A 71,928-nucleotide genomic window follows, 5' to 3' on the forward strand; every position below is an offset into this window, starting at 1 on the left:
TTAAGAAGGGAAGATGCACGAACCTGTCATAAATAATGAAAAAAAATCGATACGGTTACAATAAATCTTTAGCCATAAATATTTCCGTTATAATTGTATATGGTAACGGGCAATCAAGACAATTAATACCATTAGTGAGCCCGAATTAAATAAGGTAATCGTTATAATTGTATGATCCTATATAAGGACTGAGACCTCATTTGTAACATTATCAGATAATTATTGAAATTTATGCAAGCATTATTTACTTTATTCTCAAAGTTCTAAACCGTAATTTTGGGAGTGATTACCAATCTATTTCATATTTTCTTTGTCAATTATTTTCATTCCTTGATTTATTCTTCAAATTGTTGGGAAAGTGAAGTAAATCTTGGTTATCATTAACCCGATTTATTTTGGATATTGACTTTGACCGAAAAAACTATTTTTGGGTTAAACATGTTATTTGAATTATATACAAATTACGTTAAAATTTAAACCTTCAAGATAAAAATTAGATATCAATTAAGAAGCAGGACATGAAACTGTTTTTCATATTTTGTATTGGATAACATTTTTTTTTTATATATATGTGTAACAACTCAACCCCTTGATCTTAGTACTTTTTTTATATATGTAACAACCCAACCCGAATTACATTCTTTATATATATATATATATATATATATATATATGCAACAACTCAACCCCTTGATCTTAGTACTTGTATTTTATTCTGTGGTCAATATTAAAGAATACCAATCATATCACGTTGTAATATGTCTTGTTTGAGCATATTGTTTTAAAAATTTCTTACTACCACTTTATTTTTACCTCAAAGTCGAATAAGTCTTATTCTTCTACATTTTCACCAAAAAATAATTCCTTTTTAATCTTTGTTTATAGTTGTTGCATTATTCATTACTTAATATTGTTATATATTTATGTAATCTTTTGTTAGCACACCGATTGACTTAATATCTTGCTTATTACCCTTTTGATAATTATATATAAATATAATTTTTTTATTCCATAAATTTAATGTAGTTTTATACTTTTATCCTCTTACTTTGAGCTCTTTCATCATTTAAATCTATCAATAATAAATTTGAGTATTATTTAATTATTTAATATGCTTATCCTTAAATTAATTAAAAGTATAAATATTTTCACACTATCACTATTTTCCTCTTTATATAATTTTTACCCCTATTATGAAATTCTAATTACTTTTTATATTAATATCTTGTAATATAATCAAAATATATTGTATCACTTTGTTTTTTGAGTTATAACCTTGAATTACTCTAAAATATTAATAAATAAGTTTTTAAATTATCATGTTTTAAATCAATTATATTTTCTTATAATTATTTTATATCACATGCAATTATATTTTCTTTCTCTTTTAGTTTTAGGATAAAAATTTAAATTTTATTTTCGTTACTAAATTACCTACATGAGACATTTATTTTGTCTTCGTAAAATTTTAGTTTTTTATTCAATTGTTATTTTTATTTGTCTAGTAAAAATTTAATTTTGTGGTCCTATCCATAATTTTTTACCATAAATTTAATATAATCTCAAGTTCAAATCATCTTTCCCTTTTATTTCTAATATTAAATATTTTTGAATTTTTAATTATTGCTATTACGTTACCTAATATATAGTATTTCATGTTTTCATGTGGCCTTCATTAAATTTTGTCTTTATCTAATATCATTATCCAGTTATATCCTTTAACATAATATAGATCAATGTCTGATTTTTTAATCTTGATATAATTATTTATATTATTTTAAATTAATACTCGAAATTATTAAGTTATTTAAATTTATTAATAATATTTTTTAAGTATTATTTATAGCAACATTTCTAATATTTTGATTTATTTGTTTATAATTATTTAATTAAGAAATAAGTCATATGTGGCTTTTTCTGGTTATGCCATATGGCTAAATTAGTTATTAGTTAATAGTTAATTAGTTATACATTACATGTGACTAATTTTAAGACTGCCACTTGACTTAAGGAGATGGATTTTTCCTCTCCTTTTAATAATATATTATAGTTTTCTGGTTATGGTATATGGCTAAATTAGTTATTAGTTCATAATTAATTAGTTATACATTACATGTGGCTAATTTTAAGGTTGCCAGTTGGCTTAAGGAGAGGACTTTTTCCCCTCCTTTTAATAATATATAGATTATTCTAATACTATACCTTTTCCCTAACATTTAATTGACTTAGGGGTCGTTTAGTTTGAAGAGAAGTTATGCTAGGATTAGTTTTTATTGATTGTTTGGTATATTGTATTAATTTTGGGATTGTCAATTTTACTGTTTAATCTTGGGATAACTTATCCTGAATTATTATTCCACCTTCTGTCAGGTATAAGTTATTCCGGTACTATTTTTTATCTTAGGTAACTTATCTCATGATTAGTAACTAAGGGATAACACGGTACTAAATTTTTATTTCAAGATTATTTTTGCTTATACATTTGATGGTAGGCTATAATCTCGTGTTTTAGTCGCTTATTGCACTCTAATTTACTACACTTTTATTGTGTTTGAGCTTTAATCGCTAGTGTTTTGTACTTATTGTGTGTTTTATGCCTTGTAGGAGTGATTCCGAGCTATGTAGATGTTACGAAATGAATTCGAGCTATTTGGAGCTTTGATGTCTCAATAAAAGCCCAAAGGATTAAGCCGGGATCGCGTTCGGGGGTCGAAAATCACATATGGATGTCAAAACGCACGAATAAATCCGTACTTTGAGAAATCCCCACTACCGCGGCACGTGGGGCGCCGCGCGTGTGTATTTTTTTGCTGCCTAATATATTTCAACTCTTTAGATTTCCCCAACTAATGCCCCACATGGTGCGTCGCCCCATGCGGCACGCCTGTGCAATTTTTACAAAGTGAAAATCCTATTTCGGTTAGGAAAAGGAGATTTCGTCTGGGCCCGACCTTAACAAATTCTTTTCCAAGTAATTAAAATTTCTTTAAATTAAAAAGGATTTGAGAATAACAGATCTAAAATAAATAACACGAAAGCAACTGTGTGCGATCATAATCATAGAATAAAACCAAAACCGCAAGTCTACTAGTGTGGGTGCCAAGACCTGGTGTCACAAGTGTATGAGCATCTGGTAGAATATACTAAAGAACACTAATCTACTATCCGAAGTGAAGTAGACAGAAAAAAAATACAATAAAAAGAAAGACTCTGGCTGCTGCAAAACGGGCTCAGAAGGCAGCTCACCGTGAAGTCTCAGAGTGGTAATCAAGTGTGCGCGCCAGACTGATATCCAGATGCACCTGCCTCAGATCCTGCACATTCAGTGTAGAAGTATAGCGTGAGTACATAAATAACATGTACCCAGTAAGTATCCAGTCTAACCTCGAAGAAGTAGTGACGAGGGGTCGACTTGGATACTTACTATGGGCTAACAATAATATGTCAAAATTTTACTTAAGTATGGATTACATGAAGAATACTGAAAACCCAATAACAGGAAACAGTAAATAATCCCTTCACCAATATTAAGTCCCAAATTTATCCCTTTTTCATCATTTAACAATTTATATCTCAAGCCAACGAAGCAATATCAATTATAATTGCTTCCAAAGATTTATCATGCGCAAATTATGTCGAGGTCGTACGACCCGATCCAACATAATATTTAAAATGTGCACTGCCGAGGGTCGAACGACACGAACCATAGATGCATATATCTGCTACCGAGGCATTTGGCCCGCTCCACAAATAGAAAATATTTTAAGGTAACATAAATTCTTAATAACAGTCAAGTGTTCCATTCACAAGTTCAAGTAAGTGAAATTTAATTCTTTTATCGGGTTTCAAAAGACTTAAGCAATTAAGTTAACAAGTAGGGTACAAATATTATAAGTATAGCATGGTATGGATCCTAGACTACCCGGACACTAGCATAATTAGTAGCTACGTACGGACTCTCGTCACCTCGTGCGTACTTAGCCCCCCAAATAGAAGCACATTTTAATTCAATTCACCTATGGGGTTAGTTCCCTCTTACAAGGTTAGAAAAGTGACTTACCTTGTCTCAAGCCTACTCTCGATCCAAGATTTGTGCTCAAACCCTCAATTTGGTGCCAAAGTGACTCGAAACTAGTCAACTAACATATAAGATAGTCAATATGGCTCAAAAGTTCATATTCTAACTATTAAAGCAATTTCCCAACCCCAATTGAAAATTTTCAAAATTCACCCTCGGGCCCACGTGCTCGGATTCCTGAAAGTTTCGAAGAAAATTGTTACCCATAACCTCATGAACTCAAATATATGATTTTCACTAAATTCCAAAATCAATTTCGTGGTCAAATCCCATTTTTATCCAAAACCTAGGTTTTTTTCATGTAAATCCTTGATTTCACCAATTTTTACATGTTAATCTACCCATAATCTATGTATCTAACTCATATTGTATAGAAATTACTTACCTCAAAGTACTAGGTGAAAACCCCCTTCCATAAGCTCCAACAATCGCCCCAGAGATGAAAGAAAATAAGCAAAATGGCCTAAGTCCCGCATTTAATAAGCTGTGCACAGGCCTCGGATGTTGCATTTGCGACATCTAGTTTGCAAATGTGAAGGTCACAAATGCGACAAACTCCTCGCAAATGTGAACCCTGGGCTTCCACTGCCAAGGTCGCAAATGCGACCAAAGTGTCGCAAATGCAAACACTGTCAAGTCGCAAATGTGACCAAAGCGTCGAAAATACGAACACTGTCAAGGTCGCAAATGCGACCAAAGTGTCGCAAATGCGAACACTGCCCAACTCAGGCTTCTTCGCAATTGCAAAGCCTTCCTTGCAAATGTGAACAAATTCTCACATTTGTGAGACCTGCAACAGTTGCCAAGAAACACCAGAAAACTGAAGTTTTTCTCATCCTCCCTAACGTCCGAAACTCACCCGACCCCTCGGGGCTCCACACCAAACACACACACACAAGTCTAACAACATCATACGAACTTGCTCGAACGATTGGAACGCTGAAATAACATCAAAAATCACGAATCAGATGCCAAAACGCATGGATTAACTCTTGAACTCAAAAACTTCTAAAAATACTCTGGCGCGTCCGATTCCTATCAAATCAACTCGAAATGACGCCAAATTTTACGTGCAAGTCTTAAATGACATTACAGACCTACTCCAACTTCCAGAACTAGAATCCGAACCCGATATCAAAAATTCCACCTTCGGTCAAACTTTCCAAAAACTTCAAATTTTCATTTTTCGCCAAATGACCCCGAAACGACCTACGGACCTCCAAATCCAATTCCGAATGCTCCCCTAAGTCCAGAATCACCATAAAGAGCTATTTCCAGGCTCGAAATCCCATATGGACACCTAAAATGTAAAGATCCACTTCAACCCAAACTTATAAAATTCATCCAAAATGCCAACTTTCATTATTAGGCGCCGAAACGCTCCCGGGCCTTCCAAAACCTGACCCGAGCATACGCCCAAGTTCGAAATCATCATATGAACCTATTGGAACCGTCAAATCCTGATTTCGAGGCCGTTTACTCAAAACATTTACCGAAGTCAAACTTAACCTTTTAAGGCCAACTTAAGGAGCCAAGTGTTTCGATTTCAATCCGAACCTTTCCAAATCTCGAACTAACCATCCCCGCAAGTCATAAAATAATAAAAGCACGTATGGAAAGTCTTATTTAGGGGAACGTGGTTCTAGAAAGCAAAACAACCGGTTGGGTCGTTACATTCTCCACCTCTTAAACAAACGTTCGTCCTCGAACGAGTTTAGAATCATACTTGGAGTGCTGAATAAGTGTGGATATCTGATCTACATGTCTTTCTAGTAAATTATCATAATTCCTCGACTAGTTAACCCCTCCACTAGACTTTTACTGCAGAAAGCCTCTTGGACCTCAACTGGCGAACCTGTTTATCAACAATGGCAATTGGTTCTTCTTCATAGCCCAAACTATTATCTAGTTGAACCGTGCTGAAGTCTAACACGTGATAGGTCGGCATGATACTTCCAAAGCATAGATACATGAAAAACTAGATGAACTCCTAATAGACTGGGAGGCAAGGCAAGCTCGTAAGCAACCTCTCCAACTCGTCTCAACACCTCAAATGGGCCTATAAACCTTGGGCTCAACTTGCCCTTTTTCCCGAATCTCATGATTCCCTTTCATCGGTGAAACCTTCAAGAAAACTTTCTCACCCACCATAAATGATAAATCATGTGCTTTCTGCTCCGCGTAACTCTTCTGTCGCTCCTGAATCAACTTTACCTTTTCTAAGGCATCCTTCACCAAATCAGTACCATATAACTTATCCTCACCGGGATCAAACCATCCGATGGGCTAACGACATCGCCAACCATACAAAGCCTCAAATAGACCCATCTCGATGCTGGATTGGTAACTATTGTTATAAGCAAACTCGTCCAAATACAAGAAACGATCCCACTGACCTCCGAAGTCAATCACACATGCCCTGAGCATATCCTCCAAAATCTAAACTGTCCGCTCCGACTGCCCGTCAGTCTGTGGATGAAAGGCTGTGCTGAGCTCTACACGGGTCCCAAATTCACTCTGTACTGCTCTCCAAAAATGTGAAGTAAACTGAGGGCCTCTATCTGATATGATGGAAATTGGCACACCGTGCAACCTAACTATCTCCTGAATATACATTTGAGCCAACCTCTCTGAAGTATACGTAGTCACAACCAGAATAAAGTGTGCCGACTTGGTCAATCTGTCAACAATGACCCAAACTGCATCGAACTTCCGCAAGGTCCGTGGCAACCCAACTACGAAATCTATAGTAATGCGCTCCAACTTCCACTTAGGTATGGTCATCTCCTGGAGTAGGCCATCTGGCATCTGGTGCTCATACTTAACCCTGCTGGCAATTTAGACACCTAGCTAAATACTCAACGATGTCTTTCTTCATCCGCCGCACCAATAATGCTTCCTCAGGTCGCGATATATCTTCGTAGCACCTGGGTGAATGGAATATCGAGAATTGTGTGCCTCCTCTAAAATCTTCTCCCTTAAGCCATCGACATTAGGAATACATAGATGACCCTGGAGTCGCAAAGCACCATCCTCGCCGATAGTAACCTATTTGGCACCACCTTATAGTACCGTCTCTCTGAGGACCAATAAGTGCAGATCATCAAACTGTCGGGCCTTCATCTGCTCCGATAGTGAAGACTAGGCAACGACGCATGCAAGAACTCGACTGGGCTCTGAAATATCTAACCTCAGAAGTTTTTTAGCCAAGGACTGAATGTCCAAAGATAGTGGCTGCTCCTTTGCTGAAATGAAGGCCAAGCTACCCATACTCTCTGCCTTTCTGCTCAAGGCATCCGCGACTACATTCACCTTGCCCGGATGATAAAGGATGGTGATGTTATAATCCTTCAGTAACTCAAGCCATCTGTGCTGCCTCAAATTGAGATCCCTTTGTTTTAGCAAATGCTGCAAGCTGCGATGATCAGTGCAAACCTCACAGGACACCCCATAAAGATAATGCCTCTAGATCTTAAGAGCAAGAACAATCGCGGCCAACTCCAAATCGTGCACAGGATAATTCTTCTCATGGGGATTCAGCTGACATGAAGCATATGCTATTATTCCCCCATCCTACATCAATAACAACCCAAACCAACGCGTGAAGCGTCATAATACACGGTATACATACCCGAAATGGAAAGCAACACTAGGACCGATGTTGTAGTCAAAGCTGTCTTAAGCTTCTGGAAGCTCGCCTCACAATCATCGGACCAACAAAACGGAGCACCCTTCTGGGTCAATCTAGACAAAGGTGCTGCAATAGATGAGAAGCCCTCCACAAATCGGCGATAATAACCTGCTAACCCCAAGAAGCTCCTGATCTCAGTCGCCGTAGTAGGACGAGGCCAACTGTGAACTGGCTCAATCTTCTTGGGATCCACCTTAATACCCTCTCCTGATACAACATGCCCCAAGAATGCTACAGAATCTAGCCAAAACTCACACTTGGAGAACTTAGCATATAGCTTCTGTTCCCGTAAGGTCTGAAGCACCACTCTCAAATGCTGCCCGTGTTCATCCATGCTACGTTAGTAGATCAAAATGTCATCAATGAAGACAATAACAAATGAATCAATATATGGCCTGAACACCCTGTTCATCAAATCCATAAATGTCGTTGGAGCGTTAGTCAAGCCGGAGGACATCACTAGAAACTCATAATGGCCATATCAAGTACGGAAAGTGGTCTTTGGAACATCCGAGTCCCTAATCTTCAACTGATGGTACCCTGGTCTCAAGTCGATCTTAGAGAACACCCTGCAACTGGTCAAACAAATCATCAATATGCGGCAACGAGTATTTGTTCTTGATGGTGACCTTGTTCAACTGGCGGTAATCAATGCACATCCGCATAGTCCCATCTTTCTTCTTAACAAATAAAATTGGTGCACCCCAAGGAGATACACTTGGTCTGACGAACCCCTTTGCTAGCAACTCTTGAAGTTGTTCCTTCAACTCCTTCAACTCTTTCGGAGCCATACGGTATGGTGGGATAGATATAGGCTAGGTACCTGGAGCCAAGTCGATACAGAAATCGATATCATGATCTGGTGGCATGCTCGGAAGATCAGAAGGAAACACATCGGAGAACTCCCGGACTATTGGCACCAAATCAATCGCCGAAGTCTCTGCGGTAGTATCCCGAACATAAGTTAGATAAGCCAAACAACCCTTCTCGCCCATATGATAAGCCTTCAGAAAAGAGATAACCCGACTAGATGCACTGACAGACGAACCCTTCCACTATAATCTAGGCAACTCTGGCATCGCCAAGGTAATAGTCTTGGCATGGCAATCAAGGATGGCGTAATATAGGGACAACCAGTCCATTCCTAGGATGACCTCAAAGTCGGTCATATCAAGCAACAGAAGATCCACTCTAGTCTCGTATCTATAGAATATGACCACACAGGACCGATAGATTCAATCCACAATAACAGAATCGCCCACAAGAGCGGACACATAAACAGGAGTGCCCAAGGACTCACGAGGAATATCCAAGAAATGAGCAAACATAGATGAAACATATGAATAGGTAGACCCTGGATCAAATAGTACTGAAGCGTCCCTACCGTAGACAGAAATAATACCTGTGATCATGGCATCTGAGGCCACTATATCTGGTCTGGCCAAAAAGGCATAGAACCTAGCTGGGGCATCGACTGGCTGGCCCCCACATGTCTGGGCTGCAGCTGGCTGTCCTCCACCTGTCTGGCCTCCACCTCTAGGACGACCCCTACTCGCATGTCCTCCGCCTCTGGGCGGCCGGACAGTTGGTGCTGTAATCATGGGCTGCTGGCCTTGCTGCACTGCCTTGCCCCGGAGCCTGGGGAAGAATCTCCGCACATGACTGAAATCTCCACACTAGAAACAACCTCTCGGTACGGTGATCTGCTGCCCTGAAGTCTGACCCTGATGGCCTGAATACTCACTGAAAGAACCCTGAATAGCTGGTAGGCGGTATGAACTCTCTGGCATGGTGCTAAAGTAGGCGCTGGAAGAACCCTGATAGCCTGAGTACCCACTGGAAGGACCCTGAATAGCTGGTGGGCGGTAATAAATCTCTGGCATGGCACTAAAATAGGGTCTCACTGGAGCACCCTGAGGAGGTGGTGGTGCTGGATATGTGGGCCTGCTAGGCTGACCCCTCCCAAACTGGCCTCACCCCCCTGCTGGGGCACCTATAAACTCCCCAGAATAACGGACCCTCTTGTCCCTCTACATCTGCCCTCTACCTCTCTGACGCTAACCCACAATCCTCTGAGCTATCTCCACTACTAGTTGACAAGAAGTCCCCATCTCAACCTCTCGGGCCATAGTAGCCTGAATACTTGAGTGCAACCCCGCAACAAACCTCTGCACTCGCTCCGCCTAAGTAGGAAGTATCATAAGTGCATGGCGAGATAACTTAGAGAATCTCGCCTCATAATCGGTCATTGACATCTGACCCTGCTGGAGCTGCTCAAACTGAAATCGCAACTCTTCCCTATGAGAGGGTGGAATATACCTATCTAAGAATAGGCGTGTAAACTGGTCCCAAGTCATGGGAGGATAACTTGCCGGCCTGCCAAGAAGATAAGACTGCCACCACCTACGAGCCCTGCCTTCTAGCTGGAAAGTAGTGAAATCCACCCCGTGGGACTCCAATATCCTCATGTTATGTAGTCTGTCCCTGCACCTATCAATGAAGTCCTGGGGATCCTCATGTCACTCACCCCTGAAGACAGGAGGATGAAGCCTAGTCCATCTATTCAATAGCTTCTGCGGCTCACCGATCATAGCTGGTCTAGGCTCAGGTACAACTGCTACAACTGGATGGGCTCCACCCAAGGGTAGTGTGCCCAGGGTCTGATATATGACAACTACATGTCCTGAAGCCTGAGCAGTAGGGGTCTTTGCTCCCCATCCCACCTGAGATGTGGCTGGGTCTGCTGGAAATAAACCAGCATGGGTCATAGAATCCATGAACCGTAGCATACGGCCCATGACCTCCTGAAAGCCCGGTGCTGACATAAATTCGACCGGGGCTGGCTCTGCGGCGGGCACCTCGCCCTGCTCCTCAATAATGGGATCCTCCACTGGATCCGCTGGTGGTGCAACTGGGGCAACTTTAGGACGTCCTCGTCCCCTACCTCAGGGCGGTGCCCTCACCCGGCTTCCGCCTCAGCCTCTAGAAACAGAGTGAGCAGCCCCTCCCGGGTTTAGAACGTCTGTCATGCACGTTCTCACCATATGTGAGAGAATAAGAAGAAGAAACTTAGTACACCATTAAATGCATGATAGGACATGAATGAAGAGTAGTTTCCTAACACCCTATAGCCTCTCGACGATAAGTACGGACATCTCCGCAAGACTCTATTAGGCTTGCTCATAACTTGTGAGGCCTACATGAACCTAGTGCTATGATACCATGTAGTCACGACCCAATTTCATGATAGGCCGTGATGGCGCCTAACGCCGCCGCTAGACAAGCCAACTGTAAACTAGTCACCTGATTTACTCTTTTTAACAAATTCTTTTCCAAGTAATTAAACTTTCTTTAAATTAAAAAGGATTTGATAATAACATATCTAAAATAAATAACACAAAAGCAACTTTGTGCGATTATAATCATAGAATAAAACCAAAACCGCAAGTCTACTAGTGTGTGTGCCAAGACCTGGTGTCACAAGTATATGAGCATCTAGTAGAATATACAAAAGAACACTAATCTACTTTCCGAAGTGAAGTAGAGAGAAAAGATAATACAATCAAAAGAAAGACTCTGGCTGCTGCAGAACGGGCTCAGAAGGCAGCTCACCGTGAAATCTCAGAGTGGTAATCAAGTGTGCGCGCCAGACTGATATCCAGATGCACCTGCCTCAGATCCTGCACATTCAGTACAGAAGTATAGCGTGAGTGCATAAATAACATGTACCCAGTAAGTATCCAGTCTAACCTCGAAGAAGTAGTGACGAGGGGTCGACTTGGACACTTACTATGGGCTAACAATAATATGTCAAAATTTTACTTAAGCATGGATTACATGAAGAATACTAAAAACCCAATAACAGGAAACAGTAAACAATCCCTTCACCAATATTAAGTCCCAAATTTATCCTTTTTTCATCATTTAACAATTTATATCTCATGCCAACGAAGCAATATCAATTATAATTGGTTCCAAAGATTTATCATGCGCAAATTATGTCGAGGTCGTACGACCCGATCCAACATAATATTTAAACTGTGCACTGCCGAGGGTCGAACGACACGAACCATAGCTGCATCTATCTGCTACCTAGGCGTTCGACCCACTCCACAAATAGAAAATATTTTAAGGTAACACAAATTCTGTATAACAGTCAATTGTTCCATTCACAACTTCAAGTAAGTGAAATTTAATTCTTTTATCTGGTTTCAAAAGACTTAAGCAATTAAGTTAACAAGTAGGGTACAGACATGGTAAGTATAGCATAGTATGGGTCCTAGACAACCCGGACAATAGCATAATTAGTATCTACGTACGGACTCTCTTCACCTCGTACGTACGTAGCCCGCCAAATAGAAGCACATTTTAATTCAATTCACCTATGGGGTTAATTCCCTCTTACAAGGTTAGAAAAGAGACTTACCTTGTCTCTAGCCTACTCCCGATCCAAGATTTGTGCTCAAACCCTCAATTTGGTGCCAAAGTGACTCGTAACTAGTCAACTGACATATAAGATAGTCAATATAGGCTCAAAAGTTCATATTCTAACTATTAAAGCGACTTCCCAACCCCAATTGAAAATTCCCAAAATTCACCCTCAGGCCCACGTGCCTGGATTCCGGAAAGTTTCAAAGAAAATTGTTACCCATAACCTCATGAACTCAAATATATGATTTTCACTAAATTTCATAACCAATTTCGGGGTCAAATCCCATTTTTATCCAAAACCTAGGTTTTTTTCATCTAGACCCTTGATTTCACCAATTTTTACATGTTAATCTACCCAAAATCAATGTATCTAACTCATATTATGTAGAAATTACTTACCTCAAAGTGCTAGGTGAAAACCCATTTCCAAGAGCTCCAAAAATCCCCAAGAGATAAAAGAAAATAAGCTAAATGGCCTATGTCCCGCATTTAATAAGCTGTGCATAGGCCTCAAATGCGACAAACTCCTCGCAAAAGCGAACCCTAGGCTTCCACTGCCAAGGTCGCAAATGCGAACACTGTCAAGGTCACAAATGCGACCAAAGTGTCACAAATGCGAACAATGCCCAGCTCAGGCTTCTTCATAATTGCGAAGCCTTCCTCGCAAATGCGAACAAATTCTCGCATTTGCGAGACGTGCAACAACTGCTAAGAAACACCAGAAAATAGAAGTTTTTCTGATCCTCCCGAACGTCCGAAACTCACCCGACCCCTCGGGGCTCTACATCAAATACACACACAAGTCTAACAACATCATACTAACTTGCTCGAGCGATCAAAATGCCTAAATAACATAAAAAAACCACGAAATCGGATGCCAAAATGCATTGATTAACTCTTGAACTCAAAAACTTCTAAAAATACTCTCGCGCGTCCGATTCCTATCAAATCAACTCGGAATGATGCTAAATTTTGCGTGCAAGTCTTAAATGACATTACGGACCTACTCCAACTTCTAGAACAGGAATCCGAATCCGATATCAAAAAGTTCACCCTCGGTCAAACTTTCCAAAAACTTCAAATTTCTATTTTTTGCCAAATGACCCCAAAACGACCTACGGACCTCCAAATCCAATTCGGGACGCGTCCCTAAGTCCATAATTACCATACAGAGCTATTTCTAGGATCGGAATCCTAAATGGACGTCTAAAATGTAAAGATACACTTCAACCCAAACTTATGAAATTCACCCAAAATGCCAACTTTCATTATTAGGCGCCGAAACGCTCCCAGGACATCCAAAACCCGACCCGAGCATACGCCCAAGTTTGAAATCATCGATTTCATACGAACCTATTGGAATGGTCAAATTCTGATTCCGAGGTCGTTTACTTAAAATGTTGACCGAAGTTAAACTTAGCCTTTTAAGGAGCCAAGTGTGCCGATTTCAATCCGAACCCTTCCAAATCCCGAACTAACCATCCCCGCAAGTCATAAAATAGTAAAAGCACGTATGGGAAGTCTTATTTAGGGAAACGGGGTTCTAGAAAATAAAATAACGGGTTGGGTCGTTACATGACACATATTCGACCTAGGGAGGCTAAGGAGGAGTTGGAGAAGGAAAAGCACAAGGAGTTCATCATTCAATCCTCACTCAAGACCTGAGTTTGGATTATTTTACGTTTTCCTTTACTCTAAATATATTTGTGATGAATTTCTCTATATCTATGGAGTAGTTCTCTTTAGGGTTTGACGGATTTGGTGTATTGATATTTGTTTGTGGATTATAACTCTAGTTATATATATTGAAGCATTTTTGGATGATTTAGTCATTTTATCTATATTCACTAGTTCATGTAATCGATAGGGGCATAACTTATGATATCTTTGCATTATCTTGTTGGTTGAGTTCATTAATTCTTCTTAGTAATCTGTAATGACCCGATCGGTCGTTTTGAGATCTAGTGATCCGTTCAATGGTTTGAGGCATTGAGTAGCTTCACTTTAGGTATTATGACTTGTATGTATGGTCGAAATTGAATTTTGGGAAGCTCGGAGTTGATTTGGAAGGAAAATGCTAATTTCGGAAGCTTTAAGTTAAAAGAATCGATTAATGTTTGACTTTTGAGTAAACGACCTCGGAATTTGGATTTGAAGGTTCCAATAGGTTTGTATAATGATTTTGGATTTGGGCGTATGTTCGGGTTGAGTATCGGATCACCCGAGAGCATTTCGGCGCCTATTATGGAAGGTTGGCATTTTGGAAGTTAAAGAAATTCTTAAGTTTGATTTGAAATGAATTTTGGTGTTATCGATGTCTGTTCGAAGTTTCGAGCCTTGGAATAGGTTCATATTGTGATTTGTGAATTGCACGTAAAGTTTGGCATCATTCCGGGATGTTTAAGTGTAATTCGGACGCGTTCGGTGAAGTTTGAAGGTTGGAAAGTTCAAAGAAAGGTTTTGGCCGTCGATTTGTAATTTTGACGTTCTTTGGCATGATTTGAGGCCTTGACTAAGTTCGTATTGTATTTTGGGACGTGTTGGTATATTTGGTTAAGGTCCTGAGGGCCTCGGATGGATTCTGGATGGTTAACATATCGATTTTTAGACTAAGGAAAAAACCACTGTTTTAAAAGGCTAGTGTGGGACGAAAGTCTCAAGAGGCGTGCGCCCAACAATTTGGGGCGTACGCCCAGGCGTTCGAGGCGCATTTTTTTAATGAGGAGTAAGACCCAGAGATGTTTTAAAATTAAAACAAATTTTGTTGAATAAGTCCTTCATATAATACCCAAATTCTCAAAAGTCAGTTTAGTAATTACTCAAAAGGTTTAAAAAGGAACTCAACAGTATTAAATTTAAAATTCAAGACCATTTTTATTGATTGAAGCCCTAATTCATGGTCTTTTTCATTTTTTTATCTTGTCCGCTAGTCTGCTAATATCTCCCAAATGCAACGAATATTTAATTTTTTTACAAATACAAAGAGAACTACATTCTACTTTATAGCAGCAAGTTCAAAGTTGAAATTGCAGGTTAATCATCCTTTTTGTTCCTCCATATAGAAAACTTTATTCTTTTAGACTCAAATTACTTGTGCTTGTAAGTAGCGTATAATAGATTGTTTTGATTAGTTTTTTGTGGGGATATATTTTACATATTTATAATTTTCTTCATTTTTTATGTAATTTTACCTGTTTATAAATATTTACTGTCATTATATTATTTTATAAAATATTAAAAATTAAATACCTATGGGGCTTACGCCCCATGCCTCGGGGATTACGCCTTGGTGAGGCATATGTAAAACTCCCCGCCTTACGCCCACGCCTTTTAAAACACTGGAAAAAACTGGAAATTCTGGTTGCTAGTGCAACCGCTACTACGAAGTCTTGGTCACAGAAGTGAGTTTATCATCGCAGAAGTGACTGAAGGGGAAGTTGGGCAGAGACTGGAAGTGGTCGCAGGTGCAAAGAATTTCCTGCACCTGCTTGATCGCAGAAGCGCAACTCTAGCCACATATGCGGTTACGTAGAAGGGGAGCTAATGTCCGCAAGTGCGGGGCTTCAGCTGGCAGTGGTCATTCGTGGAAGCGAGGTTGGTCTCGCAAAAGAGAGCTCGCAAGTGCGATAATTTGGCCTGCAGGTGCGAAAGTCGTTGGGCAGTGGGGGTATTTTTAATCTGAGACTTAGCCCATTTCTCTCACATTTTCATTTGGTTGGGCGATTTTTGGAGCTCTTGGAGGGAAGTTTTTCATCATCTATGTCAAGGTAAATAATTCTCGCATATTGTGAGTTAAATACAAGGTTTATATATGGATTTAAACATGAAAATTAGTAAAAATTTGGGATTTTGGTAGAAAACCTAGAAATTGATATTTTTGAATTTTGACCACGAAATTGGGCATAGAAGTTAGAATAAATTATATATTTGAGTCTGTGGTATTATGAGTAAAGTTTATCTTCGAAAAATTTCGAATCCGGTCCCAAGGGTTGACTTTATTAACTTTTTGAGCGGAGTTGGGAATTGTTATAAATTGTTAAATTGTAAGCATGGAGTATACTTTGATTTATTTGCACATTGTTTGACTAGTTTCGTATCGTTTGGATTGGAGTTGAGTGTTAGAGTGGCATTGGAGCCGGTTATAGAACTTCGGAGCGAGGTAAGTCTCCTATCTAACCTTGTGAGGGGAAAACTACCCCCTAGGTGATATTTATTGTTATGTGCAACTAGTTGTGGGTGCTACGTACGCACGAGGTGACGAGAGTCCATATGTAGCTAAAGCATGTTTATGTCCGGATAGACTTAGGACTTTATCATGTAATATTTGAATTATTTGAAGTCGTTCTGATGGCTTAATTAATTAAAGTTAAAACTAAATTTGATTAAGAAACAAATATATGTATAATAGGCCGAGCCTTAACACTTTGAGTTATGGGCGAGTTATGTGAGAAACAGTAAAGATTATATTCGTTATGTGCTCATGTACTGTATTGTAAACATGTGTCTCGTTATTCAGTAACTTCCTTCCTTTCTTGTGGAGGGAGCTAAATGCCTCGGCAGTATAATAGATGCATCTATGGTTCGTGCTGCTCGACCCTCGGCAGTGTACACGTTATTCTGGATCAGGCTGAACGACCTCAACAAAATCGTGCGTTATGTCGCTAGTAGTCCGAATATTTACGAGACAAACCTTCCACTGGTGCCCGGTATTTTTTATGGTATTCCTTATTTATTTGATATCGACACTTGGTATTTCCTGAGCTATTAAGGTAGAATACAAGATCGAGAAATTTATACATTAAAGGAAATATTTGGAAGATTATGAAATTTATAGATTTACCCCACTATCATTGTGCACTTCATATCTGTTATGAATTTTTATATTATTTTATTGGACCTCAAGTAAGTATCGATGTCGAACCCTCGTCACTACTTCTTCGGGGTTAGGCTAGATATTTAATGGGTACGCGTTGATTTACGTACTCATGCTGCACTTCTGCACTAAATGTGCAGGATCTGACAGGTTCATTTGGTGATCATCTTGGCGCGTAGGCGCATATGTTGAGGAGACTTTATGTGAGCTGCAATTCAGGCTACGCATCGCAGTCCTTAGAAAATGCTCATGCACTTGTGACATCGAGTTTTGGGATTGTACTAGTTGATGCTTAGGGTTTCGTACATTATTATCGCCTTTCATTTCTTTTATAAATTGCAAATGTTGTATGTTCCCGTGACTTGGAAGTGTAATTCTCTTTTTTTATTAAAATTTATGATTTCGAAAGTAATAAAATGAGCAATCAAATTGGTAAATCACTGTTGGCTTGCCTAACAATGGCGTTAGGCGCCATCTTGCACCTATTCTATTAAAACCCTTTTTTCTCCCACTCATAACTTTCTTTGCTTATTCCTTGTTTCGATTGTCATTAGTCTATAGCTTTAGATTCTTAGTTAATTTTAGGTTTCATCATATAAATCTCGATTGTTGATTCTCCTAGATAGCAATCAAGTTAGAAACTACGAAAATACTATTTAACTCCAATCCATGTGGATATGATATTATACTATACTCTCTTTGACTAGCGAGCATAATTTAAGTGGTCTTTTGCACTCGTTAAATTTTGGCGTCGTCGCCGGGGATTGGCAATCAATAGTGTTTGAAATAGTTTGTAGTGTTAATTCATGAATTTTTCTTTTCTTTTATTTTATTTATCCCTTTTTACGTTTGGTGTTCTTTGACTGTGCGCAGGTTACAGGTTCAGAGTGGTGCATGACTAGAACTTCTGTGATTGAAGTGCTACCATACGATCCAGAAATTGAGAAACAACTACGACAACTGAAGAAGGAAATAAATCTCATCGAGACAGCAGAAAAGGTTGGGCAATCCTCAACCAAAGAACTTATGGCTGGAAATGATGAAGATAATGTGGATTTGGGTATGAGAGAAGCAGCCCAACGAAGAGAATAAGCTGCACGGGATGCTGAGGAAGCAGCTATTAGATATGCGCAAAACATCTATGAATAAGAGAGGGGTTTCAGACTTAATCAACATCAACCCTTGCATGGGAGACCACTTGGCGATTATGCTAGACCGATCTACAATTAAGGATTATCCAGTGTTATACCACCTCCAATTGCAGCAAACAACTTTGAATTGAAGCAAGGGTTGCTTCAAACCCTTCAGAATTATTGTGTCTTCATAGGGAAGCCAAACGAAGATCCAAACACACTTCTAATGGACTTCGAGGAGATTATGAACATCTTTCAATACAATGGTGTGTCACAGGATGCAGTTTACTTAAGGGAATTCCCATTCACACTCAAAGATGATGCAAAGCAGTGGCTTCGAAGTTTACCTACGGGATCAATTAGAACATGGGAGAAGATGACCAGAAAATTTCTTGATAAATATTTCTCCTCAGCTAAGACGGGTAAGTTTAGAAGAGAAATCCATATATTCTGCTAGAAAGAGAATGAAACTATTTTTGAAGCATGGGAGAGGTTTAAGGAGATTTTTAAAAAGTGTCAACATAGCTAAATTGAGCTCTGGATGCAACTCCAGGACTTTTGGGATGGATTGATACCGGCCTCACGTAGAACATTGAGCAATGCAGCTGGAGGTCCATTGATGAAGAAGACTCCAGAGGAGATAGTCACAATTCTTGATGAGTTATCTGAAGATGCTAATCAATGGCCCTCTGAGAGTGCGGAAAGAAGAAGATCAACTGGTGTTCACCAGGTTGATGCTAACACATCTGTGCAGGTATAACTTGATGCTATGGCTAAGAAAATAAGGAATTTGACCTTAGCCTCGATACAAAATGAGCCTCACGCAGCTTGTGATATATGTGGAAGATGACACCTTACTCATGAGTGTCAAGCCTCAAGTGAGGAGGTGAATACTGTAGGAAACTACAATTTTAATGCAATGGGTCAGAGGCACCCCGATTTTTCATGGAGTTCACCTGAGGGGTACCGCAAATGCATGGCAACAAAATAACTCTAGATCCCAGGGACAAGGAGCTCCAGCATTCCAAAATTAGTAGAGGCATCAATTTCAGCCTCAACAGCCTATTCAGTCTGGCATAGAAGATCTCATGAAGGCCTTCATTCTAAAAACTAATGAGAGGCTTGAAACTCATAGCGCAGCTATACGGGAACATGGAGCAGCTATCAAAGAATTGGGCATTGGTTTTCAAAACTTGGAGAGACAAGTGGGACAGATTGCAGCAATATTATCTGAGAGAGTCTGAGGTACTCTACCAACTGATACTGAGAGAAATCCTAAATAAACAGTAAATGCTATGACCTTAAGAAGCGGGAAAGTATTGAAAGATACCACTCCAATCCAAAAAGAGGTGGTACTTGAAAAGGAAAATAAGGAGCAACTGGATAATGATATTGATAAGAAGAAGAAAGGCAAGAAGGGAGCTGACAAAAAGAAGAAGAAGGAAACTTCGAGAAGGGATGAATCTAATGAGAGCGAGCATATGCCTGCTCTACCTTTTCCTCAAAAGTTATATAGAGAAAAGCTGGACAAGAAATTTGAAAGATTTCTGGATATGCTGAAATAGGTTAATGTAAATTTGCCATTCACAGAAGTGCTCCCCCAAATTCCAGCTTATGCCAAATTCTCGAAGGAGATCGTGACAAAGAAGAGGAAGATAGAAGAGACCTCAGTGGTCAAGCTCACAGAGCATTGCAGTGCGATATTACAAAATAAACTCCCACAAAGGTGTAGAGATCCAGGGAGATTTACTATACCTTGCTCTTTAGGCTCTATTAATTTTGATAAATCTTCATGTGAATCTGGTGGCTCAATTAACTTAATACCATTGTCTATTTACAGGAAACTGGAGAAGGAGATTAGAGAGATAAGGTCGGTGCCAATATCTTTGCAGCTGGCAGACCAAGCGACTCTGATACCCGATAGGATAATGGAAGATGTCTTAGTTCGGGTAGATAAGTTCGTATTTCCTGTAGATTTTATAGTGGTGAATATAGAGGAAAACAAGGAGGTCTCCCCATACTAGGAAGACCATTCTTAGCAACAGGTAGAGTAATATTACATATACACGAGAGAAAGCTCATGCTTAGAGTGGGTGAGGAGATTGTAACTTTCAAGATGAATGTAAAAATGGGGGTGAAAAAGGAGAAGCCAGCTGCAGGTGTTGAGTGGAAAGTAAAAGGCTCAAAAGAGAAGGCTGCGGCGAGTGAGAAAGATAAATGTGGGGTACACCCCAAAAAGACTGAGAAAAAGTTGTCGACATGGATATGCGCATTAGTTCGAAGGCGAGGAATGGAGCCTGACTTCACTTAGACCCGGACAAGATGTTCAGGGAAGTTTCCTTTATCTTATGCTTTTTAATTGTGTGTCATGGGGATATGCCACAACTTAAAGTGTGGAGTGGGGGGATATGTTGTATGTTGTATGTATATGTGTTTGTTTAGTTTTTGTTTTAGTAGTTAGAGATAGAAAAAAAATTGAAAAAACATTAAAATTTTAAAATTTTCAATTTTTCCCGACGATGGATGTCATTCGACGAGTTTCTTGAGGGATTAAAGTCAAAATAAAAAGACAAAAAGATTTTCTTTTGTTAGGTAGTGTATTAATTTCCCCTTAGTTTTTCTTTGTGTCGCGGTTCTTCTCTAAGATTTTTGTTTGAACCGGGTGTAGTTAGATTTTTTTAGTAGGAAACCTTGTGCTATGATTTGAATTGAAAGCAATATATCTTAACTTTATTATGCCTTGAGAATAGTAAGTATTTTAGTTGTGACGATTAGGCTCAGTTTGACTCTTGTATAAGTACCTTAAATTATTTGATATTAACTTTGCTTAACTGCTTTGACTAGAGTGTCTTGATGAGTTCGATCCTGAGTGAGTTATGTGCCATGTGTGTGTGAGGTTTTGTGTTATTCTGTGCATTGCATTTGATATCTAGAACTTGCCCTTGTGTTTGCAAAGTGCAATGATAGCTTTGTTCAGTCTTGGAAGTGATTTAGGCATTTCTTTGTTGAGCCAGTTATATGCTATTATCCACCTAATTGTTATGTGTCTTAGTTAACCCATTTGAGCTTGTAATCATGTTTCGTTGGCAACCACATTACAAGCCCTAACCATTTGTTTGAATTGACCATCTATTTGAACCTTGTACCTCTCGTGAGCACTTGAATTTGATATGAACTTTGCAAAAGTTGAAGTGTGGGGTGATTAGGTTGGCTTTTGAGTGGAACTAATGAAATAAGGAGAAAGGTGCACTGTTTTTAAAAAAAGTAAGAGCCACTTATATTGAAAAAGAAATAAAAAAAATATAATTGTATGATTGTGAAAAATATTCCTTGATAGTGGTAACTCTTGATGTAATTATGCTTAAAGAAGTAGGGAGTTAATGTATATTGATGTGAAGGTGGAGTTATGGTTTGACATAAGTGTGGGGTTTTGAGCAATAAAATGTTTGTATTAAAGTGCTTAGGGAGGTGTAGTCACTCTTATATATAAATGTATCCTACCCATCCCACAACCTACATTACAACCAAATGAAGTCCTACTTAATCCTTGATTAAATGAGCTCAATTAGTAGAGTAGTACACTACGGGCAAGCCTATAGTGCATCTTTTGTGATATATGAATGTTGTTTCTCAGAGTGAGCGAATTCCTTCTATCTTGAGTTCCTAATTGTTCTTAATGTCTATTGTGTGTGGAACTACTCTCTATTGTTATGTGAGGGCACTTGATTCATGAAGGAAAGGTAATGTCATTGACCTCTATGTTAGAGTAAGTGAGTGGGTTATAAATAATGTGTGGTGCTTTTAAGTCAAATCTTGAGGCTAGGATGTTACGGTATTGTGCTTAATCTATTTTAAATATTTTTGGTATGATGAGTTATGAGAGTTATTGAAAAAGGTCGTGTCTATGTAAAGTGTAGTTTGATTTCTCGAGGACGAGCAATGGTTTAAGTGTGGGGTGTTGATGGTATGCTATAATCTCGTATTTTAGTCGTTTATTGCACTTTTATTGTGTTTGAGCTTTAATCGCTAGTGTTTTGTACTTATTGTGTATTTTATGTCTTGTAGGAGTGATTCTGAGTTATGTAGATATTACGGAATGAATTCGAGCTATTTGGAGCTTTGATGTCTGAGTAAAAGCCCAAGGGATTAAGTCGGGATCACGTTCAGGGATCGAAACCCACATCTGAATGTCAAACGCACGAAAAAATCCGTACTTTGAGAAATCCCCACTGCCGCGGCACGTGGGGCGCCGCGCGCGTGTATTTTCTAATTCCTGATAGATTTTAACTCTCTGGATTTCCCCGCTAATGCCCCGCATGATGCGTCGCCCCGTGCGGTGCGCGTGTGCAGTTTTTACAGAGTGAAAATCCTATTTCGGCTAGGAGAAGGTGATTTTGTTTGGGCCCGACCCTACTTGGTATAAATAAATGAAAAATATTATTTTTGGGATTTTTGACACATATTCGACCTAGGGAGGCTAAGGAGGAGTTAGAGAAGTAAAAGCATAAGGAGTTCATCATTCAATCCTCACTCAAGATCCGAGTTTGGATCGTATTATGTTTTCCTTTACTTTAAACATAGTTGTGATGAATTGCTCCATATCTATGGAGTAGTTTCCTTTAGGGGTTGATGGATTTGGTGTATTGATATTTGTTTGTGGATTATAACTCTAGTTTTATGTATTGAAGCGTTTTTGGATGATTTAATTGTTGCATCTATATTCACTGGTTCATGTAATCTAGAGAGGCATAACTTGTGATATCTTTGCATTATCTTGTTGGTTGAGTTCATTAATTCTTTTTAGTAATCGAAAGAGGCTAGTTGAATTATTGATTAAACCTAGTTAGGAGGATAGTCGAGAGAGGTTCTCTTAAGGACCAATCTACTACGCATTCTTGCATATCTTCACGTGCTTAAATTGGTTCATCTTGTGAGGTTAAAACTTAATCGAGAGAGGAGTTTTTGCTGAACGTTTGAACTAATAATTGAGTGAATTCGAGAGACTCACATGAACATTAGAAGTGAATTATCTAGAGTTAGGTCCCAAACAATTATCTTGCACATATCCTATCAAAACCCTATATTCTCCCACTGATAACTTTCTTTGCTTATTCCTTGTTTCGATTGTCATTAGTCAATAGCTTTAGATTCTTAGTTAATTTTAGTTAGTTAAAACTTGATTGGAGGGGGGGAGATAATAACTTTCATATGCAGTATAGGAAGGAAAAAATTTATTTTGGGTTAGTTTTGGTTGAAACAGTTTGTGGACTGACAGTTTTCCCTTCAATATTTGGGTGGACTTAGCTGAATCCATTGTGTTGATAATAACACTATATCAGGATGTTAGGAAGGAATAAGCATTAGGAAAGAATAAGAATTCTTTGGTCGATTAAAGTTTCCCCTACCCCTCTCGACTAAACACAAAACTCGTAGTTTGAATTGAGGACAGTGGGTCTGTAATCACCTAATCCTGGGTGACATTTCTAATCACCATAATTTGGGTCTGTAATCATGCACTTGCTTTCGAGGATGCCTACAGTACACTCGTCTAATATATACTACATTCTTTGCTATAATTACCAACGTAGTTAATTAGCAGAGCGAGTTCCTGGGATGGTCACTTATAACTCCATAAATTAAAATATCCAAATGAAGCAGCCATGTTTTACTTAGTCTACTACTTGGGAGACAAAATAAAATTTCACACTGCTAGGATCACTAAGGGGTCGTTTGGTATGATGGCGATGAGCGTAAAACACCACTTAAATTATGCTCGCTAGTCAAAGATAGTATAGTATAATATCGTATTCACAGGGATTAGAGTTAAACAGTATTTTTGTAGTTTCTAGCTTGATTGCTATCCAGGAGAATCAACTATCGAGATTTATACGAAGAGGTGTCAAATGTAAAAATAGCACGGGCTAGCCAGTTTTCGGACTGATCATTCAAAAATAGTCAACATTTGCAAAGTCATTAAAAAATAGTCACTATTTTGCTGCAACACGGAAAGTTCCAGCATAATATACTGGAGATCGGTATACCTGTGTATAAATTTCCAGCATATTATGCTAGACCGGTATATTATACTGGAACTCCAGTATATTATGCTGGAAGTCCAATATACTTATGCTGTAACTCCAGTATAATATGCTGGAATTCCAGTATACTTATGCTGGAAATCCAGTATAATATGTTGGAGTATTTTTTGGATTTTAAACAGTATTTTCGTTCAAATTTATCTCTACATAAAAAGTAGCTAAATTTCACTAAAATGTGGCTATTTTTGAATGACCACTAAATATGATTATTTTTTAATTTCTCCCGTGGAAAATAGCAAGTCAAGATGGTGGGATAACAGGCCTAATGTGAGGCCAAAACTGGCTGCAGACGGAAAAAAGCAGAGAGGTTCTCTTCTATGGCTCTGTTTGCCCATGTGAGGTTGCTCCCCCTCCCCCAGCACCACACCACTTTCTTGATTTCATCTTCTTTCACTAAACATAATAAATCAAACTTCCCCCAACAATTCAAACTTGATAGTTATACTACTACTATTTCCAAGAGAGCAATACCCATCGTTTCCATACACGCCTTAGCAGCAAAGACTACAGAGCACTCAGATTCCCAAGTCCAATCACTTTCCCCAACTTCCATAAATGGTAAGCATAAAAATAAATACACCATTCATATGCATAGCTAAATTCAAGATTTAAAATTCTACTCCATCTTTTAAGTTCTTGCCATTCAATTTATTGAGCATTCGAAATTATAAGTTTAGAATTTAATACTCCTTCCCTTCCACTTTATGTGTCACTATTTTCTTATTAGTTTGTAATAATAGTATATTTTTATATTTGAAAATAATTAACTTTACACTTCTCATCTTACTTACAATTAATGAGAAACTTATATAGACACACAAATATTATGGTATCTTTCACTGTGGTGTAGTCAAGAATTTCGCAAATGGTGCTCAAACTTTAAAGGGTGTTCAAACTTTAAATAAGTTAATAATTATTTTTGTCCATAAATGGAGTACCAAATATTTTAAATCAAACTACGCAACATTTAACTAAATAATTAATTAAAAGAACTTTTATTAGAACTATAATTTTATAAATCAAAATAAAATAACAAAAAGACAACGCTAAAAATTTTACTAATAAAAGTAAGCATAAAACCAAAGGAAAGAGAGAGTCGAGAGAATTTGTAGTGTGTAAAGAGCTTTTGTTGAAATTTTTTTATGTAGAGCTTGACTTTTAAATTATAAAATTTATTTAAGAAATAACTTTTAGTTAAAAATTTACTTTTAAGATTAATTTTTTATTTCTATAAATTTTTTAAGTTTTATGAGTTATTTTATTAGGAATTGTTTTAGATTGAAAAAAAATCAAATAGACCATACATGGTAGTCTCCGTTTAGTTTTGGCAAACAAAATAGGCAAGAACTTTGGACCCTTAAACAACACGTTACTTTAAATATGCTGAACCGTTGGACTGCCTTACTCAACTAGTTTAAGGGTGTTCAAAATATAATGTATAACCATATAAAGTAGTATTTAACTTATATATACAGTATAATTTTTCGGGGAAGGGTGTGCGCTTGACCACCCTTGGCATAGGGTGGCTACGTTAATGATCTTTAATGTCACAAGTTTCAACAGTTCTATATAAGATCACAAGTTTCAAAAGTTTTTTGTTTTTTAATTAAATTCCGTATCTAACTCAAATTATGTCACATAAATTGAAACAAATGATATTATGTTATGTATCGAAACTACAAGATTAAGATCGACCAGTGAATAAGGCTGCATCCCCTTCTGTTCATATGAGAAACTATTGTCTGGCCTCTCCCTGAATTCCTGTGTATATTTTATGACCATTTTTTTATTCATTGTATGGACGATGGAAATATCAATTTGAAAGGATGGGCTGCGTTTGCAAAAAATGTGTCGGGGGAATGGGATGGGTTTGGAGCAGAATTTACAAAGCAAGGTAAGCCAATTGAATTACCGGAAAATGTAGTCCCCGAAGCTTATAGGGAGTGGGAAGTGAAGGTATTTGATTGGCAAACTCAATGCCCCACTCTTGCTCAAGGCGATGGCGCCTTCTCTTTCATGTACAAGTCAATACGGCTACTTCCTACTGTTGGCTGTGAAGCTGATGCTGCAACTAGGCATAGCATCGACGAGAGGAGTATTGCTGATGACAATGTTTCTGCTTTTGGATATCAATCCATCGGATGTTATGTGGCCGCCTGGTCCAATGAAAATAAGGCAAATCCCTGTTTGTCATGGGAATTGGAGCATTGTTTGATTGATCCTCGGGAAAAGGAGTCGAGGGTGCGGATCATTCAGGTTAGAAGGCATGACCTGTTTATTGAGTTAACCTGTTTTGACCTGCCCAAGTTTGATCTGACCCGTCTATTTGTCGCCTATAATTCAGGTAGTGCGCCTTCAAGATTCTAAGCTGGTATTGCAAAATGTTAAGGTGTTTTGCGAGCATTGGTATGGCCCGTTTCGAAACGGGGATCAGCTGGGTGGTTGTGCTATTCAAGATTCTGCATTTGCTTCTACCCAAGCCTTGGACCCTGCTCAGGTCATTGGTGTTTGGGAGGGTAAGCATGCCATCTCCAGCTTCCACAATTCTCCCCAAGTAAGCACTAACACCTCTCGAATATCCTATCTGTTAAATTGTGTGATCATCTCACTAAAGGTAAATTCATGGAAATTCTTAGAGCTTTTTGCGTGGCGGTGAGAGTTGAAACCAGGGCCTCTTGCCTGCTGTAATACCATTGAATTGTCTGACCATCTCGTCCAAAAACACAAGTTGTTAGAGAACACACTTTCTAATTACTTAATTATATTATGCCTCAACCGTATCATCCTCCTATCATCAAGTTGACGCATGCTTTCTTTTTGTTACTTGCAAAGCTGACTAACATTACATGACATACTGTCCTGAGCGCTGAATGTCCTGCGCAACAGAAAACAATCTAAAATCATTGTGATTGTAGTTTTTCCCTTCCCTCCTTGTTGTTTTTGGTGCAGCATCAAGAACTTTATTTGGCAGCAGATTGTAGATTATAACATTCATGGACTGCAAGTTTATCAAGAATTGTCCTTGAGATTTTTACCATACATTTAGCCATTTGCTAGACTTCCTACCCCAGCACAACCATAATCTCATTTGTCACTTTTTGCTGCCTTGTTTTTAGTTTAGGAAGAAATCTAGGAATTGGAATTCTACCAAAGCAAAGCCAATTGTTTTCGCAAACCAAAAGTAATTTACTAGTAGTAATGTGAAAACAAGTGAGTAGCTATATGTAGGTGTCTAGATCATTTCAACACACTTGGCAGAAGGCATCTTCAATATTGATTCTTGCTTACCTTTCTATTCATCTGGGGAGAGCATATGGATAATTTCCGGAGTGTTGAACTCTTTGTGACGTCTGCGCTTAGCAAAAGGTGGCTTTTCCCCTGAGAGTAACAGGGAGCAGTTGTGTTATTCTTCACATCTCTGTTGCCTGCAGAAAAATTAGCTGATCTTAAGGCCATTGTTCTATTCTATCCACTAAATTAATCAACTTCTATTAATCAGGTGCAATATGGGCGAAAAACGCAGCAACACCAGTTGTTCTTTTGAGTCATCAAAATTATAAAACTATTGAAATAACTAGTAATATCTGGTACATCATTTTCTTCTATACATGAGCTGTGGTATCCAAAAAGCTAGCTAGATAGGAATGATTATCAACGTTAGTGTTGTTACTCTTGCCCAGTTAAGGATGATAGACCTTCTAATAGCATGTTTGGCCAAGCTTCTCCAAATCCAAAAATACTTTTTTTTCTTTCAAAAAAGTACTTTTTTTCCCCAAAGTTGAAGTATTAGGCCAAGCTTTTAGAAGAAAAAAAGTGCTTTGAGTAGAAGCAGAAGCAATTTGGAGAAGTAGAAAATTGTAGCTTCTCCCCAAAAACACTTTTTTTGAAAAGTACTTTTGAGAAAAAATACACTTAGAAACACTTTTTAAAAGCTTGGCCAAACACTAATTGCTGCTCAGAAGTGCTTTTCAAATTAATTAGCCAAACACAAATTGCTTCTCACCAAAAGTACTTTTGAGAAACACTTTTGAAAAAAATCACTTCTCAAAATTAGTTGATTTTTGAAGCTTGGTCAAACAGGCTATAAGGGATCCTTAATCTTTGGATGAAAAGACCATTTTAGTTCTGCACCGGCAATAAACCTTCACACACTAATCAACAAGAATTCAAAATGCTGACTTGATGGCAGAGTAGTTATAAAGTTGTTTATCCGAAAAACGGATAGAGTTGAATTTATACGTGGTTCTAAGGATACGTGGTATAACTTGGTACAAATTGGAAAAATAAGTAAAAATATATCGAATATTGACTGTAAAAAAAGGAATAAATACAAACCCAAATTGAGTAGAGAGTGATTTACAAATAAACAAGATGAATCAATGTCTGAAGCCCAAAAAAGGATAATATTTACCATACGTGTGTAAATCTCAATAATCTCTGAAATATGAGAGTGCATGAATGTCTGGATTTCTGTGAATGAATGAGTCTGTCCGCCTGAATGAATGATAACCACTCTTAATATAGTGGAGGAATCCTACTTTGGATATAATTAAAAATACATAGTGGGGATCCCATGATAGATTAGTTAATTAGCTTTTCCTTGATTCCCGCCGTGATTCTCTCCCCTAGTGCGGCTACAACGACTCTTTGTCTCTTGGCTCGATCTTGGTCGGTCTTTGTATTGGTCGGTCTCTGGGTCTCGAGCTCGATATTGACTCGAGCTCGGTATTGATCGGACTCTGGATCTTGAGCTCGATAACACAACTTCATATCATAGCTCGATATTGACTCGAGCTTGGTATTGATCGGTCCCTGAATCTTGAGCTCGATAACCCGGCTTCACATCCCATCTCGATATTATAATGACGACCATCGGTCCCTCATGTTCTAATCTTGACTAATTACACGAAGGGCAAACTCGGTTTTGAGCATATAGAGATAGTCCCCCCGTTTCTCGGAAAGAAAGTGATGAGAAACGATGTGATTTTTCAACCTCTGACTAGATACATACTGACGTCTGCGTCGAGCCCGATTGTGACGTATGTGACAAATGTCTTGTTGGTCCAGTTACCAAGGCATTATATGCGCGTCAGCCGATAGTCGAGTGAGAATGATTTCTCGAATGTTTTCTCGAACTCGAAGTAAAAGTGGCCCTTTGGCTTTAAGGTCGAGTGAGTGTTTGCTCGAACTCGAAGAAAGAACAGCCCTTAGGCTTTATGGTCGAGTAAGTGTTTGCTCGAACTCGAATTAAGGTAGCCCTTAGGCTTTATGGTCGAGTAAGTATTTGCTCGAACTCGAATTAAGGTAGCCCTTAGGCTTTATAGTCGAGTGAGGGTTTGCTCGAACTCGAAGTAAAAAACAACCCTTAGGCTTTATGGTCGAGTGAGGATTTGCTCGAACTCGAAGTAAAAGTAGCCCTTAGGCTTTAAGGTCGAGTGAGGATTTGCTCAAACTCGAAATAAGGTAGCCCTTGGGCCTCGAAGTAAAAGTAGCCCTTGGGCTTTGTAGTCGAGTGAGAATGATTTCTCGAACTCGAAGTAAAAGTGGCCCTTAGGCTTTAAGGTCGAGTGAGTGTTTGCTCGAACTCGAAGAAAGAACAGCCCTTAGGCTTTATGGTCGAGTGAGTGTTTGCTCGAACTCGAAGTAAAAAACAGCCCATAGGCTTTATGGTCGAGTGAGTGTTTGCTCGAACTCGAAGAAAGAACAGCCCTTAGGCTTTATGGTCGAGTGAGTGTTTGCTCGAACTCGAAGTATAAAACAGCCCTTAGGCTTTATGGTCGAGTGAGTGTTTGCTCGAACTCGAAGTAAAAGTAGCCCTTAGGCTTTAAAGTCGAGTGAGTGTTTGCTTAACCTCGAAGAAAGAACAACCCTTAGGCTTTATGGTCGAGTGAGTGGCTCGAACTCGAAGTAAAAAACAACCCTTAAGCTATTATGGTCGAGTGAGTGTGTGCTCGAACTCGAATTAAGGTAGCCCTTAGGCTTTATGGTCGAGTGAGAATGATTTCTCGAACTCGAATTAAGGTAGCCCTTAGGCTTTGTAGTCGAGTGAGGGTTTGCTCGAACTCGAAGTAAAAAACAGCCCTTAGGCTTTATGTTCGAGTGAGAATGATTTCTCGAACTCGAATTAAGGTAGCCCTTAGGCTTTATGGTCGAGTGAGAATGATTTCTCGAACTCGAATTAAAAGTAGCCCTTAGGCTTGGTGTGTAATCCTTGATTGGGGTAATGGTTTTAAACTTGAATCAAGATAGCCCTTGGGCTTTGTAGTCGAGTTAGAATGATATCCCGAACTCGAAGTAAAGTTGCCCTTGGGCTCGATATATCCATAGAAATCGGATGCAATAAATTCTTGGAGGGACTTCTTTTCATTATTGTGTGACATAATCTTACATGCGTACATGTTTTATGCTTAAGGCTTGAGCAATCTACGCGGGCACGGTTCATTTGACCGTTTGGCCCATACAATAATCTTGTCTTCTCGAGTACCTTTTAACACGAATCATTTTCTTTGCTGCAGCTGATATCCGAGGGTGACGCCCCCAATATTCGAGGTTGATCAGATAGAGTAGCCTAAGATACTGATGACACAACATTCAACACCGAACCGCTGTTCTAAGTTAGCACGATCCGATGCCGCCTCGTTACCTACAATTGTTAGTTTTGAAGCATCAAAAAGAGAAATGAATGGGGGTCGTACCTCAGCAATAGTATCGCTTTTAGGTGAGTTACATTCCATTTGCTTGGCCCGATAGCCTCGGTGCTTCTTTAGGCCTGATGGGCCTATCGAAGTCGTTTTTGGTCATGACCCCTGATTATTTCGACCTTGATCATTTCTTCTCTCGTTTCTCATATAGTTCCGACCGGGTCCGCTGCTCCTCCGATCTTCATTATATGGCCGATATCGATCCCTGCTTGACCCTGGCTCGCGATCGGTGTCTCTCTTGGTTCTTTCGAGGTTCCCGGCTGGATAAATAGACTCCGAAGGGGCTCCGAACTGACTATCTTCGACTCTGATTTTCGATTGATACCGATTGTGCATATCGGCCCATGTAGTGGCAGGGTATTCTATCAAATTCTGCTTCAACTGTCGTGAAGCCATCGAGCTTCGTTCGTTCTGTCCTTGAGTGAAAGCTTGAACAACCCAATCGTCCGTGACCGGTGGTAGATCCATTCGTTCCATTTGAAAACGAGATACGAACTCTCTTAGCATCTCGTTATCTTTTTGCCTTACCTTGAAAAGGTCCGACTTCCTGGTTTCGACCTTTATGGTTCTGGCATGTGCTTTTACGAAAGAATCTGCAAGCATAGCAAAAGAATCGATAGAGTTAGGCGGTAAATTATGATACCATACCATTGCCCCATTTGACAGAGTTTCCCTGAACTTCTTCAATAATACGGATTCGATCTCGTCGTCTTCTAGATCGTTCCCTTTAATGGCACATGTGTAAGAGGTGACATGTTCGTTGGGGTCGATCGTCCCATTATATTTAGGAATTTCGGGCATGCGGAACTTCTTGGGGATCGGTTTGGGAGCCGCGCTCGGGGGAAAGGCTTTTGTACGAATTTTTTGGAATCTAAGCCCTTCAATACCGGTGGTGCCTCCGGGATCTGATCAACCCTGGAGTTATAAGTTTTTACTTTTTTGTCGTTTGCTTTAATCCTCTTTTCTCCTGACTCAATTTGTTTTGTCAGTTCCTCGAGCATCCTAACAATTTCGGGATTAGTCCCCGACTTTTGTTTATTTGATCTTACTACAACAGGCCCCGTTTCGCGGGTGACTTCTCGGGGTGGACCGGGCTCGGCCCTGCTCGGTGCATGGGTTTGGCTCTGCAACTAAGCTATTGCTACCTGTTGAGCTTGCAACATTTCGAAAATCATACGCAGGCTGATCCCGTCTTCTCCAATATTTTGGGTATTTCGAACTGCAGATCGAGTTCCACCATGAATGTTGTTTCGGGGTCGGAACGTTGGTTCGCCTCGATGGCCACATGTGAATTAACGTCAATGGGATCTACGGCCCGAGCTCCAACGGGATCAACGAGTGGCCTTTCATCCCCGATCGTGAGGTTGTTGTTCTCATCTTGAAGGCCAACTTCGTTGTCGATAGGTAGGGCCATTAATTGAGAGTTCGTCATTTTTAACCTGAAATCAAAGACACTTCCAAGAGCAAGTGTAAAATGGTGTGTTTTGCAGAGATTCGTACCAAATAACCACTGTTATCCTTAGCCTCACGGTGGGCGCCAAACTGTTTACCCGAAAAATGGATATAGTTGAATTTATACGTAGTTCTAAGGATACGTGATATAACTTGGTACAAATTGAAAAAATAAGTAAAAATATATCAAATATTGACTGTAAAAAAAGGAATAAATACAAACCCAAATTGAGTAGAGAGTGATTTATAAATAAACAAGATGAACCAATGTCTGAAGTCCAAAAAAGGATAATATTTACTATATGTGTGTAAATCTCAATAATCTCTGAAATGTAGTGCATGAATGTCTGGATCTCTGTGAAGGAGTGAGTCTGTCCGCCTGAATGAATGATAACCACTCTTAATATAGTGGAAGAATCCTACTTTGGATATAATTAAAAATACATAGTGGGGATCCCATGATAGATTAGTTAATTAGCTTTTCCTTGATTCCCGCCGTGATTCTCTCCCCTAGTGCGGTTACGACTCTTTGTCTCTTGGCTTGATCTTGGTCGGTCTCTGGGTCTCGAACTCGATATTGACTCGAGCTCGGTATTGATCGGACTCTGGATCTTGAGTTCGATAACACAACTTCACATCATAGCTCGATATTGACTCGAGCTCGGTATTGATCGGTCCTTGAATCTTGAGCTCGATAACCCGGCTTCACATCACATCTCGATATTATAATGACGACCCTCGGTCCATCATGTTCCAATCTTGACTAATTACACGAATGGCAAACTCGGTTTTGACCGTATAGAAAAGTAAAAATCGACAAATTGAATAGTGCACAAACAGCATCTTATTGACTTGACTATTCAGCTTACCCCGTTTCTAATTTAGTTGTAGCAGTTTCATACTTTCAATCTACTGCAATTGGACTTGCTTGCTAGGAACTAGTAATGTTGGAAAAATAACTTGCAATGTCTGTGTTAAATAATTAATAGCATGTTAGCATGTCAGCATCAGAAGGAATAAGTAATGGAGAGTTCTGAATTACACTGCCAGAAAGTTCAAGAGCTTGTCGATGGCAGCAGCAGGAAGACAATAAGAGATGAATTAGATCTTGTTTTGCTCCCGAGGCAACTCTGGTGTTGTTTGAAAGACATTGCAGGTGGCGAAACTTGCTGCGAAGTTGGCTGGCTGTTCGACAAGGGACGTGCCATGACATCCAAATGCATATTCTCTGATGATGGGAAGTTGAAGGCAAGTAGCTTTCTTATTGTTTCTCCTAATAAGGAAATTTTTTGCTTATTTATTCTCAGTCTCGGTTTTCGCTTATACTGGTTGATATTTTATGATGGCATATTAATCTGAATATAATTCAAGTCCGTCACCACATCTTATGCCTATTTGTGAAATTTATTAGAGGAAAGACCAGGCGCCTCTGATTCTACAGAATCAGCCTGCTTTTTGTTCTCTATTTTCTATTGGCAAAGGCCTCTGTTGAAAACCATGCTCTGAGAGGTTATATTTTGAATAGATTTGCTCCACTGAATAGTGTATTAACAAATCTTTTTCTTTAATTGAAATGGACCATAAATTCCAATGACTTGCTCGATCTGACACTTAATTTTGTTTTTCTTCAGGAAATTGCTATAGCATGTGAAAGTGCTGCATCCGCAGAGTAGGCACCAGTTACTGTTCAATTGTCCTTTCCCAGAATTCATTTAATTGTATATGCGCATTTTCAACATAGTTTTACTCATGAGTGGCAACCATTCTCTGTATAGTATTGGTCCGAGATGAACTTAAAAAAGGCGACATAATAGGAAATATATAATTGTATGATCAACATGATTTTATTCACGAGCGACAATCATATAGCCGATTTCAACTTGCTATTGATGCAAGTCTTGTGGCACAATTATTCTTTCTTGACTTCTCTATTAGTTCTTTAAACCAAAGAATACGCCTACCTTGAACAAATTAAAAATTCTCCCATAAAGAACAACATACAGATTCCAGTATTACTATAAACAAGCCTCAAAATAAATAACATAAATTACACAAAGGGCGAAAATCATTCACGGAATAAGATATATAAGAAAAAAAACCTAGTTTAATAATTTGAAGCAAGAATGAAACTCATCAACTAAAATACACATTAGTTGGATCATTTTCACACACTAACGACTATAAATCTCACAAAAATTCGTGGAGGCAAATAGCAGTCCGACAGTCATTGACTCATCTTCTTCTACTCAAACTCGAAGGTACTGGATGTTATAGGGGACACCATGTTATCATGAAAGTTTATTGCCTCTGGTCTCTTCTCTGTACACAACCTGCGAACTAGCCAGTACCAGAAATTTGAATCTTCTTTTACAGAATACATGATCAACACCAATCTTCATTTTATTTGCAATGCAACATGTTCTACAAAATTCAATCAAGTCCAGATATCCATAAAAGCATCTTTTTCAAAATCTTCAAAAAATTACCTAAGAGAAGAAGAGTTGTCCGTGGTAGAACCCAAAGAAATACATGACTTAATATTCAGTACTTCTTTTAGGAGAACTAAGAAAGTTAATATTATGTAGTTCTCCCAAGAAGGAGATAATTGTTCATTGCTTCTTGTAAAGGCCAAATGGACTTAGATCTCAACAATTCAATCAGGGCTCAAAGAAGCGCGGGAAATTTTGCTCTAATTGAAACCTGTAAACCTATCAATTCTATCAATTTTGAGGTAGAATACAAGAGGGCTTTTCACAAATACTCGATCTTTTTTTGGAAACTGGCTAAGAAAATATTGAAGATGTCTTTATTAAAGAAAACATTCAAATGCATAAGAAAAGCTGCAATCTAAGAAAACTGAATCTACAGCTCAAAATACCAATTTGCTGCATCCAATGTATTTCTGACATGATAGCACAGTATATGCGCATAAGCCTAGAAGCAGTTTTATTCAAGATCAAACATAACTGTTCTCCAAGACACCGAGTTTTCTGATGCCTCCAATAATATAAACTCTGTAGAAACCTAGACCACCACACGGGTTCTATTCTCAAATTCTCACTCATACCTCATGGATGCTCCACCAAGCATGTTAAGTTGGAAATCTGGATGATACAGGATGTTACATTTCAAATCATCATCTACCGAGAGAAGAACCAATAAATTTTTCCTTTTCGATAAGAGGGTGAATATAGCAGATCGATATATAGAATCCATATAGCCGACCCCAACTAGTTTGAGATTGAACCATAGTTGATTAACTGATCTACTGAAAAGTTCTCATCACTCTTCTTTTACACTCTTGAAATTGGAGCAACTGTTCTTTTCCACATCTACCGAAGCCACCTACAAGCCTGAGTCAGTCCCAAAATGCGGTTAAGCTCCTGATAAATCACAACATTTTTTGGGGTAGTCTCGCCTAAGATGAAAGAAAGAAAGCCAATCTCAGCCCTAAAGTCCCATCCTCACTGTATCTTCCTTTAATTCATGTATTCTCATATTGCATTAGAGTAGGCTGCCTACATTACACCCCATTAGGTTGTGGCCCTTCTCCGGACCCTGCGTAAACGCGGGATGCTCCGTGCACTGGGCTGCCCTTTTTGCAAATGTAGCACTATTCCTGGTCTGAACTGTGTCATTTGTTCTCCAGTCTCAAAATGAAACATCAAGATACATCCCACTACACTCTCCCCACTAGCTGATTTCTACCCACTTTCCATACCTTCTCTTCTCCCTGTCCAATTATGAGCTCCACATGGTGACTGTTCGAAGCCAACTAAACAAACCATAGGTCTAACAATACTGATCAGAATCGTGGTCACTTCAATTGAATATCCAAATTGGGATACTGGGAACAGTATAATCTCGTAATTAGGAAGCACACCATATTAAAACGTACACCTTACAGAACTTCAAAGGTTCAATCAAATTTCCTTGGCAACTTCCACTACAATATAGTGAATAACCGAACCAAAGAGCTGTCAAACCTTGGCCCTAGGAACTCCTATATCAGACCTTGATGCAGTGACTCAAGCATTATCAAAGGAGGTGCAAGGCTGACAGAAGTAACAAAACAACCACAATATGCAACACTGCCAATTGAAAAACAAGTTCCAGACATTTATGCAGCCAACCATGGATTCTGTGATCAAATGCCACTAGACAGAATTTCTCAATATGAGAGAGCCATTGCAAATAGCATAAAACCAGCCCCTGTTGCATTGTTAATCAATTAAGTCAATAAGAAATTCCCCACTAACGCTTCTTCTTCTTTCAGGTCTCAACCCCAAATATCTACCCAATCCTTTTGCAAATTTATGTAGGACAGTATAACCATAGTGCACAAACTTAATTTTGCTGAAGACGACAAAATCATTGGTGGAAGAAAAGATTTAAATCCAAAAGTTAAAAGAACCCTAAAGGTAAAATGAGTACATGCCTGTCCAATTCATTTCTTAAGTAGAAAAGAACATTTAAAGATTTTTCATAAGTTCACCAAACACAAGGCAAGCAGTAATATGATGCACCTTCATTATTATGTGGTATAAGTTCCTAATTGTCACAAGTTTTGCGCATCCACCAAATGGGTTACTTCAAAAAGATGGCAGGAACATACCTACCAGAGATGTGTCTGTCTGAGAAGCTAATGGGCTCCCGGTGCATCTCTCATGCTCAAATTCAGACTATTTCGCATTGTTCGTCTCCCTACACCACACGGATTTCCTTTTTGCATCATAGCAACAAATTCTCCATAATCAATTCGTCCATCCTGAAGAAGTGCACCAGGAAACAGATTATTATATATGAGGAGGGACAAATATAAATACAAAAAGAACCATTCCATGCATATAAATCACAGATTTTTCAGAGATGATTTTGCCTACAGTGAGGCACAAACTCTAATGGATTATATTATTGGGTTTTGCCTGCATGAGACTGCATGGAGGCACAAAATTTACAAAAAATATTTATTGGAATTGAGCCGAGGGTCTATCGAAAACAGTCACTCTACCTTCACAAGGTAGGGATAAGGCCTACGTACACACTATCCTCCCCATACCTCACTTGTGGGATTACACTGGGTTTGTTGTTGTTGTATAGTTTGTTTGGCCAAACTATTTGAGCAGCAACAAAAGCAGTTTTCCTGTTGTAGGGAAAGGAGCTACATATCCTTATCAACAATTTTTATTCACAAAACTACCCTTTTTTTATTAAGATTCACAAAATTACCCCTTATTGATTTTGAAAAGGAAATCAACTACTACAACGAGGTCCCTTATCCTTTTTGATGAAGGAATTTTCACCATTTTCTCCCCAACTCCTTTATGCAAATATCACCAAATCTCGAACAAAAGATGAAATATTTTAATTAAATAAAATTGAAAAGCTTAATCAAAGTCTCCAATAATGAATAATTAAAACCATTTTTCTTTTTAAATAATATTAATTGTGAAGTAAATTTGTACATGTTTTTTCATTGTTTGACCATTGACGGCACTTCTTAAAAAAAGCAATATTGAATAATCAGAGATGTCTCGTAAGCTATTAAAGCACTTCAGCTTCATATTTCATAAAAAAAAAAGCACTTCAGCTTCATATTTAGTACCAAAAGACATATCTATGTTCTAAAGTTTCTCGACTTACATTATCCTGATCGACTTCTCTTATAATATCCTCAAAGTAAACATCTGTAATGTTATGCTCTACACAAGCTTGCTGCACCTCATCAACCGTTATATAACCACTTCCATCCTTGTCAAAATATTGAAATGCTGCCATGAGATGTTCCTCGCGCTCCAATTTATTAAGATGAACAGTTGCCGCAATGAATTCTCCGTAGTCAATAGTCCCACTATTGTCCACATCAGCCTGAAATTGTGAGTATTATTATAGCTACATCAACGGCCTTAGAGAGTTTAAAAGGAGCTTTGCATGAACCTCATAGAAACGCATGTTTAGAGTTGAGAGGCAATAAAAAGATCAACAGATAAATCATGTGGACAGAAACAAGGGACTGTACAATAAAGTCATGGTGTTTATAATGAGGCATATGAAGTGAGTCCAAGTCAGAGTTTAGGCCTAACAGTTTTCAGGATCTTGTCACACAAAAGAAACGCTGAGTACCTTGCCGATGAGCATCAGTAACTACAGAAGTACTCAAATAATTTAACACATGAAAGAGCCAAAATTCCAATTGAACTCTCCTCTTTCCAAACAGATCGAATTTACCATCATTACCCTGTGCCATTCTACATAGAAGAAGATTATAATCTTCCTTGGCAGATAGTCACATCATTAACTTGAGAAAGATGCTGGAAACATATACAATCACTTTGCAATAAAGATTGCCTTACCGCATCCATAAGTTCCCGTATCTCTGTATCCTTTAATGTAGAGCCATACTTTCTCAACCCAGCTTTTAGTTCATCAAATGTAATTGCACCACTATTATCTGTATCCATGGCCTTAAACATCTCTCTCAGACCAGCAATCTCTTCTTCTGACAAGCTTTCAGCAATCACCTGAAAGCAGAAAGAATATGTGAAGCTTCACAAATATTTCAATTACATATCCAGCAACCAAGAGTAGGTTGCTCTAGTGGTGAGCACCCTCCACTTCCAACCAAGAGGTTGTGAGTTCGAGTCACCCCAAGAGCAAGGTGGAGTTCTTGGAGGGAGGGAGCCGAGGGTTTATCGGAAACAGCCTCTCTATCCCAGGGTAGGGGTAAGGTCTGCGTACAATCTACCCTCCCCAGACCCCACTAGTGAGATTATACTTGGTTGTTGTTGTTGTATCCAGCAACCCAGAGGGAACACAATAAACAGTCACAAATATTATATTGGGTTTGATTGGACATGAAAGAACCTGAGTTTTACAATATTACTTTAAGCATAGATCTACAATCAGATTAGAACACATACCCGCAAAGCCATCTTTTTTAACTTGTTCATAGCAGAGAACTGTTTAAGGCGAGAAAGTACTGCAGGATCCAGTGCTCTATCAGGAGCGACACCATTTTCGCAAATCCAAGGATGACCTGCAGAAAGTTAGAGGATATTGTAATGTAAACATTAGTTCATTCACCTGCATAATGACATACATGTACGCACAGGTATACTATACAGATGCAATTTGAGAATAAATGAAGCTAAACAAAAATATTCCGTCGACTGAAAAAACGAAAGGTTGCTATTACTTAATAAGGTAAACATACACAATACTTCATGAGCAGTTAACCGCTCCGATGGCTGCATGCACAACATCTTCCGGATAAGATCTTTTGCGCTCTCAGATATCAACGGCCAAGGGTCTGATTCAAAATCAATGTGCCCTTTCAGAACTGCGTCAAATATCCCCTGCTGCGTTTCTGTAGAATTCAGATTGTGACTTTTATGGAGATGGAAATCCGAAAATGGATAACATACACTTTAGGACTACTACATACCAGCCCAAAATGGTGGAACACCACTTAGCAGTATGTATAGTATGACCCCTGCTGTCCACACATCTGCTTCAGGACCATAATGCTTCAAAAGCACCTCAGGAGCCACGTAATATGGACTACCAACAACATCCTTAAATATTTGGCCTGCGGGAGCGAACACAAGTACCATTCAACCAACATAACAATATAAGGAAATGATAGAATAAGTGTATGCTAACGAATCAATGTCTCATAAACCAATATTTACGGATCTCCCAAAGAGTGACAAGTTAGGGATATAAGCATCTCGAAGAATGCACTTTAGTAATGGATATCGCATCAACATAGAAAATACAGCCATGCATAAACTATTCTAGAGGGAAATAAAAGGCCACGCCTGTATAAATATGCAGTCACAAATAATCCAGCCAAAGTATTAAGAATTAGACCTAAGACGAATACAAACAGAAAAGCATCAATCATTTTTATTTGTTTGAAAGGAGCACAAAAGAGGTATTATCGATACCTAATATTAATCCAAATTGACAATAAACAACATTTGAATATTGGTAACTTAAGTAAATACAGAATACACGTAACCTCACAGAAAGATTTCTTTTTTATGAATTGTTCATTTTAAATATTCAGTTAAATAAGCCGGAGCTGAAGTTATAGATAAAAGTAAGCTGAAACATCATTATTTACCTGGTTTAAAGAAAACAGAGAGTCCAAAATCAATGGCCTTAAGAGAGAAATCGTCATCCTTATTAACCAACAAGAAATTCTCAGGTTTAAGATCTCTATGCATAACACCAAGCGAATGGCACGCCTCTACAACCCCGACAACAATTCTAGTCAATTCAGCTGCCTTTCTCTCACTATAATGTCCACGTTGAATAATTCGATCAAACAATTCGCCACCATTACATAGCTCCATTACAATATGAACATATAACGGATCCTCATAAGCTCCTTTAATTGTAACAATATTTTTATGACCAGCTAAATGGTGCATTATTTGAATTTCTCTCCTAACATCCTCAACATCCTCTTTCGAAATCAACTTTCGCTTCGAAATAGATTTACAAGCATATTCATTTCCCGTAGAATTTTCAGTGCATAAATAAGTTGTACCAAATTGACCTTGTCCTAATTTACGACCCAAAGTATAAAAATCACGAATATTAAGGGTTTTATGCCCCATAACGTAATAAGCTTGATTACTGCCCGTACGATTCATACTTGCTTTTCTAGGGCTGACGAGAGATAATGATTTTTGTTCCTTTTTGTGATTAGAAGGTGAGAAATTGTCAGAGGAAGAATAAGAATGGGCAGATGAAGGTTCGCGATTGGAATTGGAGTTAGAACTATCTTCGGGCTGAGCGTAGCCCTGAAAAGTTTTGCCTCCGATAGATCCACGGCATGTATTGCCCATCAAACAATCACAAATCACGCGCCTTTCAGCTCCGTAATGTCACGCTCGATAACGCTTTCCTCATCCACAATTTTTTTTTTCTTCAATAAGCTGAAAAAGAAACAAAGTTTAGGGGAAAAAAACTGAAATGAAGATCATAGAAAATTTTTGGACAATATATAGAGAAAAAGGAAAAGAAACTTACAGAGGGGAAGTATTAAATGCAGATGTCTTGGATCTAAAAAAAGGAAAAACAAAAAGAAAGAAGCTATAGAAAAAGAAGAAGAAAATGGAGGAAGAGGAAAAGCCGTGGCAGAAAAAGAATAAATGGAGGTCCAACTCCAACATTGGTCAGCTTCAATTAAATGGTCCAATGATATTTTTTTATATTTAAAGATAAAAAATTATTAATCTTTTATTTTTCATTTATAATTAATAAAATATTTATAAATTTTTTTATAGTTTATTTTAGATCACAAAAATTTCTTTCATCCTCAAACATCACATAACATGAAACCAAAAGAGTAACTATAATTCTATTAATTAAAATTGCGTAAAAAGAAAAAATAGGATATAATATATGCGTATACAAAGTTGCAAAATTATTTTAATACATCGGTCTCCTTACTTTTCTTTCATAAAATATATAGACCTTAAACTATGAATATTTAATTTTATAAAGAGTACAGTGAGAGCAAGTTAAACTAGTCCAATTATGGCATTGCCAAGAAACATCCCGATTCCCAAAGACTGTTGTCTCGTCTAGGCGGCTAGCTACATATAATAAGACTCACGAACTAAAGTTATTTCGTATTTTTTATTCTTTTAAAATAGAATTTATACTATATAAAATAAGTATTTGATTTTTTTATTTAATATTTAGAAGATTAAAATTAAATAGGATTTATTATTTATTATACCTTTCCTTATTTGAATTAAGCAAGGGGTCCTTATATTTAGGACTTCAAAATTATTAAAGTTTTATTTTATATGAATTCTAAAATTAAAGTATAATTAAATAACACCAAATATTTATATGTTTTACCTTATATATGAATTTTATACAATTGAACGTTTTTAGCTCAAAAGAAATTGTATAATCATGCTAAATTTTAGGTGATCAATTATGATGTAAACAAATCAGTGATTAACCTATAAATGCTATGAATATTTTATGTGAGATTGGGCCATTGACTATTAATTTTATTCTTCGATCAATAATAAACTTAGATATAAATATTAATATAGATTTTAAAACTTAATTAGAAAAAATAATCACAAAAATATTTAATAATAGCAAGAGAAAGAGAGAGAAAAGTGATTGACAAAAGTCATTTACTAACGCTACGACAAACATAAAGTGCAAAAGTTCAATTGTTTTATCATTTGACAAAAGAATTTTTGCTGATAAATATATAGTTATAATTAAATATTTATTTTATGCATGTGAGCTAATATTAATAATTTAAATCCGTAAAAAATAAATTATTTCTATTAGTGATTAAAAAAGATAATTAAGTATTTGAATTGACTTTTTTCCCAGATTTGAATTAACTAACTAGAAAGATAATCTAATTTTATTCCTTTCTAAATTTATCATATAGGTACAATTAGCGATAAAATAAATATGAATATAAAATAAAATCAAATGTAGTATTAAGAATTAAATTGGTTAAATACAAACTTTAAGAAATAAAGATGAAATAACAGAAGCCAAAATGTATTCATAAAAAGATGCCAGATAGACTTTAACATATTTGTAAATCATATTAAATATATGTATAATTATAAAATAATGTACAACTAATTTAACTAAATTCATCATTTATGCATATTCAGAAGATATTTAATATAATTACTATGAGAAAAATTATTTTTATCATTTAAATAAATATGTATTTTATTTTAAAGTCAATGTATATATTTTTAATTGATAGACACTATACGCATGTGCAACACACGTATACTGAAACTAGTAGTAAGAAAATTGTACCTTTAGTTACTCAAATAGTTAAGAGTAATATATACTTTTAGAAGGAGTCTAAATGGAACATTTTTTCATATAATAAAGTATCAAAAACACACATACTAACAATGAAGAATGAATGTGCTTAGTCATATATAACAAACTTTTTTGGGATTTAATAATTTTAGCAATGTAAAGGATGTGAGAAAATTTACAAGAAACAAAGTAGGAGTTCATTGATGTTATTCACGATAACTGCGCGAAACCAAAAGTGCCTTATATAGTTAAAGCAGTCTAAATATGGCAATTATGATTATATATGTTGCGCGGACTCTCCAAAACAGTTGTCGCACCCGTGTCAGATCCTTCAAAAATACACTATTTTTGAAGGATCCGACATGCACCCATCTATATTTTCAGAGTGATGTAAACTTAGGGTCCACCAAACTGTATAGTCAGTTTCCACATAACACACGCAATCAGAGATAAGTAAATGATACAGCAAAGTTTGATGTGGAAAACTCCCAACTCACGAGATTAAAAATCACGACCTACACTAGTAGGATTTCAACTTCACTACTGAGGAAACTTCAGATTAGAAACTATTGTAACCTAGGAATTAAACTCTTAATCCCTCAATCACTTGTAATAACTCTATTACAAGCCTCTTTGTAATAACTATATTACAAAGCCCACAACTCGACTAACTCTAGATAAGACACAAACACAAGGTTTATGGTTTTATAAATGGTTTCCTACACAATGCTTCTAGCTAAGCTAAGTAGGAATTACAAATAGATCACTCTAACAAAGGTACAGCACAACTAAGGACATATGGTAACACATTGTCGGAAACTGGTCCTTTGTTCTGTTGTTCTTCGTTATTGAAGCCTTGAAGTCACTTCCAAGATGGAAACACACTTGAGAGAGAAGCTTAATCATTTTCGAATTATTCAAGTGTGTGTTTCTCCCTTGCTTCATGTTGATAATATACAAGTGATGTCACTTAGATGATGCAAGAAATTATCTGGTACAAGGCATGCTTCATAAAGTGACAGTTGCATTGTTTGCACTGTTGCGTGTGTGTATAGAAAATAGTGCAGCGACTTTACAGCTGTGGGGAGTTAACTTGTACTATCAGTAAGGGAATTGATCTCCATCTGTTCCCTCCGTCGTCTCTTTGATTCTAGTTGTTGGAACTTGTGGCGGACTTGAGACTTATTGTTCTTGAGCACGTTGAGGATGTGTAACAGGTTCCCGATCTGATTCTTATCATAAAGTTTGTTAGATCATCAAAATACAAAAAGGCACATAACTTATCAAAATTTTCCCCTTTTGATGATGACAAACTTATAATTTGAAGTCCCCTTGAGAACCAGATCTCCATACAATATTTCCTGTAACAAGACTCTTATTCCCCCTCAGAACCTGTTCCAACCCATGTTCCCCTTCTCAATTTTTCTTCCCCCTTTTGGCATCGTAAAAAGATTATACACAAGTAATAGGCAAAAAGAAGTCTAGAAAGTTAACTCATGTCACATGTGTGCACACAACATGGCTAAAAACATAGCACAAGAGTATAACATGCTTGCAAAAGACGAGATGCTCATTATTTTGAAAGAAAAGAGAACAAAAATAGTAGTACCATTGTTACACAACCATTCACAAAAAAACAACTTAAAAGTACCAGTCATCGAAAAAACAAAATAGAGACTAAGGTAGGACAGACGCCATTCAACTGGACACTAGGAAGGAAACTGTTTTAAGGAACACTAGAAGGGGGAGGCAGGGATGAGGAGGCAAGGGTTCTAAGGAGAATATCCATTCGAGCATTTACAGACACTTGTTCGTTAAGCAGCTGCTCTTTCAGGTCCTCGGCCTATTTCCTGATATCTGCATTTTCTTTGGTCAGGCGAGCAACCTCTGTGCCTTGTGCACTGCTGGAACCAGGTACCTCCTGGGCCTAACTAAGCTGCCCTTCAAGAATGGCATTTTGTGCCTTCAACCTCCTTATCTCCTCATTTACAGTATTCTGAGCATCAATCAGCTGAGAGATAGTGGAATTGCTGCCAATACCTCCTTTCTTATCAATACACTCGCATTCCTCCAAGGTGGTCTTTGAGAAGGTCTGCTTGCGAGTTCCCACTATTGCTTTTCCTAAAGGGACTTTGAAGAAGTTAAATACCTTAGTGAGCAAGAACCCATAGGGCAAACCATGATTACCATCCTTGAAGTCTGTCACTTTCTTCATATGCTCTATCATAAGACCAGACAGATTGATAGTGGTGTAGGCATCCGGTGCTTCCATGAGGAATAGGTCTGCTTTTGAAGTAATCGAACATCTTTCTACACGTGGAAGCAAGAACTTATTCACTGTTTCAAATAGAAGTTGATACACTAGAAGGAGGGCCTTCTTGTGTACCCGTTCCCCTTACTGCACAACATCATCCTTCAGAATGGCACTTCTAAAATTTGGAGAACATGTCCCCTCAATGGATGAGATCCCTCCAGTAGGCACTCCCAAAATATTCCCTAACACAGCCTCGTCCATCACAAAATCTACTCTGTTGACCTTCAAGCAAATGTTATCATCTTCCACTGTAAACATATATGCGTAGAAGCTACGCATCTCTTCCTCAAACACCTTGGGGCTCTCATTGGTGAACAAGTGTGTCCATTTTTGAAACTCACAAATATCAACCAGTTGACGTATCCATGTCATGTCAAGAATGTCAGGGGTAAAAGTTCTGCCCCACAGTACTCTGCTTCCTGAGGTTTTCTCTGCCTTTATCCTTTGACACAATCACTTTGTCCCTCTTGGAGGAACCAGGTTCCTCGGTGTCACCAGCCTTTCTTTTCACATACTTCCTCACATTCTTCACCATCTTTTCAGACTTCTCACAAGATTTCTCACCAGACTTATCTCCCTCCACATTTTTCACATCCACAGTTTTCACAGATGACTCTCTCCTGGGTTTTGGAATCATAGTTTTCTTAGAGGACTTACTAATTAAGGAAGCAGGTTCCTTTCACCTCTTCATTGTCGACATCAACACAAGTGCTGGAGGCACTTCCTCCTCATTCACTAGCTTTCCACCTTTCACCAGCCTCCTCATTTTCTTCTCTTCTTTGTTTATCTTTAGAATAAATTCAAGTGCTTCCTTCTGTTGCAGCCTGGTAATGGGTCTTTTAAGAGTAGGTTCTTAGGAGCTACCCTTCCACTTCTAGCAACAATGAAGCTAACTACAGTCATGTTGTCATATTCTTCCTTACTATTTTCATTTTCCTCTTCAGATAGAGATCTCATCTCAGGAATGACGAAGTTCATCGGCTCAGCATCGAAGTGAGGAGAAGAGGCAGGACCAGTACTGACCTGGGGCTCTTTTGAGGAGCAAGGGGTTTCATCTCAAGTAGGAGAAGAGTGCTCTTCTTGGGCAGAGGGATCAGGTCCCTCTGTTGTTTTCCCAGTAGTACTGACAGGTGCCAAATTTTCAAGGGGCACCAGTTCCCTACCCTCATCCTTGTGACTTTCACCTTCCCCCTGAGACCCAATGGTCTCACTATCTCCCTCATGACCACCAACCAAACCTCCCTCTGTAGTAATTAGTAACATGTTCTCAACAGCTTCTTGCTCATTTACCCCCAAAATAGAATCAGAGGATACATGAGGAACATTACCTGTAGGATTGGCAATATTCAGATCAAAGCTTGGAACGGCCACTGCTGAAACTTTGCCACTACGAACCACATCTTATTAGGTATCAGAACTTTCCCCAACTTTCTGACAAGAAACTTCTTGTCCTTCGTCTCCGTCTACTGTTTCGTCTTCTGCCATTTTTTTGGCGAGGCAGAAGGAGATGTCGCAACAACGAACCTTTTGGTGTTCTAAGTCTTACGACTGTGATGAGAACCAGAACTCGATTGGGTTAGAGAGGAAGCAGTAGGTGGTTGTTGGTCTGATATGGGGTTTTGACTGGTCAATTGTTGGGACTTAGACTCTCGCTCCAGTTCTTCATGAGACGAAGACATAGTGGGGACGACACTGGAAGTGTTTGGAATTTATGGATTCTGAGACATAGTAGGGATTGTAAGTAAAGACACGAGAAGAAGAGAGTTTGATTTGAGAGAGAAAAGAGAATTTTTGGTTTTAATGTGGATAGTGAGGAAAGAGACAGCGTTTGGGGTTATTCAGAGAAAGTGAGGGACCGGTTACAAACGGGTATAAATTACTGGGTAAACGGGTCATTTAGTAACGAGTGTGACGTTTGAGTTCTAAAGAGATGAGAGAGAGACTGGAAACATTTAATGACGTGGCACTTTCATAGCCGTTAAAAATATGCATGAGAGTACAAAGGAACTACTAACCTGAGTCAAGGGAACCAGGTTCCCTGACTTGGTTTTGTAAATGTGAACCTCATCATTTTACCAAGATGCAACATTATTAGCTGCTTGTTTGCTCTGTGGTTGCCATGCGTGTTTACCTGTAACGGTATAGAGATGTGTTAGAACTTGCCATAAAACACTTTTTATTTGTTTTACCTGTTCATTCTTTTATAGCCAATCATTGAGTGCCCTGGTGCTCAGTTTGATTTTATCAACCCCAATGCCAATCGATTCTTTTCAAAGTTCTCTCTGCTCAGTGCTTTGGTGAAGATATTTGCTACTTGGTCTTCTATTTTGAAGAACTTCATGCAGATAAGACCTTTTTCAACATTGTCTTTGAGAAAATGATGTCGCACATCAATGTATTTTGTTCTCTTATGCTGAACCGGGTTCTTTGCCATGTTGAGAGCACTGGTGTTATCACATAGTAATGGCACACAATCAGATAATACACCAAAGTCCTCCAGTTGCTACTTGATCCACAAAAGTTGAGCACAATAAGAGGCAGTTGCCACATACTCAGCTTCTGCAGTTGAAAGAGCCACACAGTTTTGTTTCTTTGTACCCCATGAAATCAAACACGATCCTAGAAAATGTGCAATGCCAGATGTGCTCTTTCTATCCACCAGATAACCAACATAATCAGCATCAGCAAACCCAATTAAGTCAAAATTGTCTCCTGGGTATAGTAGAGAACCAGATCATACGTTCCTTTGAGATATCTTAGAATCCTCTTGGCAGCTTTCAGATGAAATTCTTTTGGACTGGATTGAAATCTAGCACATAATCTCACACTGAATACGATATCAGGTCTACTAGCTATGAGATACAAGAGTGAACCAATGATACCTCTGTACATGGTTTTGTTCACAAGAGAACCAGGTTCATCCATGTCCAGAGGAGTGGCAGTGGCAATAGGGGTATCAATGGTCTTTGAACTTTCCATCTCAAATCTCTTTAGGAGCTCTTTATGTACTTCTGCTGACTTATCATCGTTCCCTTAGGGGTTTGCTTAACTTGCAACCCTAAGAAAAAATTCAACTACCCCATCATGCTCATTTAAAACTCGCTTCCCATAAGCTTTGCAAACTCTTCACACAAGGAATCATTTGTTGTACCAAAGATGATGTCGTCAACATAGACTTGCACAATGAGCAGGTTCCTCCCCCGTTTCTTCAGAAATAAGGTGTTGTCAATTTTTCCTCTTGTAAAGCCATTTTCAAGAAGGAACTTGGACAATCTCTCATACCATGCACGAGGGGCCTGCTTCAGTCTATATAATACCTTGTCAAGTTTGAATACATGTTCAGGATGTTCATGAGACTCAAAACCAGGTGGTTGTTTGACGAAAACTTGTTCCTTTAGTATCCATTCAGAAATGCACTGTTGACATCCATCTGGAATAATTTGAATTCCATATGAGATGCAAAGGCAATGAGGATTCTGATGGCTTCCATTCGAGCAACTGGGGCAAAAGTCTTATCATAGTCGATCCCTTCTTCTTGATTGTACCCTTGCATTACTAACCTAGCCTTGTTCCTTGTTGTATTCCCAAATTCATCAAGCTTATTTCTGAACACCCACCTAGTTCCTATAATAGTTCTGTCCGAGGGCCGAGGAACCAGGTGCCATACGTTGTTCCTCTCAAATTGATGGAGTTCATCTTGCATAGCAGTAATCCAGTCAGCATCTTTCAATGCTTCCTTGATATTTTTGGGCTCAATTTGAGAAGGAAAGTTGAGAAGGCAAGTGAACTTCTTGTCTTTGATTTGGTTTGAATCCTTGAGTCAAGAGGAGTGATCACATTTTGGAGAGGATATGAACTTTTGTGCTTCCAGTTAGACACCTGAATCTCATTGTGAGAAGACCTAGGTTCCTCTGAATGGGATCCATTGTTGGCATTGATGGAGGAGTGAGTTCCACTTCTCAACTCAGCATCAAGAGTTCCTTGCATGGCATTAACAACTTTGTTCTCTACTTCAGTTGTTGTGATGAAGGAACCAAGTTCCTCTATATCATCTGGAGATTCAGCTATATCATCTTCTTTGGATTCCTTGACTTGACTCATTATGTCAGCCTTTCCATTTGCCATATCAATGACTTCACCAGGAACCTTTGATTGATCTCCGTCTAGATCAACCTTATCATGTGAATCTTTCCTACATAAGTGTTGTGATTCATTAAAGATCACATATATGCTTTCTTCAACACATTGAGTTCTTTTATTGTAGACCTTGTATGTTTTGCTTTGTGATGAATAACCAAGAAACATTCCTTCATCACTCTTGGCATCAAATTTTTTGAGTGCTTCCTTACCATTATTGAGAATGAAACATTTGCAGCCAAATGTCCTTAAGTGGGTTAACTTGGGTTTCCTTCCGTTCAGCAGTTCATACGGGGTTTTGTTCAAGAGGGACCTGATCATGCACATGTTCACATCTTCTGTGCCACAACTCAGCATCATCATCAACAACACTCAGACATATAAGATCCCCATTGTGCACAGACTCAAAATCAGCAACATAGATATTTTTGAATTTTTTTGTCAATAGAACCACTTCACCAGTCACGAGATTTGTGACTGTGCAGGTTTTTGATAAGAATTCCACTTTGTTTCCTTTGTCACAGATTTGAGAGACACTCAGTAGGCTATATTTCAAGCCATTCACATAGTACACATTCTCAATTGAATGAGTGAGCGACTTCCCAACTCTTCCTACTCCCAGAATGTATCCCTTTCTGCCATTGCCAAAGAACACACTCCCTCCCTGCAGGGCTTTGAGTGAAAGAAAATCATCAATACGTCCAGTCATATGCTTAGAATAGCCACTATCCATATACCATTTTGGTTGCTTCCTTTCACCACTCCCTGCACAAGAAAATCAAGGATTAGACTTAGGAACCCAAACAAGTTTGGGTCCCTTGTAGACTGTAGTAAGGAAAAGGGCGAATTAAACTTCTTTTTGTCCAAGCAGGCATTATACGCTTTTTAATAGAGGAACCAGGTTCTTTAGCAATAGTTACCTTTTCAACAAAAACCTTATTTTTCTATTGGGACTGAATTCTAGCCTTATAGTTTTCTTTAAAATGCCTAGTGTTAACACAGTGAGTGCAAAGCCAATTATCAGGGACAGTAACATACTTGCTATGTGGATTGCAGGGAGTCCTTTCCTTTTGGAACCCGACTCCCTGCCTGTTACCACCATTGTTTGTATACATGGTAGTGATTATATCAGAGGACCAAGTCTATTTTAGAGATTTTTCTAGGTCATTTTTAACTCTGCCTGGATCTTCTTGAAGTTGTCTGTTTCTTTCAAGTTCAGCACGCAGACTAGATTTCACCAATTTGAGTTAATTTTCAATCTTAATGTGTGCCTCACTTGCAACTTCCTTTCCCTTTTGGATGTTCTCAGAACTTTTTCTCTTTTTTTAATTCCTCAATTGTTTCTTTTAGATCCAAAACTACTACCAAGAGGTCATCTCTCTCATGCTCTATATTTTCAATTCTTTCAGTTAGAATATCTTTTTCTCTTTTTAGAACCTCAATGGTTTCTTTTAGGTCAACCACTACAACTATCAGATCATCTCTCTCATGTTCTACCTCTCCTAGTTCTACAGTTAACATATTTTTATCGTTTATAAGATTACGATAAACATCAATTAAAATATTGGCAAGGATATAAGCTTCTTTTGAGAGTAAGACTTCAAATTTCTTTGAACGTCTAGAAAGTTTACCTCATCATCATCATCATCTTTGCCATCGTCATATTTTGCCATCAGGGCAAAGATAGAGTCATATTCAGCTGCTTCGCTTTCAATTGCCATCATGGAGGTGTCACTTTGTTCATCGTCTTCCCTAGATTCACTGGAAGAATCTCCCCATGCAGCAAGAGCTTGTTTCACAACATTCTCAGCGATATCTTTTCTCTTGAATCTCTTGTCAGGAATCGGGTTCCTCTTAGCTGCTTTGTCTGTGTTGTGCTTGTACTGGTCTTGCTTGAGGAGAGGACAGTCTTTGATGAAATGTCCTAGCTTCCCACATTTATGACACAAGTCATAAACTCTTGGTTTGTTGGAGCTACCCTTTTTTGGAATGCCTCTATTTCTGCGAACCATTTTCTGAAATCTCTTCGTCACGTATGCCATGTCAGCATCCTCACCACTTTAGTCATTGTTGTCAGCCTTGAGGACCATGTTCTTCTCCTTTTTGGGCTCTCTTCTTTCATGGTCCTTTTTCTTCTTCATTTCATAAGTCTTCAGATTGCCAGTGAGTTCAACAATGGTCAGCTTTTAAAGATCTTTTGCCTCTGTGATGGCATTAACTTTGCTTTCCCAAGAGCTAGGTAATACACTAAGTATCTTCCTGACAAATTTGTTTCTTGGAATAATTTCTCCTAGAGAGTGGAGCTCATTGATGATAGGGGTGAATCGAGTATGCATGTCCTGAATGGACTCATCGTCCTTCATCCTGAATAGTTCATAGTCAGTAGTGAGCATGTCGATCTTTGACTTCTTAACTTGAGTTGTCCCTTCATGTGCTATTTGGAGAGCTTCCCAGATCTCCTTGGCAGAGTGACAGGAAAAGATTCTGTTATACTCGTCTGGACCAATACCACAGACGGGGATCTTTTTTGCTCGGAGGTTTTTCTCTATAGTTTTGCGATCAACATCATTGTACTCCTTCCTTGTTTTTGGAACTGTCATTGTTGGCTCCCCAATGGCCTTCATGGGAATGAAGGGGCTATCACAGATGATATCCCAGAGCTCAGAATCCTCAACTATGATAAAATCATGCATCCTTATCTTCCACCATCCGTAATACTGTCCATTGAATCTTGGTGGTATGTAGGTTGATTGACCTTCTTCAAAGTTTGGTGGAGCAGCCATGTGGATCCTCTCTAGGTGTTAGCCTTGTAGAAAGAACATGCTCTAATACCAATTGATGTAAACTTAGGGCCCACCAAACTGTATAGAGAACCTGGTTCTCTATCAGTTCCCACATAACACACTCAATCACAGATAAGAAAATGACACAGTAGAGTTTGACGTGGAAAACTCCCAGCTCACGAGATTAAAAACCACGACCTAAACTCGTAGGATTTCAACTTCACTACTGAGCAAACTTCAGATTACAAACTATTGTAACCTAGGAATTAAACTCTTAATCTCTCACTCACTTGTAATAACTCTATTACAAGCCTCTTTGTAATAACTTTATTACAAAGCTCACAACTCGACTAACTCTAGCCAAGACACAAACACAAGGTTTATTGTTTTACAAATGGTTTCCTACACAATGCTTCTAGCTAAGCTAAGTAGGAATTACAAATAGATCACTCTAACAAAGGTATAACACAACTAAGGACATATGGTAACATAGTGCTGGAAACTGGTCCTTTATTCTGTTGTTCTTCGTTCTTGAAGCCTTGAAGTCACTTCCAAGATGACAGCACACTTGAAATAAAAGCTTAATCATTTTCGAATTATTCAAGCGTGTGTTTTTCCCTTGCTTCATGTTGATAATATACAAGTGATATCACTTGGATGATGCAAGAAATTATATGGTGCAAGGCATGCTTCATAAAGTGTCAGCTACACTATTTGCACTGTTGCGTGTGTGTAGAGAAAACAGTGCAACGACTTTACAGCTGTGGAAAATTGACTTGTACTGTCAGTAAGGGAACTGATGTCCATCTGTTCCCTCTGTTGTCTCTTTGACTCTAGTTATTAGAACTTATGGCAGACTTGAGACTTATTGTTCTTGAGCACGTTGAGTATGTGTAACAGGTTCCCGATCTGGTTCTTATCATAAAGTTTGTTAGATCATCAAAATACAAAAAGGCACATAACTTATCACAGAGAGTCCGAGCAACATAGATTTCTGAAGCAGTGAATTTTGAGACCATGCTTTTGGCTAACTCCAAGAATGTCAAACCAAAGTAGGAGCATCTCGGTTATGAATAAGGATATTCACCAAATATGTCTCTAATATACAAGCGTGTTATAATGAATGCCACCAAGACTATGGGACCAATAACATCCACGAAAAAGGATTGGTATTGCAATTTGCTAGTAATGTATAGTACTATCTAACCTAAAAAGTGGGGCAAAGGATAACTTTGTTTTAGACCATACCAACCTAAAAAGTCTAATATTGGTTGGTCCTACTGCGTCCTAAGCAAATCATGAGATAACCTTTACACTATATCCGTGATTAATTAGATATGTCCCAATTGAGTTGCTCACATCTCAACTAATTCTATTAGATATATCCAATTAAGTATCGAATAACTTTGACCACCAAAACTTAAGTAAATTAGAGGAAATACCTAATAAAATTTGAACCTATGACCTAATGATTCTCCTCCAACTTTAATAACTACTAGGCCTGCCTTAAAGACACCTTATAATCAGAAAACCAGTTCCAGAATTACTAAAGCATAATTTGATGACCCGCCATGTCATCATGCCACATAGGCGCCATTTGGCATATATTAATGCCATGTGGAAGCTTACATAGGAGAAAGGCTAGCATTTGTGAGAAGATTCTAGAGAAATATGGACATTTCCTTTAGAAGATCCTAGATCCCTATGGGTTTGCTAGGAAAGTCCTTGGAATCTTCTAGGTTTGTAGAGAATTTTAGAGAAAGCCCTTATCTTGTACATATTAAGGACTTGTGTAACAATTAATATTTACACATTAGCCTCTAAGAGACTACTATATAAAGAGGGCCATTCATTTGTAATTCACCAAGCAAACAATTCAAGTTCTCTCTAATACAAATCTTCATTTAACAATTCTCTTGTGTTCTTTCTAACATCCTCTTAGCGATTGTGAGTATAGTAAGGCTGGCTTGGCATAGCTAGAACGTGAGCAAGTTGTGCAAGATCGTGAGCGAGTTGTCAAGTGTCGTACATATACTTAGTTAAAGACTAAGGACGTAATATTGTGGTATCAGAGCAAAGGTTACAACTTAGGGAATGACGAACGACGGAAAAATTAACACTGTCAACACCCAAGCCAACGTCATCCAGGATACTGTTGGCAAGAAGGGTCATAACAAGAAGAGGAATGCCACCAACAGGAGCCAGGAAGTGCCACCCGAGGTTGTGTCAAACGAAGGGCTTACATCCCAAGAACCATCATCCACTAAGGCGAGAGAGGATGAAGTTGAGGTCCTGCCCGAGGACGTCTCGCTCGGTAAATAGTGGGTGATGAAGATGAATGCGGTGATGGACGCCATGGATATCTTTGGCCAACGTTTGGGTAAGATGGAAGGCACCCTTAGCGTTCTTGAGAGGCACACTCTTGAAGAGATTGAGAGTATCTGAAATGACTTGGAGGGACGTACACAGACCGAGATGGAACTAAGGTAAACCATCACTGCCTTGGAGTGCAGACTTATGGAGACTTTGAGTACTATCAATGTTATAAAGGCAAAGATATAGTCACTCGAGGATCATGTCGACGCTGGCGTGACTGAGCTGACCAGCAATGTTGTGGTAATGAGTGAGGCCAAGATCAAGGCTCCCAAACCCCCGATGTTCAAAGGTGTTCGTGATGTATAAGAAGTGGAAAACTTCCTATGGCACTTAGAGAACTACTTCAGGCACGCAAAGTGAGGGACGACGAGGCCAAGATCAACAATGTCATGTTGTACCTCTTAGATACTGCCATGCTATGGTGGAGAAGGAAGATGGCCGGCGTGGATAAAGGTCTATGTACTATTAGCACGTGGGATCAGTTCAAAACCGAGTTCAAGCGACAGTTCTTTCCAAACAATATCTTGTACGAGGCAAGGTGCAAACTTAGAGAGTTGAAGCAAACATGGAGCATACGTGACTATGTCAAGGAGTTCACCACCCTTATGTTTCAAATCCCCAACCTGACCAATGATGACTTATTGTTCCACTTCATGGATGGGTTGCAAAATTGGGCTAAATAGGAGTTGCAACACCGGCAAGTCGCGGATATAGACCAAGCCATAGTGGAGGCTAAATCATTGATGAATTTCAGGCATGACAAGCACAACAAAGACAAAGGCAAGGAGTTAAAGGTTAGCAATGTCAAAGGTGGGGGAGACCGTGGCAAAGGCAAGGAGATACAACAACAATACTCCAAGACTCAAGATTCCAAAAAGTCGAGTGGCTATCAGGGCTACACCGAGAAGAAGGCGCATGCCGAGAAAAAGGGATGCTACATATGCGGAGGGTCGCACGACTTTAGGAATTGTCCCAACCTAAAGAGCATCAGCGCCATAATCCGTGAACGGAAGGAGCAGCCACAAGGAGAGAGTTTGGGAACCGCACAGTTGGGTATGATCAGATTATGTAGTGATGTCACAAATCAAGCTATCCAACCTACCGATAATGGCAATCAGTATGAGGATCTCACCATCAACACCAAGCCCGCTCATGCAATGGTGAATACTGGAGCAACTCATAATTTTGTGACTGAGGCTGCTGCAAAGAGATTAGAATTGAAGCTTGATCCAACTAACTCTTGCGTCAAGATCGTGAATGCCGAGGTACAGAATGCTCGTGGGGTAGCTAATGGAGTTGGTGTCAAATTGGGAACTTGGAAAGGTATGACAAACTTTACAATAACACATATGGATATCTTTGACATCATATTGCGACAAGAGTTCTTTAGACGTTTCCATACCTTGATTGACCCTTACCTCTAACGTCTCTTGGTTATGGAGCGAGAAGGTTCTTGCATGGTACCTACAGTGACTATGCCATACGGATAGAGCCAAGCACAACTTTCAACTATGCAGGTTGTCAAAGGGATCAAAAAGGGGGAGCCGACATTCGTGGCAACCATTGCAAATCTGGAGGAAGACAAGGGTTTTCAAGAGACAGTGCCGCCTTGCATAGAGAAGTTACTTGAGGAAAACAAAGATGCCATGCCCGAGGAGTTGCCTAAGCACTTGCCGCCTAGGCGAGAGGTGGATCACAATTTTGAGTTGGAGCCGGGGGCTAAGCCACCCTCATTTTCCCAATATCGTATGGCACCGCCTGAGCTAGAGGAACTCAGGAAACAATTGAAAGAGCTGCTAGATGCTGGCCACATTCGCCCATCAAAGGCACCTTTCGGCGCACCAGTATTGTTCCAGAAGAAGAAGAATGGATCATTGCGCTTATGTATTGACTACCGAGCACTTAATAAGGTCATCGTGAATAATAAGTACTCAATCCCCCTCATTGTTGACTTGTTCGATAGACTTTGGCAAGCCAAGTACTTTACCAAGGTGGATCTTCGCAAGGGCTACTATCAAATTCGCATTGCAGAAGGGGATGGGCCGAATACAACATGTGTGACGAGATATGTAGCCTTTGAGTGGTTGGTGATGCCTTCGGCTTAACCAATGCACCGGCCACATTTTGCACCCTTATGAACAAGATTTTCCATCCCTACCTTGATCAGTTCTTGGTAGTCTCAACAACACCTTGGAGGAGTACATGGAGCACTTAAGGAAGGTTTTCCATGTCTTGCGGGAGAACGAGCTATACATCAAGAGGGAGAAATGTGAGTTAGCACAATCAAATGTGCACTTCTTAGGCCATGTCATTAGCAATGGCGAGCTACGCATGGACGAGGCTAAGGTACGTGCTATCCAGGAGTGGGAGGCACATATAAAGGTAAACTCAGTTGAGATCCTTCCTTGGCCTTGTTAACTACTATCGTCGGTTCATCAGTGGCTACTCATCAAAGGTCGCACCATTGGCTGAGTTGCTAAAGAAGAACAGCCATGGGTTTGGACAGAGCATTGTCAAAAGGCATTTGAAGGCCTTAAGGCAGCTGTAACAGAGGAGCCAGTCTTGGCGTTACCTGACTTTGCCAAGACATTTGAGGTGCATACAGATGCCTCAGACTTTGCCATTGGGGGTGTCTTGATGCAGGCTAAGCATCTCATAGCATTTGAGAGCCGCAAGTTAAATGAGACGGAGCAGCGTTACACGGTGCAAGAGAAGGAGATGATTGTCACTGTGCATTGCCTTCGTACATGGCAACATTATTTGCTCGGGTCGAGGTTCGTGGTCAAGACTGACAATGTGGCTACTAGCTACTTTTAGACGCAGAAGAAGCTCACACCAAAATAGGCTAGGTGGCAGGATTTCTTGGCCGAGTTTGATTATGTGATGGAGTATAAGCCGGGTAAAGGTAACATTGTAGCCGATGCCTTGAGCCAGAAAACCGAGCTTGCTGCCATCACTTCAGCAAGTTATGACATTCGTGAGGCTGTAAAAGAAGGCATGCAACATGATCCATTAGCCAAACAACTTATCGAGTTAGCTAACTAGGGCAAGACGAGACGTTTTTAGGTAGAAGACGGTTTATTGCTTACCACGGGTCGGCGGGTCTACGTGCCTAAGTTTGGAGACATTAGACAGCGGATCATAAGGGAGAGTCATGACACAATGTGGGCTGGTCATCCAGGCCAACGTCGCACTAGGGCTTTGGTTGAGTCAGTCTACTATTGGCCACGCATGCGAGATGACATAGAGTGTTATATGCAGACATGTCTTGTGTGTCAACAGGACAAGGTTGAGTAACAGCAACCTGGAGGACTTTTGGAGCCACTACCAGTTGCAGAGCGTCTATGGGAGAGCGTGACTATGGACTTTATCACTTGCCTACTGAAGTCTGACGGTTATGGTACTATTATGGTGGTCGTGGATAGATTTTCCAAATATGCCAGCTTCATGCCCGCCTCACCAGGTTGCACAGCCAAGGAAGCCGCCAAGCTATTCTTTAAGAACGTGGTGAAGTATTGGGGCTTACCAAGGCATATTATCAATGATCGAGACCCATGTTTCACTGGAATTTTTGGAGAGAGTTATTCGACTTACTTGGCACAGAACTGCACTTTTCCACTAGTTTCCACCCACAAACGGATGGACAAAGGGATCAATGCCTTACTGGAATACTACTTGAGGCATTATATATAGTGCACATCAGAAAGATTGGGCAAGGCTCCTGGACATCTCCCAATTCTCGTATAACTTGCAGCGGAGTAAGTCCACAGGGAAGACACCATTTGAGCTAGCCACAGGCCAACAACCACAAATTCCACATTCATTACCAGCCGCGTTCGAGGGAAAGAGTTTGGGGGCTTATCATAAGGCTAGAGGATGGGAGGAGCAGCTTGACACTACTAAGTCCTACTTGGACAAGGCATCTAAGCAGATGAAGAAGTTTGCGGACCGTAAGTGACGCCCTAGGGATTATAGAGTTGGGGACATGGTCATGGTGAAGTTTAACCCAAGATAGTTCAAGGCACTATAGGGCATGCATCAGAATCTGATTCGCAAGTATGAGAGCCATTTAAGATCGTCGCCAAGGTAGGCAAGATCTCATACAAGCTTGACATGCCATCGTATCTTAAGATCTACCATGCCTTCCATGCCAGCATGTTTAAGCCATATCATGAAGACAAGGATGATCCGAGCAGGGGCCAATCAAGTCGAGCGCCTATTACTATCACCGCCTCGCATGATTGGGAGATTGAGGCTATCATTGATTACCAGGCCAGGCGAAAACAAGGGCAGAAAGCCACCGCTATGTTCCTCATCCATTGGAAGGGGCAATCACTGGAGGAGGCCACGTGGGAACGATACGAAGACTTATGGCAATTAAAAGATAAGATCCGAGAGTTTATGCAGCAGCATTGCGCCGCGGTCGTCGCAATATTAGGTGGGGGAAAGTGTGATGACCCGCCATATCATCATGCCACATAGGTGCCATTTGGCATATATTAATGCCATGTGGAAGCTTACATAGGAGAAAGGCTAGCATTTGTGAGAAGATTCTAGAGAAGTATGAACATTTCCTGTGAAAGACCCTAGATCCTTATGGATTTGTTAGGAAAGTCATTGGAATCTTCTAGGTTTGTAGAGAATTTTAGATAAAGCCATTATCTTGTAAATATTAAGGACTTGTGTAACAATTAATATTTACACACTAGCCCCTAGGAAACTAGTATATAAAGATGGTCATTTATTTGTAATTCACCAAGCAAACAATTCAAGTTCTCTCTAATACAAAGCTTCATTTAACAATTATCTTGTGTTCTTTCTAATATTTTCTTAGCGATCTTGAGTATAGTAAGACTACCTTGGCATAGCAAAAACGTGAGCAAATTATGTAAAATCGTGAACGAATTGTTAAGTGTCGCACGTGTGTACTTAGTTAACGACTAAGGACGTGACAATAAGGCGGGACAATGAGATTCTCAGCAATGGAGGGGCAAATAAGATTTGTGGGCCATGGAAGGGTTGGCGTTTCGAGTGAAATAGTTGATTCTACGTTCACTGTAAATAAATTTATAATCTAGGCTATTCTACAGTAACCAGATACAAGAGTTTATCAACGGCAGACGCGAACAAGTCAGTAGTCAGTATTAAGGTACAGCTTAGTGAAAATGTCGAAAAAAATTGCCGCCTCAGAGGAAGAAATGAGAAATTTGAATGAATCATGATACAAATTAGAAAGAACAAAAAATTGAATAAACATTCACAGGAGTCAAACAAAGGTTAAGAACCATTTTTGGTTCAATAAAATCACGAGCTCTCCACTCGACTTCGTTTTGCAGAAATATGACCATTTTCTTTTGATGTGTTGTCCAGCACTGCAGTATTATCCTCATCCTTCAATTTGAAAGTCCAACCCGGAAAATCTGACTCCGAAAATAACTTAGCTGGAGTTGCTGTGTAGAACGCAAGGGGAACCTGTTTAACTCGTCTCCTAATCTGCAACATAAGTATTAATGTTAGAATGCCATTACATGGAACATTAACGGATACAATAAAAGGCAGCAGATGGCCAGCATACAATGAGACAGGGAGTTAAAAATGCTTAAACCAGCAAAAGGAATGTCAAAAACCTAAAATACTAGAAGAGATTTAATCCAAAATGAATTCAAAAGAGAAATAGAAAAGCAACTAAGGCCAAGCGAGAAACTTCATTGGTTAAAGAAGCAAACATAATAGTGAAGATGGTATGTCAACCAATTGCAGCAAATTTAAAAAATAAAAAATAAAAAGTGTTGTCAACCAATAAGTGGATGATTAAAACCAAAACAAATATAGTTACATAATGAGCATTACCTCGTCACCAAAAATCGTCGCATATGAACCAGAACTAAAATCTTTGACTGCCACTTCAGTAGTTTTAGCTCTGATCGTCAAATCATTCTCAAGGGATAAAACAAATCTAACACATGAAAGAAAAAAGGAAGACTTAGTTGAAAAGCACAATTGAACTAACCAGAAATGCATATTAACACAGCGAAAACTATAATTATCATACCTTGAAACCGGCGGGCAGTAGTGACGACGGAGAGTGTCAACCTCCCATAGAGAGCTCCCTGTGGAATGAGAATTTAACACATCACCTTTGCCAAGAATATTGTTTTAAACAAGGAAATCAAAACTTTACACTGAGGAAGCGCCCACTTTTATACCTTACAAATATCCCAATAACCAAAACATTTCAAATGACTAAAGCAAAAACACTGGGATTGAAGGTCCAGAAAACTTAACATCCACCTAAAGTTACAGCTAATAAACAAAAGTTGAAATGCCAAAAGAAAATTATTCTCAACACAATTGCAAAGGTATGTATCTAAGAAAGGCCAAGTAATTCCTTGGCCACCCCTTTTCACCCAAAGAAGATAGAAAAGTATTCTCAGCCGGAAAAAAAAAATTAAAAATAATAATAATAACAAACGAATAAATAGACAAGTACCAATTTGAGTTGACTTGGGACTTTGAAAAGCCCTTTAACTGATTAGAAAGAAAAAAGGAGATGGCAAAATGCTTGACACTACACTGGTTGAATGACTGGAGCTTACAGTTGTAAAGTCTTGCCAATGCCTTTTCAACTCAATTAGAAAGAAACAAGAAGAGATATAGGAGAAATGCATGAGACTGACAGCTGAATGATTGAACTTTAGAAGTACGGCAACTCATGAAACAAGAAAATTACTCATTGCGTTAGCCTTCAACGGATCAGTCTGCTTGTCATCAAAAAGATCAATGCCAGGATTGATGTTTGATATTTCTCTGCTGGCACTGGAGTCCTCGATGCTGTCATCAGTCTCCCTCTCTGCTTCTGTAATGTCTTTCGTAGTCTCATCACCATCCTCCTACAAAGAATTTTATCTCAAATATATGCTTTTGATCCTCTAGAGGCATGAATGGAACACTTGTACAATTTTAACAGTAGTAAGGAAGCAGGCAGAAAACTTTACTATGACATTTTCCAGCCAGAAATGGTTTGCACTTTTGAGTGTCATCCAACAAAAATAACTATTCCTCAATCCCAAACTAGTTGGGGTCAACTATATGAATGTTGTACATCCATCCCACTCTATTTAGATCTGTTTCACTCCACTACTAAATAGTTTGTCATTTGCACGAACTAGCGGGCTCTAAGTTTCACCTTATCTCCTCACTGTCCCACATAGATACGGCATCTCAAAGAATGACTTCAGCAGAAAAAAGGGCAAGACCCCATAGTCTTACCTGGTGCACCAAGCAATTTATTGAAGGATGTCTCCTTAAGAGATTATGAATTAGAGCAACAATGACTAATGCTCCTGAAGGAGGGACAGCGAGCGAAAGCCGACTGAGTTTTTTACAAAATGCAGCCGCCAAATATGCAGGAAGAAGTGGTGATCTCAGGCACGAATCAAGAAGCTGCAAGTAACATTTTGCAGTTAGTGTCCATAAACATAATAACTAGATCTACCATATTACAGCATACTGAAAAAGATATTCCATCAAAATCAATAAAGTAAATTATTTGACAAGTAAATGATATTGTACTGACAGCTTCTGAACATTTTATTGCTCAGGAATCAGCTGAATTTTCAATGAGCAATACACAAAAATATCACATAGTTCAGATATCTCTTTTTTCTGCTTGATAACATCAGTTCAGTATGCATACTTGATAGAAGCAATGACGAAACTACGATGAACATTATGAACCTGAAAGAGCAGACTTCAACTTCCCAAACTACAGAAATGACAGTTATCCAATTAAAACCATATGCAGAAAACGTAGCATATGCAGAACATTTCCAAGAGAGATTGTGGTTGCTTGCGTTTTAATTGTACTCTTCAGGAAAACATCACTTACAAGTAGACAGTAATTAACACTTCCATGGAAGTGTACAACAAAAGATACATTTCATTTCGGCCGAAAGCACTTGCACTCGGGGAAATTCATGTTACATATGGGAGATATATAGCAGCTTAAGTCAATCAGCACTTAAACCAAAACCTACTAAGCATAAATTATAATCCCCCAAAACAGACATGATAGTCTGATAGTCCGAATAGTAAACCAATACAAAGAGGGGAAAGCAAAGTTTTTGATATTACCTGAAAGAACTTAGCCCTATGCTTTGCCATAAAAATGGAGGGTTCCAATAAAGCATAAAGCTTTTCATAGAAGTTGGGGTATTCAAGACCATGTTGTGTCATGAGAACAAACAAGCTGCTAAGAGCCATCACACTGACTACCCCTCCAATATCATATGACCGTGTTAAGAAATCACTGCATATGAAAAGGTACTGCAGTCACTCAACAAGGATTATCAAGTCTGAAAGAATAGAATTAGTACAAGAACAAGAAAAAAGTACAACGTATTACCACAACATGAGAGGATTAGACAGATACGGAATAACTACTTGATGAAGGTTCACCAGAACCTGAGATCAGAAAGCAAAAGAGAATGGTATAGAAGCGATATCGTCATAACTATCGTGTTTCAGGAGTAAAAAAAACAGAATTTAATAACAAAAGCTTGCTTGGGAGTAATCAAGAATTCATTACCTTATAAACAAAAGAATAGGTAGACGGTACCAGCAAAGGAGTTACAGATGCAAAAATGAAAATTTTACTACCACTTCAACCAAATCTTTTAGAGGATCTAAAGCAGAATTAAATGTGAAATAGATTTACTCCACCGTCTCATAATTTTTCCCCCATCAAAGGCTGGTTGAGGTTGTTCAAAGCCATATTTACATAAAATTTCACAACTTTGCACAGTTTCATCATAAAAATACATTCATGAAATATGCTAGTATCATATAGAGGGACTATTAGCCATAGGACGAATATCTATGTCTTCACTTAAACATGCTCTGCACTGTAAAACTTTAAAGGTCAAATCAAAATCAAGTGTAATATGACAGCATCACTTACCACAACTTGAATCAAGAGATACCGGATAAGAAGAGAAAGAGCAGAGATCATAAGAAGTACAAAAGACAATACAAGCACAACACCTTGTTCCAACAGATAAAATGGATATCCAGCCAATGGAACTGTTTATTTACCTCTTTGTAAACATCAATAGGAAGTGGTAATCTAAGGAATGATATCCAGGCTTTAGTAAATTTCAGTTTCATCTTTTTTGCAATATTGGCTGGAGATAAAACCTGAAGATTACAAAGTACTTAAAACATTAGCTTGCATGAAAACGCAAAGAATCAGCAGATGTCCTTAAAGAACAATCCAACAATGTGCGGTACACAGAGGAAAATGTCCTTTTTTCTTCATTTTTTTTAAATATCACAAGGTGTTTCACTAGATACCTTGATATTAGAGGATTCATCCTTGCATTGCTTTCCGCTATGTCCTTTGTCATTCTCTTTCCCAGCAAATATACCTAAATCCACGTAAATATAAGATCACAGCAAAGAGAGGCAATAAGACACAAACATTTAGTATAGGACATATTGCAATCATTGCAAAGAAAATGATACGAACAGCTTGCTTTAAGTCTGAAATTGTAAGAACTAAAAACTGCTAAAACTGAAATTGGACAATCCTGCCTAAGGGATATTTCAAAAATCAAAATCAAATAGAGTGATATATGCATCTTATATGTATCGTAGCTATGTATTCGGGTATTATAAAAAATATAATGTGAAGCCATTTGTGCAGGTTCTCTGCCTTTCAGAATACAGCTTGTATATGAGATTTCCCCATAATTAGTATATTTATTTACCTTATCCGAAAGAAAACAATGTGAGGCATTTAATCTAGAAAGATTTGATCTTTCATCAAACTACGAGCTTTGGATTTTAGTAGCTAGGTTAATAAGAGAGAGGATTCTAATTAAGAGGCTCACCAAACTTCCTAGTTCCCAAAGTTCTGCTTCCAACTACCGATGAGAAAGCTTGGACGTATAGCAATTATCCTAGACAACAACAACAACAACCCAGTAAAATCCCACTAGTGGGGTCTGGGAAAGGTAGTGTGTACGCAGACCTTACCCCTACCCAAAGGGAGTAGAGAGGTTATTCCCGATAGACTCTCGGCTCAAGAAAACGAAAAGAGGCAATATATCAGTACCATCAACGAAAACCATAAAAAAATAACAGCATCACAAGAACCACAAAATAGATGAAAAGCAAAACAATAACCAATAAATAAGACCCCGCACTATGAAAAACGGAAGAGTAGTGTGAACACAACATTTACCACTAGCAGTCTAAGACAAAATCCTATCATACTAGCCTCACTCTGGTACGAAGTAGAAATATGCTCAACTACCTCCTAACCTACAACCTTAATACTCGACCTCCACAGTTTTCTATCAAGAGTCATGTCCTCGGTAATCTCAAGCCACGCTATGTCCTGCCTGATCACCTCTGCCCAATACTTCTTAGGCCGCCATCTACCTGTTCTCGTACCTACCAAAGCCAGCCGCTCACACCTCCTAGACAACAAACGAAATTAAACCCAAAAAAATTGAAATACCACAAAGACCAAGCTGAAATGGTTGTTTGTTTCTTTTCCTTCAACTACTTCTCGTAATAAAATTCTTTTGGACAATCAAGAGTCATTTTATCCTTTCAATCTATTGGGAGCTCAAATACCAATATTAGACGAGGATTGCTACTACCTTTTCCGATGAAACCCTACTGAGATTGCTATTTCCCATAAAGCCAATAGAACGGATACATTATGTAGGCACATGATAAAAGAAACACCTTTTTTTAAAACAGAGGGCTAAAAGCGCGTACACTCAAAATGCAATCAAACAAAAATACCTCAAACTCAAACAAGTTGGGGTCTACCATATAAATCCACTATTGTCCATTTTGGTTTATTAGACCCATATATTCTATTCAGAGGATTCATCATAATTAGATTGTTTTACCCAGATCGTCAACCCATCACAACCCCCACCCTTTATACGGTCTTCAGACCGACTTACTTCGGAAACTATATAAAGCAAAACAAAAATTGCAAATACCCGAATTCGGTTCAGATGTAGGATACCTATCCAGAAGTTTTCGCAACTCAATCATAGATGATGGAATCATCAAAAATTTGACCTTTTTGAATCTTTTCAATCCATAATAACAGTTGACATACATTGGTAAAAACTTACAAAAAATTATTTGTTCGCAAGAAGTGATTGAACAACAACAATTAGCAAAAACAACATTTGCAAAGATCCGTTGTGAAATTTGCTAGGACAAACATTCTTCCATATATCAAAAGCAGATGTTAAATACAGATGAAGCACTAAGTCAGGATTCAACAATTGGTTAAGTTACTAACCTGCACCATTCCACATATCATATTCTGATTTGCCATCTGAACCTTCCAGAGGAGGGATACGAGAGAGTAGATGATATAACTTGTGAGTTGAGAGGGCCAAGCTTTAAATTAAATCAAGAAAAGCAAAGTTAAAAAAGGAGAATGTTGAGTACAACATTTGGACACTAAAAACTAGAACTTCCTGGGTATTGACTAAAAGGAAGAATTGCTTCTATAAGTTGAAAAGAGATGTGGCACACTGAACCAAAAGAAAAAACCATCATAAAAATTGACTAGCAAAGTATTTAATATGCAGTAGAGTTTAGAAACATTTCAGGAGAAGGATTAAAAAGAAAAGACTTCTACAGTAAACTAAATAGTTAGAAAAATATCCTGAATCTAAAAAGGTGATAAAACACAGTGTACAAAGCCAAAAATAAATTTAAAAAAAAAAACTTGAACAGCTTGCCAAAGCAACATTTTCCAAATCTCTAAGTTCTGCAAATACTGTGTCATGAAGATAAACTTGGCAAATACTATAATTTAGCTGATCCTTTGTCAGACCTACGTTTCTCTACCGTCCTAGCTATCTGTATATTCAGTTTAGGGGTGCCTCTTTAAAATTTAAGAAAAATGAAAAGTAATTCTAAACTTATTCTTTTAAACAAATAAAACGATCAAAGAACAAACAGTTTCTGGATAAATAAATCAACCGGAAGCATCAAAAGCAGGTAACATAATCATAGTGCAACAACATTAGTTGCCTTTACTTTCTGTAGCTCAATTATCTACCATAGTTAATGAAATGTTGTTGAAACAATCAGCACCCAATAAAAAGAAAAATAGTTAACACATTATTTGTGTAGGAAAAAATGTTGCATTGTCCAAGTGATAAAAGAGTGTGTTGTCCATTAAGTAATTCCTCATTGAAGGCAATCAGCATCACTCAGATAACTAAAACCAACCTTGATTTTGGCTTGTCCGCGTCGATGGTGTCTGGGCTCTCATTTTTATCGTCTGACGGTGGAAACATCAAAAAAGGCATGAAAACAAGTTCAAGAAAAACAAAGGAGGTAAAGACAGGAAGTCAATATGGAATAAGATAATGTAGTGATACCAGAGATATCTTTGGCTTCTATAGTTCGAGAAAGCTTCTCCATGCTGATATAAGTAAAATATCTGATGAAAGAAGCCAACAAATCAGAATAGCATGTAAAATGTATCTGCTAATCGTAAATTTGAAATGCTAAGCTGATTAGAACAGGAAAACAGGAATGCAACCAACAGGATCAAGGGAGCAAACAGACAGAATTATATGAATTTTTATTGAAGTCTCTGAATATGGGAGTGTATGCTAAATAAGAAATTCCCCTACTTCCCTTCTCCTTAAAATCTCCTACTTTTACTCTACCAACCCCCCCCCCCCCCCAAACACACACACACACACACACTCAAGTAAACATAATCATTTGAGGACATAGTCATCATACCGGATATCAATGTACTTAAAATACTTTGATGCCAGCAATTCAGGCAAAATATCATCCACCCCGAGAGAGGAATGAACCTGCAACATTTTAAGACAAACAAACTATCTTCAATCAAGTTCCTTGCAGAAAAAAATAACAGAACCAGTGCAACAACAAAGCAGTTAAGGCCACTATATTTAATCAAACGTTGTATTCACAAATTAATATACAGTACAAAACTATACATTATGAAATGATGGGTAACCACCATCCAAATAAGCTGTAACTTACAAAGATATGAAGAAGCCTGTGGTAAATAGCAGAGTGAAACTTTCCACCATTTCCAACTTTCACAAACTCCATCAACGTGTCCAACACAACTTCCTAATCACCCAATATACAATTAACACACATATCACAATCAACTGAAATTAGACAATTTAAAAAAAAAAAGTTAACAGTCGAGCTTGTCCTTACTCTAAGTGCTTCATCGGATTGTGAACAGATAGCAATATCCAGTAGGGATTGAACGAAGTCGTCAAACTTGGAACGAACCCATATTCGATAAATGAACTCAGGATCATTTTGGGAGTCGGAGGAGGAGACAGAAGAAGAAGGGAGTTGAGGAAGCAAAGGAGTGAAGAAAGATTGAAGAGAAAGGAGAGATTCGAGGGCGTATTGGGGTCGAGTGGTGGGGGTGATGAATGAGAGGAGGAGAGGAAGATTGTTAACGTGAGCTCTTGAAGAAAGAAGCTGATGACCTAGGGTTTTGAGCTCGGCAAGTGAGTATTTGTCTCTCTTTTTCTGCTTCTTTGATAACGTAGAAGAAGCCATGGAATGGGTTTGCTGCTTCTTAAATGCAAATTAGTGTAGCAAATTTGAGCTATGAGAAGCAAATATAGCTTAATAACTTTGAATTGAATTCTGTTTTGGTTTATGACAAAGGAGATATCATTCAGAGCTAAAAGGGAGAAAAGGAAAAAAAAAAAAACAGTTCGATTCTGTAGAAATAGAGGGGAAGAGGAAGTTTGCGGGGGAGGGTTTAGCAACTGGGTTTTAGGTAGAAGGACTGTTCGAATTTGGGCTCCAGTCGTTTGTTTCACATACAACCCGCTATAGGCAAGGCTTTGGGCCAAGTCCGTTCAAATATAGAAGAATTAACCCAAATAGCCATCCACTTAATCTCTTAAACTAAAAATAATCAGGAATATATATATAATTAATGCATAATCTATGTATATCAATTAGAAAAAGTAAATATTTGAATATGACTGGCTATTTGTGTAATAATCTCTCAAATATATGCTTTAAATATTTTTGAGATATTTATAAAAAAAGCCGGTAAAAATTCACTATTTATCTTTTCTAACCGGTATAGATGGATTAGACTATAATTATACACATATTAACTTCAATCCACCATTCAAACATTAAGCAGAATTCAGAGTTGAGTTTATCAAATTTTGTTTCTTTCCGTCAGGCAATGTTAAATAACTATAAAACATAAAAAGACATTCTTTGAGATATAGCACATAAATTTTTCGCATGAACTGTAGACATTCTTTCCAAAAAATTCTTTCAAGTCTCAGACTATTGGAATTATAGTTATATTAATCATGTAATATGAACCAGCATACGTTGCTAATTTGTAAGTGCGGCTTACTAGTGGCAGAAGCGAGAGGCTAGATATAGCAATAGTCTATTCAAAAAAGAATAGCACGCCTTCTTTTTTTATCCTTTAATGAAATGCTCTTATATAAAATGTTATACATGTTATAAATAATAGGGCAAAGGTCCAAATATACCCTTGTATTATACAAAATTGAGCACATTTGCCCTTCGTTAATACTTTAGCTCAAATATGCCCTTACCGTCACATAGTTGGTCCATATATGCCCTTAGAGTTATACAGTTGGCCCATATATGCCCTTTTCGAAACGGAATTCACTCAAACTAATTAGCTCTTTCGTTAATTATATTAAAGTGTATTACAAACACTATTTCCTTTTTATTAGTATTTTTTTTCTTTACCTTTCTCTTTTCTTTCATCTTTTTTCTTTTCTTCTCTTTTTTTTCCTTTTTCTTTCTCCCTTATCCGTTTCCTCCATTACTGATGTCTTTTCCATTTTCGTCACCAATTTCACTTGACAAAACTCATGAATTTCAATTACTAAGAAAATTCTCTCATAAGGTAATCAAGTTCCAATTTCACTAGCCCTCTAAATAAACAAAATTAAATTGTTCTAAAAATTATAGTTTAAACTTTAAGATAATAAAAATATCTCAACCTTTAACAATACTCAAAAGACCAAAATATTTAAATTATTTTCAGAAAGATAATTTAATGATTAAAAGCCTAGAGTTCAAGTTATAGTGTTATAAATTTGAGTTTTTAGTCTTTTTTCAGATGGACATTTTTTATTTTTTATTAACTATGTAAATTATGGGTGTACATGGAACGGGTTGGTTTGATTTTTATCAAAATCAAACCAAACCAATTATATCGGTTTGGATTGTTCGGTTTTGTTGGATTTTTGGGTTTTTTGTTACATAAATATTATTTCAATCTTACTTTGTTAATTTTTTTAGAACTAAATATATGTTCAGTAAAAATTTAAAAATTAGCAAACATATGATCTATAAATATATTCTTATGGGAGAATTTTCTTAGTAATTGGAATTCATGAGTTTTGTCAAGTGAAATTGGTGATGAAAATGGAGAAGACATCAGTAATGGAGGAGATCGGATAAGGGAGAAAGAAAAAGGGAAAAAAAAAAGAAGAAAAGAAAAAAGAAGAAAGAAAAGAGAAAGGTAAAGAAAAAAAGTACTAATAAAAAGGAAATAGTGTTTGTAATACACTTTAATACAATTAACGAAAGAGCTAATTAGTTTGGGTGGATTCTATTTTGAAAAGGGCATATATGAGCCAACTGTGTAACTCTAAGGGCATATATGGACCAACTATGTGACGGTAAGGGCATATTTGAGCTAAAGTATTAACGAAGGGCAAATGTGCTCAATTTCGTATAGTACAAGGGCATATTTGGACCTTTTTTCGTAAATAATATTAAGAGTGAATGTCCATGTATTATGAAATTACTTAGGAGCAAATTATGGCCAAGTGGCATGGCCTTCAACAAGTGACAATGCCTTTCAACAAATGTCAAGACTTTCAACGAGTGGCAAAACCTTTTCAACAAATGTTAATACTTTCAACAAGTGACAAAGCATTTTCAACAAGTGTCAAGACTTTGGACAAGTGGCCAAATCCTTTCATGCAAAAGTGCCTATAAATAGGCCCAAACACTTGAAGAATATCATCAAGAAAAGTTTATTAATTATCTCTCTCTAAATTCCTCTTGTTTTACTTTATTTTCTATTATTCCATAACACGTTATTAGCACGAGACTCTACTATCTCAAGAAACTTTTTGAGAAGACTAAGGTATAATTTTTCTCCTCTTTTAATTATGACTGATATTATGAAAAGAAAGTTCGTTGCCCTTGAAATTTCAGGCAAGAACTATATGTCATGGTGTTGGATGCTGAAATCCATTTAGATGCAATGGGTCTTGAAGACTCCATTAAAGATAAAAATAAAGCATCTACCCAAGATTGTGCTAAGACCTTGATTTTCTTGCGTCATCACCTTGATGAAGGGTTGAAAAAAGAATATCTCACAGTCAAAGATTCACTTATTTTGTGGAATGGCTTAAAGGAAAGATATGATAACTTAAAGTTGGTCACACTTCCACAAGCACGATATGATTGGGTTCATCTGAGGCTCCAAGACTTTAAGTCTATTTCTGAATATAATTCTGCAATGTTCATAATTACTTATAAATTGAAACTCAGTGGATATAGTATTACTGATTATGATATGCTTGAAAAAACATTCACAGTGTTTCATACCTCCAATATGGTCCTGCAACAGCAGTACAGAGAGAAATGTTTTAAGAAGTACTCTGAGTTGATTTCTCTTCTCCTTGTGGCTGAACGAAATAATGACTTGCTCATGAGAAATCACGATAATCGACCAATTGGGTCTACACCATTGCCTGAAGTGGATGAGGTGTATTCCCATTATGCTAAGCATGGAAAAGGTCGTGGCCATGTTCGTGGTCATGACCATGGCCGTAGCCAAGGAAGAAATTTTTCTGGTGTTAATCATCCCTCAAAGAAAAATAACTACCAAAAGTGAAAAGAAAAAAAATGAGAAGCCAAAGGCAACGGGTTCAGAAA

At 38.3% G+C, this 71,928-nt stretch overlaps 4 protein-coding genes and 1 non-coding gene across 14 annotated transcripts; 1 reads left to right on the plus strand and 4 right to left on the minus strand.

Moving 5' to 3' along the window:
- Positions 1-18,630: 18,630 nt before the first annotated feature.
- Positions 18,631-18,734, minus strand: LOC142178630 (small nucleolar RNA R71). Its single transcript, XR_012706901.1, has one exon. It is a non-coding gene; the product is annotated as a small nucleolar RNA R71 (small nucleolar RNA).
- A 5,817-nt stretch (positions 18,735-24,551) lies between these two features.
- LOC107807925 (uncharacterized) lies at positions 24,552-34,363 on the plus strand. 3 transcript variants are annotated; one of them, XR_012706549.1, is made up of 5 exons: positions 24,552-24,862; positions 26,130-26,560; positions 26,649-26,858; positions 33,447-33,705; positions 34,089-34,363. XR_012706549.1 is itself a non-coding variant. In XM_016632380.2 (5 exons), exons 1-5 carry the CDS (start codon positions 24,622-24,624, stop codon positions 34,128-34,130), a joined length of 1,122 nt encoding a protein of 373 aa, XP_016487866.1. In that variant the 5' UTR covers positions 24,552-24,621; the 3' UTR covers positions 34,131-34,363. The 3 variants fall into 3 exon arrangements, 1 of the variants encoding a protein (XP_016487866.1); XR_012706550.1 differs by having other exon boundaries at positions 33,455-33,705; XM_016632380.2 differs by having other exon boundaries at positions 33,508-33,705.
- A 56-nt stretch (positions 34,364-34,419) lies between these two features.
- On the minus strand, positions 34,420-41,654 carry LOC107760952 (calcium-dependent protein kinase 4-like). Of its 8 annotated transcripts, none has more exons than XM_075247776.1 (9): positions 41,500-41,654; positions 40,586-41,405; positions 39,902-40,045; positions 39,671-39,823; positions 39,378-39,493; positions 38,811-38,978; positions 38,101-38,325; positions 37,073-37,225; positions 34,420-34,787 (listed from the first exon to the last, which is right to left on the minus strand). In XM_075247776.1, exons 2-8 carry the CDS (start codon positions 41,313-41,315, stop codon positions 37,100-37,102), a joined length of 1,662 nt encoding a protein of 553 aa, XP_075103877.1. In that variant the 5' UTR covers positions 41,316-41,405; positions 41,500-41,654; the 3' UTR covers positions 34,420-34,787; positions 37,073-37,099. The 8 variants fall into 8 exon arrangements, with proteins under 8 accessions (XP_075103877.1, XP_075103870.1, XP_075103872.1 ...); XM_075247769.1 differs by having other exon boundaries at positions 34,420-34,794; positions 37,077-37,225; positions 41,500-41,653; XM_075247771.1 differs by having other exon boundaries at positions 34,420-34,878; positions 37,077-37,225; positions 41,500-41,653.
- A 10,279-nt stretch (positions 41,655-51,933) lies between these two features.
- LOC142178241 (uncharacterized) lies at positions 51,934-52,530 on the minus strand. Its single transcript, XM_075247566.1, has one exon. It carries the CDS (start codon positions 52,528-52,530, stop codon positions 51,934-51,936), a length of 597 nt encoding a protein of 198 aa, XP_075103667.1.
- A 7,514-nt stretch (positions 52,531-60,044) lies between these two features.
- Positions 60,045-68,689, minus strand: LOC107760954 (protein NUCLEOLAR COMPLEX ASSOCIATED 4-like). Its single transcript, XM_075247778.1, has 15 exons — positions 68,164-68,689; positions 67,978-68,070; positions 67,708-67,784; positions 67,335-67,396; positions 67,183-67,234; positions 66,239-66,339; positions 64,258-64,331; positions 64,000-64,101; positions 63,311-63,369; positions 63,040-63,214; positions 62,176-62,349; positions 61,637-61,796; positions 60,959-61,016; positions 60,757-60,862; positions 60,045-60,399 (listed from the first exon to the last, which is right to left on the minus strand). Exons 1-15 carry the CDS (start codon positions 68,518-68,520, stop codon positions 60,211-60,213), a joined length of 1,839 nt encoding a protein of 612 aa, XP_075103879.1. The 5' UTR covers positions 68,521-68,689; the 3' UTR covers positions 60,045-60,210.
- Positions 68,690-71,928: the final 3,239 nt, after the last annotated feature.

The sequence above is a fragment of the Nicotiana tabacum genome, chromosome 24 (assembly GCF_000715075.1).
Source record: "Nicotiana tabacum cultivar K326 chromosome 24, ASM71507v2, whole genome shotgun sequence".
Taxonomy (NCBI): Eukaryota; Viridiplantae; Streptophyta; class Magnoliopsida; order Solanales; family Solanaceae; genus Nicotiana; species Nicotiana tabacum.

What these genes read in the sequence shown, in the direction of transcription:
- LOC107807925 (XM_016632380.2), top strand. Translation starts at nt 24,622, where the DNA reads ATGGCTCTGTTTGCCCATGTGAGGTTGCTCCCCCTCCCCCAGCACCAC. An exon ending in CGAGGGTGCGGATCATTCAG is followed by an intron (nt 26,561 to 26,648) that starts GTTAGAAGGCAT and finishes CCTATAATTCAG; the next exon opens with GTAGTGCGCCTTCAAGATTC. An exon ending in CTGATGATGGGAAGTTGAAG is followed by an intron (nt 33,706 to 34,088) that starts GCAAGTAGCTTT and finishes GTTTTTCTTCAG; the next exon opens with GAAATTGCTATAGCATGTGA.
- LOC107760952 (XM_075247776.1), bottom strand. Translation starts at nt 41,315, where the DNA reads ATGGGCAATACATGCCGTGGATCTATCGGAGGCAAAACTTTTCAGGGC. An exon ending in TACGGGAACTTATGGATGCG is followed by an intron (nt 38,326 to 38,810) that starts GTAAGGCAATCT and finishes TCACAATTTCAG; the next exon opens with GCTGATGTGGACAATAGTGG. An exon ending in GAGAAGTCGATCAGGATAAT is followed by an intron (nt 37,226 to 38,100) that starts GTAAGTCGAGAA and finishes GCACTTCTTCAG; the next exon opens with GATGGACGAATTGATTATGG.
- LOC142178241 (XM_075247566.1), bottom strand. Translation starts at nt 52,530, where the DNA reads ATGGCTGCTCCACCAAACTTTGAAGAAGGTCAATCAACCTACATACCA.
- LOC107760954 (XM_075247778.1), bottom strand. Translation starts at nt 68,520, where the DNA reads ATGGCTTCTTCTACGTTATCAAAGAAGCAGAAAAAGAGAGACAAATAC. An exon ending in TTTAAGTACATTGATATCCG is followed by an intron (nt 67,397 to 67,707) that starts GTATGATGACTA and finishes TTCTTTCATCAG; the next exon opens with ATATTTTACTTATATCAGCA. An exon ending in AGAAGCCAAAGATATCTCTG is followed by an intron (nt 67,235 to 67,334) that starts GTATCACTACAT and finishes TTCCACCGTCAG; the next exon opens with ACGATAAAAATGAGAGCCCA.